The 70,815-nt window shown below is 35.9% G+C and overlaps 7 protein-coding genes, 1 non-coding gene and 4 pseudogenes across 12 annotated transcripts; 7 read left to right on the top strand and 5 right to left on the bottom strand.

Annotated features, from left to right (window-relative positions):
- Positions 1–28,301: 28,301 nt before the first annotated feature.
- Positions 28,302–32,937, top strand: LOC125606741 (CTP synthase-like). 2 transcript variants are annotated; one of them, XM_048775647.1, is made up of 20 exons: positions 28,302–28,438; positions 28,838–28,991; positions 29,372–29,451; positions 29,562–29,648; positions 29,736–29,786; positions 29,873–29,990; positions 30,089–30,145; positions 30,217–30,281; positions 30,353–30,436; positions 30,520–30,570; positions 30,654–30,716; positions 30,820–30,866; positions 30,953–31,022; positions 31,112–31,174; positions 31,267–31,356; positions 31,438–31,476; positions 31,559–31,786; positions 31,869–31,954; positions 32,046–32,269; positions 32,344–32,937. In XM_048775647.1, the coding sequence occupies exons 2-20, from the start codon at positions 28,874–28,876 to the stop codon at positions 32,502–32,504; spliced, it is 1,782 nt and encodes a 593-aa protein (XP_048631604.1). In that variant the 5' UTR covers positions 28,302–28,438; positions 28,838–28,873; the 3' UTR covers positions 32,505–32,937. The 2 variants fall into 2 exon arrangements, with proteins under 2 accessions (XP_048631604.1, XP_048631603.1); XM_048775646.1 differs by having other exon boundaries at positions 32,037–32,269.
- Positions 32,938–33,260: 323 nt separating this feature from the next.
- LOC125574937 (ribonuclease H2 subunit B-like) lies at positions 33,261–35,911 on the top strand. 2 transcript variants are annotated; one of them, XM_048775648.1, is made up of 11 exons: positions 33,261–33,414; positions 33,573–33,677; positions 33,886–33,945; positions 34,078–34,179; positions 34,296–34,372; positions 34,471–34,594; positions 34,686–34,750; positions 35,100–35,169; positions 35,310–35,385; positions 35,473–35,566; positions 35,661–35,911. In XM_048775648.1, the coding sequence occupies exons 2-11, from the start codon at positions 33,620–33,622 to the stop codon at positions 35,775–35,777; spliced, it is 843 nt and encodes a 280-aa protein (XP_048631605.1). In that variant the 5' UTR covers positions 33,261–33,414; positions 33,573–33,619; the 3' UTR covers positions 35,778–35,911. The 2 variants fall into 2 exon arrangements, with proteins under 2 accessions (XP_048631605.1, XP_048631606.1); XM_048775649.1 differs by having other exon boundaries at positions 33,290–33,438.
- A 792-nt stretch (positions 35,912–36,703) lies between these two features.
- Positions 36,704–38,381, top strand: LOC106421135 (elongation factor Tu, chloroplastic-like). The gene has a single exon (XM_013861978.3). It carries the CDS (start codon positions 36,801–36,803, stop codon positions 38,229–38,231), a length of 1,431 nt encoding a protein of 476 aa, XP_013717432.1. The 5' UTR covers positions 36,704–36,800; the 3' UTR covers positions 38,232–38,381.
- Positions 38,382–38,729: 348 nt separating this feature from the next.
- LOC125606742 lies at positions 38,730–40,185 on the top strand (annotated as a pseudogene).
- Positions 40,186–40,793: 608 nt separating this feature from the next.
- BNAC07G36380D lies at positions 40,794–41,506 on the top strand. The gene has a single exon (XM_013861983.3). The coding sequence runs from the start codon at positions 40,916–40,918 to the stop codon at positions 41,333–41,335; it is 420 nt and encodes a 139-aa protein (XP_013717437.2). The 5' UTR covers positions 40,794–40,915; the 3' UTR covers positions 41,336–41,506.
- Positions 41,507–41,556: 50 nt separating this feature from the next.
- LOC106421059 (small nuclear ribonucleoprotein-associated protein B'-like) lies at positions 41,557–42,723 on the bottom strand. Its single transcript, XM_013861911.3, has one exon. The coding sequence runs from the start codon at positions 42,402–42,404 to the stop codon at positions 41,679–41,681; it is 726 nt and encodes a 241-aa protein (XP_013717365.3). The 5' UTR covers positions 42,405–42,723; the 3' UTR covers positions 41,557–41,678.
- A 526-nt stretch (positions 42,724–43,249) lies between these two features.
- Positions 43,250–44,216, bottom strand: LOC125606743 (calcium-binding protein CML42-like). Of its 2 annotated transcripts, none has more exons than XM_048775651.1 (2): positions 44,139–44,216; positions 43,250–43,974 (listed from the first exon to the last, which is right to left on the bottom strand). In XM_048775651.1, exon 2 carries the CDS (start codon positions 43,958–43,960, stop codon positions 43,394–43,396), a length of 567 nt encoding a protein of 188 aa, XP_048631608.1. In that variant the 5' UTR covers positions 43,961–43,974; positions 44,139–44,216; the 3' UTR covers positions 43,250–43,393. The 2 variants fall into 2 exon arrangements, with proteins under 2 accessions (XP_048631608.1, XP_048631607.1); XM_048775650.1 differs by having other exon boundaries at positions 44,070–44,151.
- A 471-nt stretch (positions 44,217–44,687) lies between these two features.
- LOC125606740 lies at positions 44,688–46,834 on the bottom strand (annotated as a pseudogene).
- A 4,722-nt stretch (positions 46,835–51,556) lies between these two features.
- Positions 51,557–53,355, top strand: LOC106421160 (annotated as a pseudogene).
- Positions 53,356–57,221: 3,866 nt separating this feature from the next.
- LOC125606739 (berberine bridge enzyme-like 19) lies at positions 57,222–58,999 on the top strand. Its single transcript, XM_048775645.1, has one exon. It carries the CDS (start codon positions 57,630–57,632, stop codon positions 58,839–58,841), a length of 1,212 nt encoding a protein of 403 aa, XP_048631602.1. The 5' UTR covers positions 57,222–57,629; the 3' UTR covers positions 58,842–58,999.
- A 477-nt stretch (positions 59,000–59,476) lies between these two features.
- Positions 59,477–68,520, bottom strand: LOC125606738 (annotated as a pseudogene). Its single transcript, XR_007337993.1, has 34 exons — positions 68,073–68,520; positions 67,858–67,936; positions 67,706–67,783; positions 67,487–67,595; positions 67,270–67,350; positions 67,081–67,167; positions 66,847–66,989; positions 66,589–66,739; positions 66,405–66,525; positions 66,116–66,199; positions 65,833–66,020; positions 65,577–65,751; positions 65,353–65,474; positions 65,203–65,282; positions 64,867–64,925; positions 64,445–64,599; positions 64,174–64,352; positions 63,949–64,061; positions 63,711–63,881; positions 62,882–63,010; positions 62,686–62,786; positions 62,479–62,596; positions 62,193–62,272; positions 61,955–62,020; positions 61,689–61,772; positions 61,539–61,590; positions 61,322–61,452; positions 61,107–61,178; positions 60,858–60,950; positions 60,638–60,733; positions 60,408–60,506; positions 60,219–60,311; positions 59,934–60,086; positions 59,477–59,830 (listed from the first exon to the last, which is right to left on the bottom strand). The product of XR_007337993.1 is annotated as a tripeptidyl-peptidase 2-like (transcript).
- Positions 68,521–69,883: 1,363 nt separating this feature from the next.
- LOC106421169 lies at positions 69,884–70,592 on the bottom strand (the record flags this gene model as incomplete). The annotated part of the gene is made up of 1 exon (XR_007337994.1): positions 69,884–70,592. It is a non-coding gene; the product is annotated as an uncharacterized LOC106421169 (transcript).
- Positions 70,593–70,815: the final 223 nt, after the last annotated feature.

Genomic DNA, 70,815 nt, shown 5'->3' with positions numbered 1-70,815 from the left:
ATTCCTTGCAAGATGCACGACACTCTGGCTGTCACAAAAAAGAGAAATTTTCTCTTGTTTGTGCCCGAGTTCCTCCATTACCATCTTCAACCACATCGCTTTTTTACTAGCTTGTGTAGCTGCTACATACTCTGCTTCGGTTGTTGATGTAGCCAGAATTGACTGTAGATTTGAAACCCAACTTACAGCTCCGCTAGCGAGTGCAAACACATAACCGGTTGTGGATTTGCTTTTATCTAGATCGCCTGCATAATCTGAATCAACATAGCCTCTGACAACAAAGTTTGATCCTCCATAACATAATGCAACATCTGAGGTTCCTTTAATGTACCGTAAAATCCTCTTTACGGCATTCCAATGCTCTTTGCTAGGATTCATCATGTACCGACTTACTACTCCCACTGCTTGTGCAATGTCTGGTCGTGTACAAGTCATTGCGAACATTAAGCTCCCCACTGCTGATGCATACGGTACTCGAGACATTTCCATCCTTCCTTCTTCACTTCTAGGACTCATACCGGAGGATAACTTGAAATTAATAGGAAGTGGGGTAGAGATTGGCTTACAATCTTGCATGTTGAACCTCCGCAGGATTTTCTTCAAATAATTCTTCGGCGACAGCCAAATCTTCCTATTATTTCTGTCTCGGTGAATTTGCATCGCTAGAATCTTGTTTGCTGGTCCCAAGTCCTTCATCTCGAACTCCCTAGCCAACTGTGCCTTTAATTCTTTGATACGATCATTGTTGGGGCCTGCTATCAACATGTCGTCTACATATAACAGCAGAGTAATGAACTCTGTTTCACTAAACCTTTTGAAATATGCACAAGGGTCTGCATGAAGTTTGCTATATCCAAGGCTCATGATGAAGGAATCAAATATCTTGTACCAACATCTTGGCGCCTGCTTTAGACCATACAGAGATTTGTTTAACCTGCAAACTAAGTTCTCGTTTTCTTTTTCTTCAAAACCTTCTGGTTGGAGCATATAAATTTCTTCCTCAAGATCTTCATGAAGAAACGATGTTTTCACATCTAATTGCTCTAGATGTAAGTCAAATGTAGCACACATTGCCAACAGTATCCGAACTGTTGTAAGTCGAACCACAGGTGAAAAAATTTCATTGAAGTCAATGCCTTCTTTCTGAGCATATCCTTTCACCACCAATCTAGCACGATACCGCTCCACTTGGTCATCATCATTTCGCTTGATCTTATAGACCCATTTGTTTCCAATGGCTTTTCTTCCTTGCGGTAATTGTACGAGCTCCCAAGTTTTATTTTTATGTAGAGCTTCAATTTCTTCTTGCATTGCTTCCATCCACTGAGAAACATCTGGACTGCTCATTGCTTCTTGGAGATTTGATGGCTCTATGTCCTCAGTTAAAAGACAATATGCAACATTGCAGATCAGATCATAATCCTCGTGCCAAGCTGGTGTAGTTCTTACACGTTTTCCTTTACCAAGTTCTTCTTCCAACTCGGCAGGTTCGGCTTCCTCGTGTTCTGGAGTTGCTCCAGAAGAATTCTCCTTTTCCACTTGTACTGCTATAGTCTCTGACCTTTCTTTTGAACTGCTTCTTTCTTCTTCGATCTTCCTATCTTCTGTGAAGATAACATCTCTGCTGATTATAACCTTGTGGGCAGTGGGATCCCACAGGCGATACCCCTTTACTCCATCAGCATATCCCAAGAACACACACTTTCTAGACTTTGGATATAGCTTTGTAGTTTCTTGGTTATTGTACATTACATACACTGGACTCCCAAATATATGGAGGTCTGAATAGTAGACGGGCTTTCCTGTCCACATCTCCATCGGTGTTTTCAACTCAATTGCAGTTGATGGCGACCGATTTATCACATAACAGGCGGTGTTGACTGCTTCTGCCCATAATTTCTTCTCTAAGCTTGCAGCTCCCAACATTTCTCTTGTTCTTTCTGACAGAGTCTTGTTCATCCGCTCTGCCACTCTATTTTGTTGAGGAGTGTATGATGTAGTGAACTGCCTTTTGATGCCCTCTACGAATTGGTTAAATACATCACCAGTGTATTCACCTCCATTATATGTCCTCAAACACTTGATCTTCTTCTCAGATTCAAGTGCCACCCGTGCTTTGAAAACTGAAAACACATATGCCTTACTCTTGATAGGATACACCCAAAATCTCCTGGAGTAGTCATCGATGAAGGACACAAAGTACTTCGCTCCTTCTAGTGATATAACTAGTGCTTGCCACACATCAGAGTGAACCAATTCTAGAATAACTTTACTTCTAGAATTTGACGTGCTAAACTTCAACCGATGTTGCTTGCTTGTCACACAATGCTCACAAAAGGATAGTGATACCTTTGTGAGACCCGGAAGTAACTTCTTCTCTGCAAGAATTTTCATGCCTTGTTCAGACATATGCCCAAGTTTCTGATGTCACACCGTAGTAGCTTTCTCACTGGAACTGCTTGAAGCAACATATACTTCTGATTCTGACAGAGTTTCTCCTCTTAACATGTATAATTTCACAGCTATCTTCTCTCATTTCATAAGCACAAGTGCTCCTCTAATTACTTTTAGAGTACCATTTTCAACTTCAACTTTGCAACCAAGATCATCAAGTTACCCCACAGATAGTAAATTCTTTATCAGGCCTTCCACGTGTCGCACCTCATGAATAGTACAAACTGGACCATCATACATCTTCAGTTGAATGGATCCAGTGCCAACAATCTTAAGTTCATGATCATTGCAACTGTACACAGATCCTCCTGAGATGGGTTCATAATGATGGAACCATTCTCTTCTAGAGGTCATGTGATATGTAGCTCCTGAGTCGAACAACCATATATCAGCGAACCTTCTTCTATTTTCGCTTGAAATTGCTGCTTCACAACATAGCGCGATTCCATTATCTGAAGTGTTTGCGACACTTCCTTGAGGGTTGGAATTCTTTAATTCCCAACAATCCTTCTTCAAGTGACCCTTCTTGCCACAGTGGTAGCATTTAAAAGTCTTCTTACTTCTTGACTTTGATCTACCATGTTTGTGACTCCCACTTGAGCCATGTTCCATTGATCTCCCTCTTATCACCGTGAATGCCCCTATTTGAGAATTTTCTCGTCTGTCTTCTTTACTTTTGCGCCGACTTTCTTCTTCAAGAACCGCAGCTGCAACATCATCAAAGACTAGACTGTCGGTGGAGACATTATTTGTTAAGTTGATGATGAGTTGATCATATGAATCTGGTAGACTTTGAAGTAGAATCTCAGCACGTTCCTGCGATTCTACTTTATAACTCAACGAAGTGAGTTGAGAAAATAAAGTATTTAAGGTGTTGATGTGCTCCATCACTGAAATAGATTATGCCATCCGAAGAGTATAAAGCTTCCTTTTAAGAAAAAATTTGTGCAGCGATTTAGCCTCGTATAATTTTGCAAGGTGATCCCATATCTCCTTTGCAGTCTTCTTCTCCTCTATGCTTGACAACACTCCATCTGCAAGGGCAAGATGAAGATTTGCCATAGCATTCTCATCCATCTCGTTCCATTTATCACCATCTGTGTATGTAGCCTGTCTTGCACTAATTGCCGCTAAACAACCATCTTTTCTCAAGATAGCCTTCATCTTCAACTTCCACAGCGTAAAGTTACTGCCATTGAATTTTTCGATCTCGAATTTTGCCGCCATTGCTTCTTCCAGAACCTACGCTCTGATACCACTTGTTGTAAAACTGGACCGGATAGAGCAGGGTCGCAGCTAATAATTTGAGAAATAGTGTAATAAATGGAACACCAGATTTAACGTGGAAAACCCCAAAGGGTAAAAACCACGGACAAGGTAGAAAGATTTATTACGAGAAAAATAATAGGAGTTACAACCTCTCAATTATAACGGAGAAATCAATTAATAATTTTCTCGTTATAATATGAGAAAATACCCAAACTCTCTAAATAATTTTCTCTCAACCCAATCCCAAATACCCGTAAAAAATTATCTTAAAAAATAGAAAAAAGTTTCTTTCTTTCCTCTCTCTCTCACGTTCTTCTTCTTCTTCACTTCTCTTTGTGATTTTGTTTTTGGGATGAATATGAGGTGATGGCATGGCTTGGTATTTATCGAGATTATGAGGATTAGTAGGTGCCTACAAGAGTTGACAAAACTCATTTCCATTTACGGCCACCGTCCAAGCCGTCAAACGTGATCACCGTCCATGCAACACCGTCCTCACCTCCGACCATCATATTGAAAACGTGTTTTAACAGCAACTACACTCAGATTCACCAGTTACATAAGAACATAAATCTTGGAAAACTTTGGATCATGTTTCATGTTTGCTCTCACCATACTGTTGTTGTATATAATCTAAATATTAGAATAAAAAAGCGAAACTGTCTGATACTTGTATCTACATCAATTAATGTTCATTAGATTCTAATTTCTCTCTAGAAACATATTAAAAGAAAATTCCCGGGTACATTATAAGTGGCCCCTATTTTTGTTATTTGATGGCAACAACTTTTGTAATGGAACTCACTTTGGTCTTTCTAAATTTGTTTATGACCAATGAGTTAAGGTCCATTAAGATCTAGTAGCAATAATAAGATCAAACAGAGCCGTAAACTCAAAAGCCCAAACTAATATCTTGAACGAAAATACTAGGAGACGCTCACTTTTAATAAGTTGTAGTGAGGTTTTGGGATACACTTTACTTTTTTTTTGCTAAACTACACTTTACTTTGAAGTATGAGACATTAAAATCTTAACATATAATGAGAAAATAAGATATTTCGATGTAGTGTGCCAATATAATATTCTTCTTTGTTAAATGTTGACCTGCTTTTATCTAATGTTTGATTTTGATTACCATTAGATAATATTCTTTAGCAGATTTCTGATTTGATTTGTTAACGACCATTAGGGATTTAATGATGAGGCACTGAGGTAAAAACCCACGGGTGGTGATATTATAATGATTCTTTATAGGGAAAATTGTTTTTATTGCAAAAAAAAATGATAACTATGTTTTGTTATACTAATATTTATTTTGTGTCATTTTTGTCTATAATATCCTTTAATATTTTTGAAAATAAATTTAATAAATAGTTTTACAATAAAAAAAATTAGAAAAATAGTAACTATTGATAAAATATCTATATGAACTTAGTGGTATTTTTTTCAATTTTAAAAATGTTTAAATCATCATTTTCAGATTGTGTTCTAAATAAAGTAGAAATGACATTCTATGAAGTAGAAAACGAAATCCATTTTTTTCATTGAATCTACAATATTTAGAATATGTGTTTTCATTGAATCTACAATATTTAGAATATGTGATCTACGTAAGTAAGAGTATTCTAAAAATATTTAGAATACACATTTCGCGCTTAACCTACCGATCTAAAATCTTTAGAAATCAAAATCTACACATTGATATAAATCTAAAACACGTAGAAACCGACTTCTACAGATTTACTGTAAATCTAAAACATGTAGAAATCAAAATCTACACATTACTATAATTCTAACAACCTGTAGAAACCGATTTCTACAGATTAGTTGTATTCTACGGATAAGAAATCAGTTCCTTAAAATACGGAAAGAAAATATTTGGGAATATTCACTTTCATATTTTGAAAAAAATTGATTTTTAAAAAAAAACAAAAAAAAACGTGGTAACTTTTTTCTCACGCCGTCTTCTATATTCCATTGATTGTTCACAAAAATTTCATGTTGTGAACAGCCACGAATTAAGCAAGAAAACAATGAAGAACAAAACGTATTGAGGCAAATACTCGTTTAGGGTTTCTTATTATTGTGTGAATAATTATCTTACAAACCCTTAGACCCATATTTATAACAGTCTCAAAACCCGATTTCCTTTATCCTTTAGGAATACATACTTATCTAGAAAAAGTAAATTTTCCTAAACCTAAAAGACTTACCGTACCACGAGTGTTGGGCTTTTACTGGTGCACAGAGATTTAAGACACACAGATGCAACATTTCACAAAAATTTCACATTATTTCTACCAAATCAGTGCGAAATTGAGTGAGTTAGGGTTTATGAACTTGAGACTTTGATTTTCTCCCCTTTTGTTCGTGAAGGAGATGAGAAATTATGGGTTTCATCCCAAGGAAATCGAGTTTAAAGAGTTGAAATCGTGTTTGGTCGGTTCAAATTAAGTGGGAATCAAACCGGATATAACCGAAGAAAACCAGGAAATCGATTTGGAATACTTACTTGGGCAGGGGATCGATCGGTCTATAATTCGAGATCGGTCGATCTGTATGAAATCGACCTTTGCCGATCGAGTGAAATGAATCAGGTCGATCAGTATATACTCCGCGTTTTTTTGTTCTGCATAATGATCAGGATCGATCGATCCGTTCGACCTTGTAATTTCGGATCGATCCCGCTTGATCGAACCCATTATTTATTATATTTAAAAATTACAATTTTAATGGCATTATTGGCATTTTGAAAATAATTAGCCTAATGGGACATAAAATATATGAGATTAGTTTAAAGGGACATAGTTCTCATATTTTTGCTCTAGAAAAACAATTTTCCCTTCTTTATATTACCCTTTTTAACTTTCTGTTAACAATATGTTTTAATTGTAAACATGACTTTTCTTCTTTTTTTTTTTTTTGATCAAAATTGTAAACATGACTAAGATTAGAATATTCCAACTTATCAAACACCAACCGCAACCTTAAAAGTGGACCAAAGAGCAATATATAAGATTCGCAGTTCTAAGGTCTACCTTTTGCCATTATTATTCTTCGGGTCTTTTTTAATCCTAGGCTGTGGAAACCCCATGGAGTAATGGCCAGAGGTTTAAAGACTTTTACAATAAATATGAAGTTTTGTTTCTTAAAAATGTAAAACTTTGCACATTATAAATGTACATCTATGGAAAAGGATATCCAAAAAAATTGCGACGTATAATGTTTGTCTAAACTGTTCATTAATATTTCATACGTTACAAATAGTTTACATCATTTGCAATATAAATTAGATTATTTGATATCTAGTGTTAAAAATATATTAAACTGTTAGTATATTTTATTTTTCAAAAGTAAAATTAATATTATAGATGTCAAAGAAAGACTTACTATAAACAAAAAATGTAAAAAAGGAATCAAAAACAAAGTTGAGTTAGATATGAATCCAACATGTAATATCAAGAGTTTAATTTCTGTTAATATATTTTCAGTTTTAAGTCATGTATTGTATATAGTATCTGGTTTGGTGACAACGAAAAGATTGTAATATATGATGAAACACTAACTAAAATATTTTCAAATAAAGTTTTACCTGTTTGGTATGTTTATAGTTTTCGCATTAGATACACCAAATTAATTGACAAGAAAAATATTCAAATAAACGTCAAAAGTGATAGGGTTTGAATGATAATCAAGAGAATGGAGAGGAACACTACATTTCTTAAAAGAATTATTCCTTCTATTTTTAAAAGATGCATATTCTAGACTTTTCACATATATTAAGAAAACTCATTAAATATGCATTGTTTTTTGTGAATAACAATTTTTCATAATTTTTAGCCAATAGAAATTCAATAAACACCATTAATTTTTTTGAAACTTACAATTTTTCATAAAATCATACATTGAAAAGGTAAAAAATGTATCTTTTTGAAACAATTTTTTTTCCAGAACATACATCTTTTAGGAACGGAGGGAGTATCATTTATGAAGAATATTTTTTTCTTTTCATTCCTTCTCATTCCCTTTTTTGTAGAGAAAATTTCTTCTCATTTCCTTTTTTGTAGAGAAAATTCCAGAATTATAATGCAATTTTGTTTTTGTTAATTTTGATAAATAACTTTAGTTTTTGTCATTTTCGAAATTTCATTTCTATTTATTATTTTCCTTTCATTCTTAACGATGTTTGATGGTTACCGGTCACATCTTATAGTAAAAGTACGAAAATGCGCCTACGTGGACCAACGAGGAAACGAGGGTATGCTATTCAATTTTGGACTTGCTTCTTAGCCCAAGTCAAGTTGTAATTCATACCGTGTCATTCATCAATTCGCCTGTCGTAAATTGTGTATGGTATCGAACCTCCTTCGCACAATACTACCAAAACCTCCTTCGACCTCAAAAGAACATTTAAAATATATAATATATTGTATGAAATGAAATGAAAACAACGTTCAAATTTTTATTGTGTTCCAATTACTATTATATTTTGACGTCAGTGTTCCAATTATAAAGCACACTTGTACAAAATATATTAACAAACCTTTTTTTTTTTGTAAAAGAGCTTAACAAACCTTTTTTTTGTTGCTAAAATATATTAACAACCTTAAAAGTTAAGACTTAAGAGAAGACCACGTTTTAAAATGAAGAAGAGATTTTTATTTTGTTCGTTTCGTTACATGTGATAGTATGAACTGTAATTGGGCGAAATTTTTGAAATGATATGTACGATCATTTTTGCTATAATAAATATGTTTAGATATATAATTTGTAAAATGTAATAAATTGGGAAATAATTCTATTTTTTCATAGAATAAATTATTTTTCTAGATCAAAATTTTAGTTTAGTTTCTCACTTTCTTTTCTTGTAAAGAGACATCATCATCTTTAATAAATAGATGGTTAAGGCAGAATTGATGTAGGGCATGCATGTAAAAATAAAAGTCATTTTAGCGTTTTACCAGTCAACAGACAACAATCAAGGTTTTTCTCTTTGTGCATGTGCTCTCATGTTGTATTTTGCATTATAGTTTGGCCGTGGTATTGTTGTTCGTGGTTTTTGTTTCTCTGTGGTTCCTACTTTCAATCAAACTGAAACGGCTCTTCGGTAGATTTTAGTGAAGTCGTTTTGGGGGACTCCCTCTATTTTGGTTGCAGATTATTAGGATGTCGTTTCTTCTTGTAATCATATTTTTATCCCGTTTTCAGTATTCAGTTGCTTATCAAATTAGTCGTATGAGCGCTTAGAGTTGGTAGTTTAGATTTTAAAACTCAAGTTTTATCGATTTTTTTTTCTTGTGTCTTTAACTGTATTAGATTTTGTATTCTTCTGTTTTTTCTTTTGAGTTTTGGTTCTGGAAAAAAAAATATTTTCGCCGGTTTTATTCTTCCTGCAACTTTTTGGGTTATATTGTAAATATATCAGGTTATAACTTTCCATTGTTTGAATAATAAATACAACGCCACTGATCAAACAATCTTGAACGGTTTCACCGAAGTTCAAAACATATAAATTTGTTATTGTTTTTAGTAAAAGATAAAAGATTTTCAAAACACACGAAGCCTCGTAACATACATCAGAGGATATCCAACTGTGTCGATGTAAATTGGCTTAAAGCTAAGCGACAAGGAGCCAATAGATTCGGGAACATTAGTACATTACTCATTTCCATTATTGACAATTACACTGAGAATACTTCTTTGTGAGTCACAGAAAATTAATACTCAAAATTTTTTTTTTTACTTTACTTTTAGAGTTATTATTGGGTTCACCCCCTAGGGTGAACCTTTAGGTTCACCAACCAATAGAAAATTGTCATTTTAAATCTAGTATCTTTTAATTAAGGAAACCAAATAACTTGGCAAATTATATTATCTTTTCAAAATAAAATTTAAAAATAAATAAAAATAATATATAAAAAACGAATTAAAAGAAAATAATGTTGTCAACAAAACACTAAACCCTAAACTCTAATACTAAACCCTAAACTCAAATCCTAAACCCTAAATCTTTGGGTAAACCCTAAATCCTTGGGTAAACCCCTAAACCCTTGGAAAAATACTAAACATGTTGTCAACAAAACACTAAACCCTAAACTCTAATCCTAAACCCTAAACCCTGGGAAAACCTTAAACCCTTGGGTAAACCCTAAACCCTTAGGTAAACCCTAAACCCTTGGAAAAACACTAAACATTTGGATAAATTCTAAATTATAAATCTTAAACACTAAACTCTAAATCTTAAAAATAATTTTTTTTTTAAATAATCTTTTTTTAGAACTATTGTTATTTTTATTTATTTAATTTTTTATTTTTTTATTTTAAAAACATAATATAATTTGGCAAGTTATTTTGTTTCCTTAATTAAAAGATACTAGATCTAAAATGACAACTTTCTATTGGTTGGTGAACCTAAAAGGTTCACCTAGGGGGTGAACCCAAGAAAAAGTCTTACTTTTATCATTGTTTTGTGGTAGAAAACGAAGACTTTTTCTTGGGTTCACCCCCTAGGGTGAACCTTTAGGTTCACCAACCAATAGAAAGTTGTCATTTTAGATCTAGTATCTTTTAATTAAGGAAACAAAATAACTTACCAAATTATATTATGCTTTTAAAATAAAAAATAAAAAATTAAATAAAGAGAAATAACAATAGTTCTAAAAAAAGATTATTAAAAAAAATATTTATTTTTAAGATTTAGAGTTTAGTGTTTAAGATTTAGAATTTAGAATTTATCCAAATGTTTAGTGTTTTTCCAAGGGTTTAGGGTTTACCTAAGGGTTTAGGGTTTACCCAAGAGTTTAGGGTTTACCCAAGGGTTTAAGGTTTTCCCAAGGGTTTAGGGTTTAGGATTAGAGTTTAGGGTTTAGTGTTTTGTTGACAACATGTTTAGTGTTTTTCCAAGGGTTTAGGGGTTTACCCAAAGATTTAGGGTTTACCCAAGGATTTAGGGTTTAGGATTAGAGTTTAGGGTTTAGTATTAGGGTTTAGTGTTTTGTTGACAACATTTTTTTTTTTTGAATTCGTTTTTTATATATTATTTTTATTTATTTTTAAATTTTATTTTGAAAAAATAATATAATTTGACAAGTTATTTGGTTTCCTTAATTAAAAGATACTAGATTTAAAATGAAAATTTTCTATTGGTTGGTGAACCTAAAGGTTCATAGGGGGTGAACCCAAGAATAACTCGAAAACGAAACCTTCACGCTGATTATCCAAAAGAAAAAGGAAGACTTTGTTTCAAAAGATACCGGACTTTAGGTTGAAAATGAAACTTTGAAACTACTAACAATCAATGGCGAAAGATCTTTAAAAAGTTTAAAAAATCTTTTCTAACCATTCTATATATTATTGTTCAGGTGAAAGTTTGAACAAAAATTGCATCCAATAACCTCCAAAAAAACAAATTAACAAACTAACTAAAATCTCATTTTCTCTTGTCTTTTTTTCTTCTTTTCTCTTTCTACTCTTTCTCTAAAAAACTATTTTGATTTTTTTGTGTGGGTTATCTCACAAATAAACCCTTCAAAACTAGCTGGAAGCTAAGAATCTTGGATATAAAGCTCAAAAATGTATTACAAATTGTTAACTATCAATGTTGATGTCACCATTTAAAAACGATCGTCAGTTTCAGAAAAAAGTTTTACTAACGACAAAGTCTTTCCAGTTACAAGGTCTTTAGTTTTCAATACTTGGTAATATTCATGACCAGCGACTTATGAGTTTTTTTGGTCTTTAGTTTTCAAATACTTGATAGTATTATTTAATATTCTATATAAATAAAATTCAGTACTGATCTGTAACATTGTATAAAAATATATAATTACCATTTAAAATTGCCACCAAACACTGTAGTAATAGGAGCATAAAAGAAAGACAATTAAAGAATACTCTTTACTTTAAAAAGGACAACAGAAGAAAGTTTGATGTATTATTATTTTTCTTAATAATTTTATGTACTATTCATGTTGCGTGTACATTTGTGAAATATATATGATTTTATTTATGTTTCAAACGTGCAATATTTAAATCACTAGAAATTTCATTTTTTTCTTTATTATTTAGCAATTTTGTACAACCACCATATTTTCTTTCGACATATTCACCGTCATAATTTTTTTTTTCTCTTCGATCGCTAAACCCTCTTTACCGCACTACTATTTTTTGCATTAGTCAGACCAGATATAAATTTAAATATACAGGTGTATATATATATATATATATTATTTTATTTTTTGGGAAAGGAGTTTGTATATATATATTGCCATGATATATAAAACTCTAATAAATATTTGCATCATTGCATAGCTTATTATTAACTTGTAAAGATAGACCAATGCAGTGAGGAATAACAACGTAATAATTATTACTGGACGTACATATTCTTTTCTAAATCTATTATTACTTCTACCATAACATTCGGTGGTTAGGAATTCAGGTCTGCAAGTTTGTTTTGACGAGACTGATGACTTGTGTAGTGAATGGTTATTTTGTTGGTCAGTTGGTATGCACACAGTATAACAAACGGTAAAACGTACAATAAGTTCAATAACTAAGTCTGTAATTGCTGTTCAAACATGAGATTCAAAATTCTAACATTTTAACAGTGAAATATCAGTGTCGTAGTTACATGTGGAACATAGGTCAAGTAATGCAATATGAGGAAGATATATGTATCAGAGTAAAATGAGGAGTTGCATGTGAGAACCGGGAGAGAAGATAGAGAAAGCACATGCGAAAAGGTACTCAGCTGCCATTACCTAACATTTTCACGTCTCAAGATTGGTGAATGGTCTCTCCATTTTAAATCACCCATGTGATCTTAAGATTTATTCATGTTTTATAAAATAGTAACTTTTTATCTATTATATCATAGTAGAATGTTAAAACCTAAAATTAAGAGTATTCAATCGGAGTAAATGCCATTAGCCAAAGTCGCATATTTTGAGATATTATGTTTGTACAACAATTTTTATATATAGAATTGAGACGACGTACTAAATTGACCTAAAACGAATACTTTATTAAATATAAATCCAACCACTAGATCGATAACGTTTTCACCACCAACTGCATTGAGATGTTATCTTCAATACATTTTTAATGTATATCTTTTTTTGTAACACTGTATCTATATGTGTGTATTTCTCTACAACATCTTCATGAGTGCTTTTTCCAAAATTTCACTCAGACAGAAGTAAACATACCTATCCCATATCATAAAATGATTTATGGAGTTCAAATGTTGGATGTGGCCTATATATATGATGGATAAACCAATAATTCAACGAATATTGCAATATATTTTAATATTGTTTAACTGTTGTCAGAAAATGTCAGAAAGTATATTTCCCGTGACAATGGGGAGTGCAAGAAAAGGTAAGAGGTCAAACAAACAAAAGTGTATTGATATAAGCGAACACATGTGATCTGCCATTTACCATTGACCTTCTTCCCCAACACATGTGATTGTATATAACTTATCAGTTTTTTTTTCTTTCTTCTGAATGCTAGTTTTAATGTTGCAACAAAGCCCTATATTATAAAGAGCTAGCCATCTCAAACCAATGTATAGAAATGCTCCTGTGCTCTACATCTGTCTAGGTCTTTATGATAGTTTTGGGATATATCATCTAAGGGCCAGCTCGCTGTATACAAAAGATTGTGTAATAGAATTATTCAATTCTCACTTGTATATACATTGAGAATTGAGTAGATTATATGTTAACTAGATTTATACTTTTTTATGCATCGAGAATTTTTTAGCCAAAATCATCATTTCTGTCATTATATATACATTGCAGCATGTACTCAGAATGTTCGTCTCGAACTTCAATTATAATAAATGGATATATTGTATGTAAGCCAAGTTGAAAACGATATTCCATCTATTTCACAAATAATATCGTTATAATGCTTTCATGGGGATTTTTGTAATGCTTTCATGGCATCGAAAAAAGATGCCATAGTTGATATTGCTACGTACTAAGTACTAACTAATATTTCTTAGTGTGCTATCAGACTTATTAAAAACTATATAGCTTTTATCGCCATATCTGCTGCATTTATTTTAGTGAAAAAATAGTTCAAAAATACTAGTACTGTTTCTTTTTCAAAATAAATGTAGTTTAGTATTAACTTTCAAAATATTGTTATACTAGGATTTTAAGGGAGACTAGATCTCGATCCGCGAAACCGCGCGGGTTTTTATTTTCATTTATTTTTATATAAATATTTTGTTTTCAATTCTAAATTGATATATATTATAATATATACGTGTCTATCAATTTTTAAAACATAATAAGTTTACGGTATATTTTTTTTCATTGAATAGATTGTTTTAAACTTTCACATGTATTTGTATCTTCTTCTATATATATATTTTCGGATTATTATTTCATTATTAAACTCGTAACTATACATATAAAGATTAGTAAAATATTTTTTATTGGCATATTCAAAAATATTGTAACATTTCACAAATTCAAAAAGTTTTTAAAAAATTAAAATTTTCGCCTCATAGATTTATATTATCGAATAAATAATTAAACATTTAGATTTTGTTTAATTTTTAAAATAAAATATATAGTTTAAAATTTGTTTTCATTGGTTTAAGGTAGTAAAGATTAATCATTGTTAGATAATATGATTTTTGTTATTTTAAATTTTTTTTTTGATAATTTCAAAAGTTAACATCGACAAATATTTAAATTATTAACATATAGACGTATAATATTACAACATTAATATATAACTATTTAATTTATAATATCTATAAATTCAATGGATCATCTATTATTTAAATCCAATTATTGATAGCCCAATAAAAATTTCTGGTATGCCCAAAATTTAAATGATAAGATTAGAGATTAAATGTAACATGACGTTTTAAGAATATGTCCATTAAGTCCATTTTTTAAAAAATCACACATGAATTAAAGTTGTGACTTATGTTTTAATATATAAGATTCTTTATTACGAACTATAAAATTTCCTCTATTTAAAATTCATTAAAATGTAAAAATACAATATATTTTCAAGAATCAATTTTGTTAATAATACTATAAAACTGTTAGTTTATTTCCTACTTAGCATTAAATTATTAAAATTAGGAATAATTTGGTGTATATTCATAACTGGAAAACAATTAGATAATATACCCATGCTACAGTAATGACCCAAGGAAGGGACATGTTTGGGCCAAAAGTGACGGAATTGACCTTTCAAGCGTGTGTGCGTGTCCATGGAGAGGAAAGGAAAAGAGCATGTGCGTAAATGAGTTATACCAAATCTATAATAGAATAGTCTGTCATTTCTATATCCTAACCACACACTTAATTATTCAAAACATCACCAATTCCCGCCCATTAAGAACTTGTGGCTACTAATAAATCTCTATCCCATTAATATCTCCTCTTCCATACTGCATGTCGGTAAAAATAGGAAACATAAAGTAAAAAATGTCTGAAGAAGAAGACAAAAGAGGAATAAAAGCACAAGGAGACAACGAAGAGGTATGTAGTTTCGAAATTAAAGTTCTGATAGAGGGCAGATTCTAGTAGGTGGGATGGTGAATATGATATGTAGGGTACGTTATATAAGGAGTAAATTCTAAAAGCCACATATAAGATGAACCGCATTTCTCTTGTTTTATATAATAAAGGTTAAACCGAAAGATAACATACGTAACGACCAAAGTTAGATATCAGATAAAGCAGCAAGGGTTCTATACTAGAAAAGCTAATGGAAAGAATCGATCTACCACTAATTTTTGTTTTCTTTTCCGTGCGTACGAAGATGACGGAGCAGGACAACGTAATATTACTTACGGGGTCTTGGGTCCGCGAGGATGACGGGAAATGGATTTTCGATTCCCTAACAAAGGAAGGAACAAAGAGCATTACCCTGAAGTCGGGTCTGGAATATGAAGAATTACTGCACTTGATGAAGGAAGCCCTTAGCCTCGGCGGAACGAGCGCGACAATAAAACTTGCATACCAATATCCGCCTTGGATGCAAATCGACGATGCTGATGGGTCAACACCGCAGTTCATATCAGACGATCATGAGGTGGAGGTATTTGTTCAAATGAGGCGCACAATCGAAGAAGTAAACATCTTTGTTACCGTCTCGGAGCCGGTACATGGTATATCAACTGAGAAGCAGAGACTCCCATATGCCAATGTTACAGATCAAATCCTGGCCAGAAATGAAAACGATGACGAGTCAGACGACGAGGAAGGGTTTGAGGAGGAGTGGCTGGACTTTGCGATGTCGGAAACACCTTTGACATGCCCACACCAAAAAAACGACGTTGGTGGGAACTTTGGTGGACCGCCGGTGCTTTCTATTCCAAATAAACAAAATGGAATAGTCATTTGCGAGCCAATCATCCGCCTAGCAAGTCCAACACACCGCGAGAGTTATCGAGGGAAAGGGAAAGCCATCGACATAGGAGGGCACAGCCTTGGTTGTGGTGCGGATGTCATTGTCCCAGTCATGTCAACTACCAAATCTGCATATGGGGGAATGGAGAAAGTAGTTGTGCTGTGAGGAGGCGCTTGTTCGACGAACCGCTGCAGACAGGGGACCAAGATGTTGAAATGGAGGAATCTGGCAGAGCAGAACCGGAGCCAATAGAAGGAGGTACAATTACAGCGCCCACTCGTGTCGCACAACCAAGCAGTCTATACACGTGGACGCAATTCCAAGACTCTCTGCATGACCTGCTTAACGACAAAAGCACGGAACCTGTACTCTTTGCACGCGATGCACCACCTGTTCCACACATCTTAGCAGATGGTGTGATGTTTCGGCAGCAACTATGGGATTTTCAAGGTCTAAAATACTGTGGTATACCAAAAACCTTTGCAGTATACAAGAGTATTTTAGAGCATTCCAAATGTTGGTAGTATAAGCATCTGTAAATAAGTTGTCGATGCTTCTTGTACATATGTGCGCCCTCTTGTAACCTTCCACTTTTTGTGTAAGATAAATGAAATCCCCATATTCCCGTCAATGGTTTGCGTATAAACTACCAGTTCAGAGAAAAAGTTGGCACAACAACAATAATATTGTTGCTTAGTAGTTTAAACATAGAAATGAGAAAAAGGCGTCACGGTCACTGATGGTGTATTTGACGCTTACTATCACAAAAAATTTCAACTTGACTCATAACCCGTAAGAATAGTCCCGAATATGGCAACAAAAAGCACAAAACGCTGCGGAACTTGCAATCCGACAACTAACGATACTGCATTTTAAATACGCGACTAGTGCTCCCGATTTCGCAACAAACTGCTTAGGTTCTGCTTATACATATAACATGGTAAAGCCTGTTCCTTGGAAGATGGTGACGTATTTGAGAAATTATGCGGACACAAAATACGTTGTCTTACCGACCCAATTGTAGTTTACAATATGACTAGACCATACGATGTACAGAATAGTCTGGAACATTTTGGGAACATGCATACAAGGGAACACACATGTATTTCGCCGGCTGAGGTTTGTAGGTGATAACATCGAAGAAGGGTATATGGAAAAAAAGAACAAATGATAAGAAGTGAAGTCTAACTATCACAAAGGAATGGGTCAGTGTATTGTTGCAGGATATAGAGTATGTAAAACATTTAACGTTTTCGGATTACAAGTTTACCAGACTATACGCTATATAGTATAGTCAGGGAAATTGTGATAACATGTAGAAAATGGAGACACCTCCACTTCCATTCTGAGGTTTCTAGGTAATGAAATGGATCGACGATATATGTATAAGCAGAACCTAAGATAAGGATTGAAGTGTAACAAGCATTATGGGTCAGCGTATAGTAGGGGGACAAAGCGTATTTAAAACAGTTAACGGGTTCAGATTACAATCTCACGAGAGAACCCCTTTTCCTCCAAAAGCCACACAAATTTGGACACTCTCTAAAGATTTCGTCTTTGTCGGGGTGTTGTTTTTATAAAACTTCTAAACGTTTCAGTTTCCAGGGGTTAGGCAAAACGAAAGACCCGGTGGGGCCTACAGTTTTCCACGCGCATGGTGGAGTATTTTGGCCATTATACACAAATATATACACTGTATCGTAGCCTAAGTGTTGTTGTGGGTAGAAGCTTAATATCATGGCCCGTTATAGTTATGAGTCCAAATTTCCCTTAAAATTATCGCAACAATGAACATTACTGAAGTATAAGGAATTCCACGTGGATGTGAGTCATATGACACAGAACAAATTATATAACTGGAGAAACCATATTGAAATCTAGTTTAATTTTGAGGTAAGAAGAAACATGACAATTTTGCTATTTAACATGTCTATGATGCAAATTCGTAGATAAATTAACTCGATTTGCTCTAAAAACAACTATTTGAAATCCGTTACTTGACAACTACATCTTGATTACATTTTTTGCATCGAATGTTTTACTATTTCAATTTTATTTACTCAATTTATTCAGTTAAATAATACTATAAGTTAAATTTGAAGTTAAACATTATAAAACATATTTTACATTTGAAATCATTTTATTTTGTACTAATAATAATATTACAAAATATGAATTATTACATTATTTAAAATATAAATAAAATGATATAAAATAAAATATATAAAATCTTGTTTAACCATAGTTAGTAACAAGTAGCTAATAACTAAAGCTAATAAATAGCTAGAAAATAAATAGAGTACAGTTGTTGAAAAAAAAAACAAGGGAGTGCAGTTTTTATTGAAATTAAGATACTTATGATTAGTACAATTTCACTTTAAGATTTGCTTAGATTTACCATAGTTAGTAACACGTAGCTAATACAGTAAAAGTAATATAAAAAGAAGCGATAGTATAGTATCAAAAACCCATAAATTCTCTCTCGAACAAAACTTTGTTCTGACGGTGTGGTCTCCCCCCGACGTTCGGTGAACTCTCCCGGCGTCGGAGGCTTTCTCATCTCAAGTCTTGTTTTCCTTTTGCCCTCTCGGATAGTTTAACACTGCTTAACGATATGCTCGGCGTTCTTAAGATCAAGCTAGCTTCTGGTATCAAATTCGGCCATGACGGTGATGATGCGGCTGGTGGATGATGGATCTATGGAGCTCTGGCGAGTTGAGTGAAGAGAAACTTCTGAATAGGGTCGGCGTTTAGGGTCAGTGAGTTTCGTCGGTAGTTTTCCCCTTTAGATCTGACGGGAGTCAACTTGAAGGATGATGCAAGAGGCCCTATCTTGTTCCTTTCATCGTGGATCTGGTAGTTGGTAAATAAATCGACTTGTTTTTCAGATCTGCAAGGTGGAGGGGTGTTGGTATGGTGTCCGAGATGTTCGGTGTCTAACCAAATCTGGTGTGCATTCTTATGGCTCTGTGACCAATGGTTGGTCAGGAGTTGAAACCCATATTTACTAATCGGTTGTCTTTTGTTTTCGCTCAAATCTGGGTTTTGATGTCTCTACGCTTGGAGTTTGACATTTTATTTAGCAGACTTTCTTCCAATGGTGGTGAGTGCAGTGATCGCTTGTCATCCGTTTCTTTTCCGTGAATGCGTCCGGTAAGTTTCAGTTGGTAAGGCTCCGTTTTAGTGGTGTTGTGGCTGAGCTTCTATCTATGTGACGTTTATGATTGCGTCAGCTCTGTATCTGAAGGTAGTGTTGATTGAGTATCGATCCCTCTTGTCGGGTTATGAAATCTCAGGTTCTTGGGCGTTATCGTTTGGCAGGCGTAGGCAGCAGCGATAGGTCGGTTGTGGTGTGAGTGTAGAAGTGGAAGTTACCGTGTGGCATGGCTATGTGCAGCAGCGGTAAATCCCGATCATTGGCATGTGCTTATATTTTGTCTGATGAGTTGACATGTTTTAGACTTGAGTGTAGTAGTTAATCGTTTGTTCTGGGTTTAGTTGCGGTTTTAGTTTTATGTTGTGTTTCTAAGTTGCTCCAGTGTGGGTTCTAGTTGCCTCTTTCTATGGGCACTTGTTTCTGGGATTATCTTGTTAGACCGCCAGTTTATGTATGAACTCTTGTATTTCACTTTGGAATGAATATCCAAACCATTGACGGAAAAAAAAATAATAACACGTGGCTAATAACTAAAGCTAATAAATAGCTAGAAAATAAATAGAGTAGAGTGACATAAATGGAAGGAGACCGACCAGCAAAAGGACCATTAAGCTTGAGGGAAGGTAAGTTAGTTGGTCGTTGTTGACGTGTCCTTTCGGTTCATAACGAAGGTTCCTCTTTCTTAAATTTTGACTCATGACTTTTTTTTTATCTAATTCAGTTTAACTGTTAATACTTAATGCTTGTAAGAATTTTTAGAGTATATACGATTCTTAAGAATTTAATAAATGTTTATAATTTAATTTATTTTTAATTTTATTATACACTTTCCAATAACTTTTCACCAATGAAATTTAATCAATTTAAATATTCTCAATTAATGTTTCCCAAAAATATAAAAAATACCTTAACAATATAGAAAATCTATTTTTATGGAAAAATAAAAAAATCTAAAAAATATTAATTTCGGAAACGGAGAGAGTATAGTATACTATTTCACGTATCTTTAATTAAGAAAGACTCGAAGACAAATGATGTGTATATTATATTAGATGTTATTGAAAATAGTAGAATAAAAACAATTTTTTTTAACACAACGAATAAAATTATCTATTTTCTTTTTTTTTCTGTATGAATATATTTCCTTTTTTTACTACTTTCCTTGCTGACTCACTTTCGGTATGGTGTTCTTAAAAAATATCATTATCCAACTTTGTCTTTTATCTTATTGTTTTTCTCTGGTTAGAATTTTCAGGGAATTATTCTTTGCTTCATGTAAGAAAAAGTGTTTTCGTGTTCATATTTCATTAGATCTTATTCAAAAGTTTATATAATAATTTAAAAGTGTTTTGGAAAAATTGTGCCGACTGCTTTTTTTCTTCTTTAACTAAGGATATATGAGCTAAACCCGAAATTAACCCCCGGACATCTGTAGAAATCTGAACTTTTTTGCTATTAAAAACATATGCATAACCCTTGGCCAAAGTTGACTGAAATAGAATAATCTGAACAAACTTTAGAACACATACTTTTAATAGCCCTATCGATAAAAGTAACTACTGTTTGTTGGGACGTAGGGTCTTGGTCTTATTGATTTCGCTGTTGGGGCCAAAATCATGTTGTTGGGGCGAAAATAAAGAAAACCTAACTTTACATTATAAATCAAATATATTAATTATTTTTTGTATTTATGAACAATATTGGATATTTTGAATACAAAATTCTCAAACTAAATAGTATTCATGGGTTACTTTGGATAAAAATAACTGATTAGATACAATGAATATTTTTATTATTTTAGATAAATTTGAGTAATTTGGATCTAAATATCCAAACTGAATAGGGTAATTTAGCTATTTAAAATAAAATATCTGATCTCATATCAGATATAATGGTAATTATTCGGTTAATTTTTGGTTCATATACATTAAACCTAAATTCAATCAGATCAGAGGACCTGATTCAAATCCAACCATTTTATAATATCTGAAATGAGATATTTCTCATAATTCAATAATGCTGATATTTACAAGAGCGACTCCCCTGGTTGAGAGTCTTATGTTGGCGTTAGTGGCGCAGGTTCGCATCCCCTGAAACACAAGGTTTTACAAGAGCGACTCGGGCTCGAGGAGATACCTAAACACCTAAACCTAAGTTGGTGGGTGTTATGTTTTCTTCTTCTAATACTATGATGATATCAATATTATAAAAAGAAACAGTATATTTTACCTTAGTAAAAAGAAAACAGTATATATATTTTAATCGAGAAATAGCATGTTAGAAACTGTAAGGCAGAAAAGGAATGGTAAATTTCTAGTTGATGCGTGTTCGCTAAAAGTAGGGTTGTTCAATATGGCAAAACCGAACCGTATCGAACCGAACCAAACCGAAATAGATAATATGGTTTGGATTTGGTATATACCATACAAACCGAATGGATATGATTTTAAAAAAATCGTAGGATTTGGATATGGTTCGGTATATAACCGATAAACCCGAATAAACCGAATAAAACCGATCAAAAAATAGAAACATGTAAATATGTATATATTTTATAACAACGTACGAAAATCATAAGTTACTTTTTTTTGCTAATAACTATTACCATATTTTTTACAGTAATAAAATAGTCCTGATTTGTAAAACACTTGAACTATAATTAAATAACAATTCATCGCAAACATGCTTCTTATTTTCTTAATCTTCTTTTGATCTTTTTGCTTTAATTTAGCATTGACTAAATTGAAATAAAGATTATAAATTTGATGATAACAATTAGTGGAAATTCTTCACAATTTTTTTTATCTATAAACGAATAGAGTTTCGTGTTTAATAGAAGAAACATGACTTTGATGAACGCTAAATATGAAAGAATATAATAACTTATTTTTTGTGCTTCGTGCTTCTGTTTTATTTTTTGTTTTTTTTTATTTTTATTATCAAAATTTTGAGCTTTGATTTTAATTATAGATTTGATTATTTTATTAGATGATAGAAACATTTTTTACTTTTGTTCTTTTATTTAAACTTATAATATTTTTTAATAAATGAATGTGTTGACAACAAGACTCTAAAATTCATGATCCCAAAATAAAGAATTATGTTTTTTTGGTATAAAACTGAATAAACCGAAAACCGATGGTATATAAACCGAACCGAACCGAAGTAAATATGGATTTAGAATGGTAGTTATATTTTACTAACCGAAATACCGAAAAACCGAAAAAACCGAACCGAAACCGAACCGATATCCGGATTGAACACTCCTAGCTAAAAGGATGGTAACTAAATATGTTTTCGCTAAAAATGGTAAATTTTTAGGTAGAAAATCTTTAAAGTTCGTCTTTTGTGTGAACATAAAAAATTCTATTATCTAAACTATTAAAACAAAAGTACAAATTTGAATTAACCCTGAGTTTTCCTAAATAAGTACGCCTCAATGCCACTGCTTTTAATACTCAGTTACCAACGAAATTATAGTTCCATAATTAACCAAATTTAAACGTGATTCAAAACCAGTTATATCTCGGTTTAGTATTGCCTACACAATCCAATTACATCTATCCAGAATTCAATTAAATACTTTTATATACCAGTTGGTTTTGAAACACGTACACAATTGGTTTAGGTTATTTCTCGGCTAGTGCTGTCAACAGAATAAAATTCAACATTTCCAAAATTCAATTGACTACTTTTGTTTGTATACCAAATTTGTAAAACTTTCCACACAAAAAAAAAAATCGATCCATTAGTATCTAATCAATTCTACTCATTTGTTTTTAATTTTTTATTATATCCAAAATATATTAAAAATGCTAAAATTGGTTACTTAATATAAAAAATATTTTTTGTCCACCAAATCTAAACTAATAAATTCGTAGCGCAATTAAATCATGTAACATTTAAAAAACCTTTCCAATTTTTAAGCAGTCATTATACTAAAAAAATTGCAATCTTACTTACAATAACTTCATATTCTATTATCAAAAAATGCAAATCACGTCTAATTTAGAGAAAGGAAACAAGTATACTGTTACTTTTACCTCAAGATTCAAATCCGATTAAGGTATCCCACATTAGTCCTTTCAAATCACGTTTGACTTACCCAAATAACGAATATACTGTTTTTATACAATATACAAGTTATATTGTATGTTGTATAAAGAAAAATATTTATAATGAAAATATAAAATTACCCATTGAGATTAGTTGAATGATTAGGTGGGTTTATGACAATGGTACATGTAAAACCCAAGAAAATTATAAATTATTTTATAAACAATAAAGTCAATTAACATATTTTATCTCATATAAGTTAAAATATAACATATCATCTAATACTTATTTATTTATTATTAAGCGCCAAAAAATAAATTCGGCATAAATAATGAATAATTATAATAAATAATATCTAAACAAAACAAATAAATAATAACTCAACATTAAGAGATTAGATATCTTATTTTATTTCCAACACATTATATACATAATAAACAACTAAAACAAATAACAATTAAAAAAACTAATAAAATTGATGCATTTAAACTATAAAATCATATTAAACATTCGTAAATCGTAAAAATATATACAATGAAGAAAGTTTAAACTATAAAAGTTTAAACCCGCGCGGACGCGCGGATCATGATCTAGTTTATACTTCAAAACGGAAAACAAAATTGTGAAAGGTTTACGTTCTCACTAATCATTTATGATAAACCAGCGACAATCAGTTATTTGAATTAACTAAATTTTGGTATGCATTTACTTTTTTGTAATTAAATTTCCTTGATAAGCATAACAAAATCAGATGCATGTGGACCCACATGATCGTTTAGATCTATGAAAAAAGACCATAACTGCCACTGGTTGTTGTTTTAGGGTTTGATTGGTAATTTCTGTAATTTTAAAATTTTTGGTGTAAAAAAAAATATGTAAACTTTTTGTTGTGATTTTAGATTTTATTGCTGTAGAATTTTATGGAAAGCACTAAAAATTGCTTTGGATATTTGGCTCTGCAGAACACTTGTACAGGTGTAGGTTATTAAGCCGTGTGAAGGTTTAATGGGGCCTGAGGCGAATATAAAAATGGGGCCCCTTTATAAAATTTTTTTTATCATAGTACAATATATATTTGAAAAAAAAATATTAAGACAATAACTTTAAAAAACTAAGACAAAATTTTTCTTCCCTCTTTTTCAATAAACTCTTTAATCAAATTATCATAATCTAGATTCCTAACTAATTCTCTCTCGATCGATATAATTGCTAGACCATTTAATCTTTCTGTGACATGGTTGATCGAAGATAAGACTTTATTAGCTTTAACTTGGAAAAGCTTCTTTCAGCAGTGGCGACAGAAACTGGAATCGTCAAGATTGGTATATAAAGCTGCACTTTTTCCTTTTTATTTAGGAGTTTGACATATAAAACATATATTCATTTTTTCAATTTGGAAAATTGACAATAAAATAAAATACTCATTTTTTTAAAAAGCAATGTAGATAATTAAACTTGTATTGAATAATAAATGACAAACTTAAACCAATATACTACTAATAATTTTTGGAAATTTGGGGCCCTAAAAAAAACTATATATTTTGGGGGCCCTAGGCGAAAGCCTTTTTGGATACACTTGAAGCACGGCTCTGGGTTATTTCAAGAGATGTGGTTTCAAAAAAAAAAATTAAAACTTAATTGCTCTGAATTTGGTGTTTTAGAAATAAATAGGGCTGTGAACAGCACCTAAAGCAACTACCAATCACCCCCTTAATATGCTATCTAATGCAATCATTGTTAACGGTACGTAGATTGATTTTCTGGCTACCATATGTACCTACGGGTGTAAAAATCGGTGATGTTCTGACCATAGTTACGAAAAAATATTTCTTTATCATTTGATATATTTTTAAAATATTATTCCTTCCGCTTTATTTCAGGTATTGTCGTAGAAATTTTTTTGTTACAAAATAAATGTCATTTTAAAATTTTAAGGTAAATTTTATTAATTTATTTTTTCTTAGTTGAAATATGGTTAGGTGTACAGTTAATGATGTTATTATTTAGAAAATATATAAATTAAATATTTTTTTAATTTGTATGCATAAATTTAAAACGATAATTAAAAATAAAACGGAGGGAGTATTTCAAATTTCTCAGAATTAACAAAAAGAATTTGCTATTTCAACTAAATGTTGTTCTCATCCATTAGTATAGAAATTTTAGAAAATGTTTACCGACTTTACAAATTACTATATGCTTTATTTAACACAAATGATAAAAAAAACAAAGAACAATAAATTGGATCCAAAATTGATTTTTTACTATCAAAGTTTTATGAACTGCAGTCAATTTTTATGGATGAAATAAATTATAAATTAATCTATATACATAGAAATATAGGTTGTCGATCTAGAATATGATCTACAAATTATATGAATATGATTTATAGTGGTTTTCCGGGACTCTGAACATTTTTATAATATTCGTAGATGACTCCAATTTAAAGTATAACTGATTTTGAAGTTCTGCCAAAGTGAATAATAATAAAATAAACACAATCTTGTAACCGAGTTGTTGGTAGTGTGGTAAATGAGTTTTTAGTAGACACTTTGCTATTTGGGTTTAATTTTCGTTGGGAGTTGTTTGGGTTTCTGGTAAAGAGTTGAAACAATTTTTTTTACCAAAAAGGAAATATATATATATATCGAATTTTAACTTTTTCCAATGGACCACATTCAAAACATAAGCCTGTTCTTGGGGAAACATGAGCAAGACAAAAACTAAGTGGAAATCTAGTAGATTCGAGGAGAGAGATCTCAAGGAGACATAGTGACAGCACAAATTCGTTAATATCGTGTGTGTACTATGCTTTTCATTTCCTTAAATTTTCTGGTTTTTATTCTGTTTCTTGCGAACCAATATATCAAAATTTCGTCAATCTTGGGTGAGCGTAAGAACTAAGAAACAGACGTAAAACTGTCGTTAGGCTGCAGGTTTCTTCAATTATCTTAATATTACACGGATAAACCGTGGAAGTTTCAGATCTTAGACCCTCACATGCATGAAATCAGTTTTTAGAAATCTTATTTGAAAGAATAACCCTTCATACCAAAAATAGCTTGAATTCGGGATACAAGTAAACCAACCTTTTTATATTACCAACACTTTGGTAACATACACAAACTTTTGGCCACTAAAAATATAATTCATTTATTCTATTTGTTAACTGGTTATAACCGATGCATGGAATATTGTGGTTAGAACATTGAACGTGAATTCCATTAAAATGTTATTTCCTCGAAATGAATCCATTTTACTCATTCCGTTTCATAATAAATGATGTTTTAGAAGATTTTTGTATTTCAAAATAGATGATATTTTGATATTTTTATGTTATTTTTAACTTTATTGAAAACCGTGTAACCAATCAGATGTTGTACTTATTTCTGTAATTGGTTGAATGATTTTAAAATTATATTTTTAAAACTACTTTTTTAGAGAAAAGTAAATTTCTTAATCTTTGTGCACTAAAGAATAACATCATCTATTGTGAAACGGAGGGATGTCAGCAGTTCCATACGTGGTTGAAAATACTAATACATTTTTCTGGGTAAGTTTAAATACGTACACATCGTTGTCATCAGTTTGGTATAGATGTCAGCAGTTCCATACGTAGTTGAAAAAATCGTTACTTACTAGCCAATGATTGTGCAAGACTCAAACCTTTTTAAAAAGGAGCGAGCGCATGCATTAGTTAATACCGTTGCTGTTTGCGGTTCACAGGGCTCAAAGTTATCCGTAGATCCGACACAAATAAAGAAGATACAATCATTTCTGTTATTATGAATTTACACTCAGAGATGCTTTACTGAAAAATAATCTGATATGAGAAGTGAATATGCATATAGGAGATATGAGTTAACGTATTCATTATTAATGTATTCTTGTTTTGTTTATTTAAAACATTCTCAAATCTTTTTTTTTGGCAACAAACAAGCTATTCTATTATTTAAACCATTCACCAAATTATATTAAATTTCAATTAATCCGATAAGTTATTTTCATTTTATGATATTTTGTTTTGAGAAAATAATGATGAGACAAACATAATATTGATAAAATTTCGCGGGTATATTGATTTTTCAATACACTTATAGAAACATTTACTAGGTATATATATATATATATATATATATATGTGTGTGGTAGTAGGTAAAATATATACAATAGCACATGCAATTTGGTCAAACAAAATTATAAAAAGAAAATTGTGTGGGATGCTTAGGACCATATCAAATGGCACTCTGTTTTCTCTTCTATAATTTATGCTAAAATATTTTTTGCTTCAGCGGTGTTAACATTCTTCTATATTCTATAGAGTAACTCTATTAGAGTATCTCCAACTCAATCTCAAATCCTCAGATTTTGAGGTTTTGTGTCATTCCAACTCAACTTCAAATTTTTAAATTTTGAGGTTTCACTATTCACAATCTCAAAACTATCTTGTATTTTTTTTTGTTCTTATAGTTATTTCTTTCATAAATATTAGTAACTTTTGTTAATATCAAAGATTATAATGCAAATAAATAAACTTTTAAATTTTTTTTTGAAGATTCATGGTTGGAGTAACCAACCCTCAAATCTTCATTTTGAAGTTTTATTCCCCTTAAAATGAGGTCTTGGGTTGGAGATGGTCTTATAGAGTAACATCATTGGAGCAAAAGTTACCCTACTTTAGTGTAAATTATAGGAAAAAAATAGTGTGTCATTAAAGATACCCCAATGCTAGAGACACATATATTGGTCTTGGTCATTTGCATTTTTCCGAGATTTGTGATCTTGATATTTATTTAAATATCTTATTGAAGAAACGGTCTTTAGAGTTTTTTGTTAAAAGTTAAGAAACGTTTTCTTATATTCCTCTAAGAACCCCGCCCTAAGAACCCCATTAATCAATCATGCTCTAAGAGATTTTGTCCTTTCCGTTTGACTAGAGAGAGAGTGAGATGGATTAGTCTAAAAATTTAGTTGCTAATTAAAATATGAAACACACCATCTCTTAAGAGTGGAACGCTTATAAAAGGGCCTTCACCATCCGACTATATCTCTCATTCATTTCGCTTCACATTTGGATAAAAATCTCTGCTTACAGTTCTCGTTTTATATTAGGTAAGTCTAATATCTCCTCTACTTAAATTTTGATCGTTTCAACTCCTAACATACAAAAAAAAAATCAAGAACTCATCAGATTCTTGTGCTTGGGTACTCCGTTTCGCTCTTGCTCCTCTCTGTTATAAACAACCAAAACAAGCTTCTCTTATACAAAAAGACACTATCCTCTGTTTTTTATTAGTTACTTGGGACAGATTCTGTATAGCATAATTACTCATGACGTAGAAATTAAATTTGTCAGAACTCTTAACAACAATAATTACTTTGGAGTTCTTGAGTTCTAAGATTCATGGGGACAAAACCCTAAATCTGTTTCTATGCTCTGTTTTGTTATCTTTATAGCTCTGTCTCTCACTTAAAGTCTTACTTACAAAAGGTTTACTCTTTCTGTCTTAGAGCCAAGTGGTTAAGGAAGAAACAGCAGAGAAGAAGATGAAGTATGTGGTGGTTTCAGGTGGAGTAGTGAGTGGACTCGGAAAAGGAGTCACGGCAAGTAGCATCGGACTCATCCTCAAATCATGTGGATTCCGAGTCACCGCCATTAAAATCGGTCTCTCTCTTTTCTTTTCACAACAATTCTTTCACGTAAAACGAACATGTCACCTTCTTGTTCTCTCACGCAAAGTTCGTTTCTTTTCTTTTCTTCACTTTTTTTTTTTTTTTGCTTTTGATTATTTTCCTCACAACAAAGCTGAGAAAAGAAAAGAAAAAGTTTTAGATTTGATTTCTTGGCCCCAACGAACATGAAAAGGGAGCTTATTTTTCTCTACCTTCTCACGCGTGCATACAAAGTTAAAAAAAAATCTTGAATACTCCAAGATTTTAATCTTTTCTACTTTCACTGTTAACCAACCCATGCTGAAATCCTCATGACTTTTGTCAGAAAGTTAAATATTTTATTTTATTTTTGTTATGTTTATTTTTTCACAGATCCTTACTTAAACATAGATGCTGGGACCATGTCACCTATTGAGCATGGCGAAGTTTATGTCTTGGACGATGGTGGCGAGGTAATGCAACATTCAGTGACCAATTGTTCTGTTTCTTTGATTAGAAAGATCATTTAATTAGTTAGGTCAACAACCATTATAAAAATGAATATTTGTTTGTTAAATGAAAGGTTGATCTTGATCTTGGGAACTATGAGAGGTTTATGGACATTAAGCTTACCAGTGAAAACAACATAACTACCGGAAAGGTTTATAAGGTTTGTGTTGTTTATATGAGCAATTAAAAATAGTTTGGAGTGTTTGATTTTGATTTTTGTAACTTAGACGTTGACGTTTGTGAACAGCATGTGCTTGAGAAAGAGAGGAAAGGAGATTATCTTGGGAAAACTGTTCAGGTAAGTAGAAGAACATGCTGATAGTATATACTAATTAAACCATGTGTTTTTGAAAGATTTTTGAAATTCCTTTATGGGTATTGTAGGTTGTTCCTCATATCACTGATGCAATTCAAGAATGGATTGAGCGTGCGGCTAGGATTCCAGTTGATGGTCAGTCATCTCCAGCTGATGTTTGTGTCATAGAACTTGGAGGAACCATAGGTAACTTTTTTTAATTTAGAGAATTTTAACTCTCTGTGTCAGGTTTTGTTCAGATAGTTTTTTTTTTTAAACATGGAGCTACTCTTTGAATTCTGCAGGAGATATAGAGTCCATGCCTTTTATTAATGCTCTTGGACAGTTCTCCTATCGTGTAGGTAAGTAACGGTTTGTGTGTATGTTTTCATTGATGTATATAAGTCTTAGTGATGTTTTTTACATTTTTCAGGCTCTGAGAATTTTTGCTTGATCCATGTCAGTCTTGTGCCTGTATTGAATGTTGTTGGTGAACAGGCAAGTTTCTTGAGTCTTAAAATATCATTTAGTCAGGTGGCTTGTCCTAACAATGTTTAGTTGCTTATCAGAAGACTAAACCAACGCAACATAGCGTTCGAGACTTAAGAGGCCTTGGCTTGAGCCCCAACATCTTGGCTTGCAGAAGCGCAAAGGTTTCATCCTTGTAACTTTTTTTTATTTAATTTGGTCATCAATCTTAGCTCTGAGTTCGTTATAAAAAACCTTGATTTTGTAGCCACTTGAAGATAATGTGAAGGCCAAGCTCTCTCAGTTTTGCCAAGTTCCGGTATGGAATGTTTTATAAAATAAAATTTTGATCTCTCTTTTTATTCATACAAACATTGCAAGTAAGATTTAATTCATTTACAGATGGAAAACGTTGTCACTCTCTATGATTGCCCCAACATTTGGCACATTCCATTGCTTCTCAAAGTGAGTAGCTTTCTCATTCCACTATACTCTCAAAGTTTCAGTTATAGCAGGTTGTTCCCATCAGCCATCACCAATGTCTTAACATTTCAACTTGTTTGAGCAGGAACAAAAGGCACACGAGGCGATTTTGCGTGTCCTGAACCTTACCGGGTGTGTCTCGCTTACTCATATTCTTTATGTACATTGCTTCTTTCATTCAAATACTAATTCTTGTGGGAATCGTTGATCATATACAGAGTTGCCAAGGAGCCTGCACTAGAGGAGTGGTCTTTAATGGCTAAAATGAGCGACAAGTTGCATGTTCCTGTATGTGCTACCATTAAGACATTTCAGGCTTAGTTTATCTCACTTGTTTTCAGCAAGACATTGACTTACATTCTTTTTGAGTGTTTCAGGTTAAAATTGCTGTGGTGGGGAAGTACACTGAGCTCTTAGATTCCTACCTTTCTGTCCACAAGGTACACCTTCACATTATACATCAATTCCAGAAACTATAACCACAAAACTAAGCCTCTTCTGATAACCATAACTATTGTGTGTTGATGATCAGGCGCTCTTGCATGCTTCTGTGGCTAGGCGCAAGAAGCTTGTCATAGACTGGATCTCAGCTAGTGATCTTGAACAAGAGGCGAAAAAGGAGGTATGTCTACTACACTTTATACTAATCACTTCTAATCATGAAACCTTAGAAACTAAAAGCAAAATGATTCCCTCATTGCAGAATCCAGATGCATACAAGGCTGCCTGGAAGTTACTTAAGGTCTGAACATTCTTTCATTCCCTTTTTATGTCAAGATGAATTCTATCGTTGATTAGGTTCCATGTAAATATTTTGTCTTCAGGGTGCTGATGGTATTCTTGTTCCGGGAGGTTTTGGGAATAGAGGTGTACAAGGAAAGATGCTAGCAGCTAAATACGCCAGAGAGAACAAAGTTCCATACCTTGGCATCTGTCTAGGTATGCAACTCGCTGTGATCGAGTATGCAAGAACCGTACTCGGTTTGCAAGATGCAAACAGCACTGAACTCGATCCCAATACCAAGAACCCTTGTGTTGTTTTCATGCCAGAGGTTTTGTTTTCTTCCCTTCCACGTTCTTTTTTCTGTTCTGAGTAATAGTTAACTTAAAATGTAATGTTTATGTTTGAAGCAGGGCTCGAAAACGCATATGGGAGGTACTATGAGGTTAGGCTCAAGAAGAACTTACTTCCAAGCTAAAGACTCCAAATCAGCAAAACTGTAAGCATCAGAGATAAAAACAAGTTGAACTTGATGCATCCTATAGTTTAACTGATTATCTTGTTTTTTTTTTTGTTTGGAGTTGTTTCAGATATGGGAACAGGAGTTTTGTTGATGAAAGACACCGACACAGATATGAGGTGAATCCTGCAATGGTTCCACGTTTAGAGAGCGCTGGACTCACATTCCCTGGAAAAGACGAGTCTGGTCAGCGGATGGAGATCGTTGAGTTGCCAAACCATCCGTTTTACGTTGGAGCTCAGTTCCATCCCGAGTACAAGTCAAGACCTGGAAAGCCGTCTCCTCTGTTTCTAGGTGAGAAGCCATCACATACGGTTTCTTGCTTTACACGTATGCTTAAAAGTTAAAAACCTATTTTCTTGGTGCAGGACTAATTGGAGCGGCTTGTGGAGAGCTAGACAACGTACTGCAACAAAGCTGCCAAGAAACAACTGTCTCGCGTCCTCAGTCCAATGGGAAACTCGAGAGAGTTTACTTGAAAGGCGCAGCGAAGAAGCCAGTCAGTGTTGTATACAGTTTATGCTCATGAACGTGTCATGCATTAAGGATGACTTCTCTCTTAAAAAAAGTTGTTCTATCCTTGGATTTCTTTTTAACATGGATTTCTTCACCTGTGGAGGGAGAGAGACAAAGGGTGTACAGTTTGAAGATTTGGCTTTTTTTTATGAGATGGGGTTTGTTAAGACTAAGAAGAAGAACACTAAACACAAGCAAGTATTATTATACCTTTGTCTTTTGTAATGGGTATTTATTTAAAGAGTGTCATGGGTTTGACTCTCTCTCTGCTGCTGTGTTTCTTGGTTTCTTATGTCGTAGTAGTTAGTATCATCTTTCATTAGCTTTCTTTTTGTTTCTTTGTTTGTTTGTTATGGTTTAAACATTTCCAGAGAAGTTTCATTGTTCCCTGCTATGTTAATGTAGTTTCTATGTTATTTGAATGTTTATGTTATCTAAACTAGGTTTCTTCTGTTTCTTACCGGCTATTGTCGAGTTTTGGTTTGAACCATATGTTAATGTATTTACCCGAATTGGACACTTGAAACCATCTCCATGTGCAATCCCTTCTTTTGAAACAGTGTTTGATGTAAGTCTAAAGTCGAGAATTGTGCAAGACTTCCTACATGGAAGCTTCTTCATTACTTGGGCTGTGTTGTTACCAAAACTAATATAGGGACTAATCTGGCTAATATCTGTTAAAGTTAAGGGGACTATTTGCAAATACTTTACTTTTATTTGTTTATGGGCCTAAACTTTATTGTCAACAGCCCAGGCCCATGTTTGAATGCGCGCGCTACTTCCTGCCATGGCGCCAAATCCGGTCTCGACTTGTCGTTTCTCTATCTGGCTTTTCGTATTTTGTACACCAACTGTTCGATGATATGTCTTAAAGAGACCTCGTCCTGATTCATTCGCCTCGCTAGTTGCGAGCCTTCATCACGGTATGTCATCGAATTGGTAGTAAGGTTTTTCGCAATCTCTAGTCTTTTTTTCGCCCTAGCTCTTGTTTGAAAGGAGCTAACTTGGGTTTTAGGGAAGAGTATCGTCTTGGGTGAGTTTGATGGAGCGATTTGTAATTGAATTGTTCTTTTGGTGTCAGTTTCACTGGATTTTGGTTTGATAAAGCTTAAAGATAAGATTTTGACGATGAGTTCTACTGTTTGGTGGGAAGGAGCTGAGAAGACACGAGTTCTCATTGCCTCAGGTTCTCTCTTCTAACTTCATTCAGGTTTTGTTTTAATGTTAACCTACATGACTTTAGGTTATGCATTGATGTAGGAATATCTATGAAAAAAATGCTGTTTAGTGTTTATCAATGTTTGAAAATGTGTGGTTTGAATAATAACAATAGGTTATTGATGCTTTGATGCTTAAAATAACATGGCCGTTTGTTATCGTTTCATATGTTAAAGATTCAGGTTGTGGGGGAAACAAACCTGGAGAACTATTGACACTTCGCCATCCAAAATCAGGTAATGAGATGTAGATTATTGACAAGCTTGTTGTATAGTGTTCTAGAGAAAAACTTCAGTTAGTAACATCTTATGTAATTGCTTTGAAAAAAAACATCATATTTAGTTTGGTATGTTTGTTTTATATGGCAGAAAATGGAACATGCTACCTTTTCAGTAATGGGATGCTTCAAGAAATTCAATGGTTTAAGCAATCATATGGTTCTTGGTTCCTGGGAGATTACATTTCTCAAGGTAAATTCCACTGTTGATCTTGATTATTAAGTATATTAGCTTCCTAGGAATTTTGAGTCACGATATTATTCAATGCAAGGCGAGGAATGTTCATGGACTGTTTTTTTTGGTTACAGATGGAAGCTTGTACATGGCCACTCCGGTTGATCCTGTTTTCATCTTGTTGCCTATTTTCGACGAGGCAAGAATGAAGGTCGGTCGGTCACTCTATGCTCCCCTGCCTCTTCTCGAATTCAATATTGTTTCCCATCTGATTTGAGTTTCTTAGAAGTGTTAATTGTCGATCTGTAGAAAGGTGAAGATCCTGGAAAGTTCAGGCAACTGGATGAGATTTTGTTTGTGGAAGGATATCCTGAATATCAACATTTGCTGCCACTTGCGGAGAAGAGTATGGAGATCGTTTGTCAGACTCAAGGTACATTTCTGGTCTATGGTTTCACACACTTAACTGAACCACAATTTTCAGATTGCTTGTAAACTAAATGCAGTCTCATCAATTCTTGCAGAGGTTGGGTCTATGAAGTTCTATCGGCTTGATAACTCGAAAGTCTTAGCTTGGTTAACTTGTAAGGTATGCTCTTGTCTTAACATGATTCTTTTTTTAGCCTTTTTCTAGTTGAAATTTTTTCTTGATACCTTTGCCATTTGAAAGCGATACATGTGTCTGAATCACGATGTTTACGCATATTCTTCAGGAATGAGGCATGTTTAATGATTTATATGTCTTTCTTGGATACTGCTTGGTGAAATTCTGAAATTGCAGCGTCCATATAAAGCAATGCTGCACTGACTCTAACTTGTTGTGTTTCACATTCTATAACTCTTGTCTCTGATTGAATTTGAGGGAATGACAATAATGCAGATCAACTCGTGTCTATTTTATTCCTATACTTAAGGTGCCTGCACTTTAATGAACGCAGGCAAGCTGTTTAAAGAAGACTCTTCCGGAACTGGACAAGAACTATGCAGCTCAAGGCGAGAAGCAAACATGTAAGTTGTAGAACAGAAATCATTTACTTTTTTGTGTTTCGTTCCATCTATGGTGCATGTCCTTTCTTGAAATTGAGCCTTCAAGAGGTGATGCTATATGGCTTTTAAGTTTTAACTGATATAGCCTTTCTTATGTACAGTGGTGGATGCAGTTTCAATTGTCGGTGAGTACCTGAAGACAGAGTCTTGGTTGAAGCTCCTCTATGATCATCTTGGGTACTTTTTCTTTTGTCAAAAATCTGAAATTCTTAGAGAACCATACGTCCTTACAAAGGTGTTCGTTATGTCATGTTTATCTTGCAGACTCGAGTTTGTTGACCCAACGATGAAAGAAACCAATACAGAGAAGTTTCCAAATGCAAATGAGAATAAGATGGAATACTCAAATTCATCACAGGTGTGTATGCTTCATTGCAAAATCAAAATCTGTATCTTTTGTGTTCGTTCTTGTTGACTTGTACAAGTCTTTTCTTTTGGTCCATGTTTTATAGGAGAAAGCGAATAAGAAGACAGGAAAACCTGGAAAGCAGATAAAGCAAGCAAAGGTAGAGACTGGATCAAAGAACATAAGAGATATGTTTTCAAGGGCTTGTAAGAAAAAATGCTGAAATGTTTGAAACTATTTCAACTATTTATGATTGATTTTTCAGCTACCAAATGATATTTGCTTAGCTATCAACGTTTTGAACAAAGACTAACTCACGTTTTATTTGAATTCTAAATTCGTAACCAGTGTTGCTTATTAGCTGAAATATGTATGTCTTTCTGGTACAAGAATCTGCTAATTTTTGTAAGAATTCACGACAAAAATGGAAATAGAGATATAAGTATAAGACCATAACAAATAACAAGCGTGGAAACATGTTTAGTCTAGTGGTTTAATTAACGGTTTATCAGTGTTTTTACATCAGAAATTAGATAATTCTCAGTTGTAGATTCATTTGTATAATAATTCTCATAGTTCTCCAATTTGTATTTGAATAATAAACAAATGGTGTTAGAAAATTTTTTTTAACAAGAAGGCATTTTCATAACAAAACAACGAGCAGTTTAATCCCCTAACATTAGTTTGTCTCGCCGTTTATAACTGTAGAAAATGGCACGATGTGTGCTTATGGGAACAAGAAGACAAAGAAGTTGCAGCGGATAGGATTAAATAAGAGCCCTTCATATATCTTCTTACGAAGAGATAAATCTCACTCACTCACTCACTCACTCTATCCCCAAATCTTCTCCGTCTTCTCCACCAAATCCAAACCCTAGCTTCCTCAATTCCCCCATGGCGATATCCACTCCAGCCGCCTGCTCCTCCTCCTTCCTCCCTTCATTCACATAAACTTGATCTAGTTTTTGACATTTTTTAATACAATGGAAGGTTTCCACCGTATCAGACTATAACAAGAAGGCACTTTAATAACAAAACAACAAGCAGTTTAATCCCATGACATTTAGTTTGTCTTAGAAACGGCACGATGTGTGCTTATGGGAACATGAAGACAAAGAAGTTGCAGTGGATAGGATTAAAGAAGAGCCCTTCATATATCATTCTTACGAAGAGATAAATCTCACTCTATCCCCAAATCTTCTTCGTCTTCTCCACCAAATCCAAACCCTAACTTCTCAATTCCCCCATGGCGATATCCACTCCAGCCGCCTGCTCCTCCTCCTCCTCCAGACTCATCTCACCCCCTTCTCTCCGTCCCGCCATTTCCACCTCCACCTCCACCAACCTCAAAACCCTAAACCTCTCCTCCTCCTTCCTCCCTTCATTCACTTCCCTCTCCGTCGCCGCCTCTTCCCCTCACCCCCTCCGCCGCTCCTTCACCGTCCGCGCCGCTCGCGGCAAGTTCGAGCGCAAAAAGCCCCACGTCAACATCGGAACAATCGGCCACGTCGACCACGGCAAAACCACCCTAACCGCCGCCCTCACCATGGCCCTCGCCTCCATGGGAAACAGCGTCGCCAAAAAGTACGACGAGATCGACGCCGCGCCGGAGGAACGAGCCCGCGGCATCACCATCAACACCGCCACCGTCGAGTACGAGACGGAGAATCGCCACTACGCCCACGTGGACTGCCCCGGACACGCCGACTACGTCAAGAACATGATCACCGGAGCCGCGCAGATGGACGGAGCCATCCTCGTCGTCTCCGGCGCCGACGGGCCCATGCCGCAGACCAAAGAGCACATCCTTCTCGCTAAGCAGGTCGGCGTCCCCGACATGGTCGTCTTCCTCAACAAAGAGGATCAGGTCGACGACGCCGAGCTGCTTGAGCTCGTCGAGCTCGAGGTGCGTGAGCTTTTGTCTTCCTACGAGTTTAACGGTGACGATATCCCGATTATCTCCGGATCCGCGTTGTTAGCTGTGGAGACGCTTACTGAGAATCCTAATGTCAAGCGTGGTGATAACAAATGGGTGGATAAGATTTACGAGCTGATGGATGCTGTTGATAGTTATATACCAATCCCTCAGAGACAGACTGAGTTGCCTTTCTTGTTAGCTGTTGAAGATGTGTTCTCTATAACCGGACGTGGGACTGTGGCTACGGGGAGGGTCGAGAGAGGGACTGTGAAGGTTGGGGAGACCGTGGATTTAGTTGGGTTGAGGGAGACTAGGAACTATACCGTCACTGGGGTCGAAATGTTTCAGAAGATTCTCGATGAGGCTTTGGCTGGGGATAACGTTGGGTTGTTGCTTAGGGGGATTCAGAAGGCTGATATTCAGAGGGGGATGGTGTTGGCTAAGCCCGGGAGTATTACTCCGCATACGAAGTTTGAGGCGATTGTATATGTGTTGAAGAAGGAAGAAGGTGGGAGGCATTCGCCGTTTTTCGCGGGGTACAGGCCTCAGTTTTACATGAGGACGACGGATGTGACGGGGAAAGTGACGAAGATTATGAATGATAAAGATGAGGAGTCGAAGATGGTTATGCCTGGGGATAGGGTGAAGATTGTTGTGGAGCTTATTGTGCCTGTGGCTTGTGAGCAAGGGATGAGGTTTGCTATTAGAGAAGGTGGGAAGACCGTTGGTGCTGGAGTTATTCAGTCTATCATCGAATGAGGAATTAGAGTTTTATCTGTCTACTTTGCTTTCTTTGTGTTTCCCCTCGTCGATTCACAAAACTCTTTTACTTGTGTCATCTTCTATAAGAAGTTGAAATCAAAATGTCATATATTTCTTGACCCCTTATATATTTATTGCATTCTGATTTGTCCGTTGGGTCCGAAGAAGACCAGTCCAGATTCAGATTGTAGCAGCTTGGATGATTGAAAAGGTATTTAAAAGGTGAAGCAGAGAAGCCTTTCCCTGATGCTTTCACATATGCTTCTGTGATCGATTAATTACAAAACCAAATGACAGAAAAAAATATCTATTTGCCAATGTCGAAACATTGTTCAAATCCTTCATAATGCTTAGTTTTTGACAAGAAGAAAATGTTAAAAGACTGACTATTCTAATGTTTTCTGCGTAAGCCAATCGCTACGTTTGAACCGCCGTTTGGAACAGACAAATTTTAATGTTATAAAGAATATAAAGCGCGTTTTAAGACCGCTCTAGTTGTCCGAACGCGTCAAGTAAAAAAAAAAAAAATCATTATATAAAACAAAATCGTAAATTGCGAGATAAATCATCAGAGAAAGAAAGAAAGAAAAAGGGAAAAATCGAAATCTTATTGTCCATATCTCTCAGTTTGGATTGGCCTCTCTGCATATAGCTCTAGCGTTCGCGGGTTTTGCAATCGAGATCCCTCTTCCAACTCCAATCGGTATGATCAAGAACCAATCTTTTTATTTTCTTGAATTTTGTAATCTCGACACTGTTCAGTCTGATTCATATGATGATAATGGATGCAGAAGCTTTTTGGCTTTGAATTGGATTTCGGGTTTCGGTTTCAAAGCCAGCTCCTTTGTCTTCCTCAGAGAGAAATCAGGTGACCCTTTTCTCTTTTATGTTTAGTATTAAGACAGGTTAGCGTTTTTGTTCTGTCTTTGTGATTGATTCTTTGATATTAAAAAGCAGAGATGCAGGACCAGCTCATGTGTCATGGGTGTAGAAATACATTGCTCTATCCTAGAGGAGCTACCAACGTTCGCTGTGCCTTATGTAACACTATCAACATGGTCCCTCTTCATCCTCCTCCTCCTCCTCCTCATCATGGTATTCACCCTTTCATTTATAATTGAGTAGGGAGGTTAGAAGATTTTATGACTTGGTTTGGATTCTGAACACAGCTCATGCAGGGATGGACATGGCTCACATTGTATGTGGTGGTTGTCGCACAATGCTTATGTATACTCGTGGGGCAAGCAGCGTAAGATGCTCTTGCTGTCAGACTGTTAACCTTGTCCCTGGTATATATATGCATCTAGAATCTGTCTTTCACTTCATCAGCATTGTTCTGTCTGCTGAAACTGTGTTTGAATTTGACAGCAACCCCACCCACCAATCAGCCTGCGCATGTCAATTGTGGGAACTGTCGAACAACCCTCATGTATCCTTACGGTGCACCATCTGTTAGATGCGCTGTTTGCCAGTTCGTTACTAACGTTAATGTCAGTACTCCTGCATGGTTGAGTTAAGTACAAAAGATCTTTGTATTGGCATTTGATTTTGTGTGTGTTTCCATCTGCAGATGGGCAATGGAAGGGTGCCTTTCCCAACTAACCAGCCGAATGGAACAGCCTCCTCTCCCGGGTCAATGCCCTCTACATCCACTGTGAGTTATTAAATTTATGGTTTTGTAGAATTTTTCATGGAACTGTGTATTTACTCTGTTCATGGGTTTAACCGTTTTCCAGCAGTCAACACCACCGTCTCAAACCCAAACCGTCGTCGTAGAAAACCCCATGTCTGTTAATGAAAGTGGAAAGTTGGTGAGTTTCGCAAGGCTTCTCATGTAGCTTTGTTCTTATATTTTTACACATTAGTTTTGATAAAAGTGACTTTAAAAACTTTTGGCAGGTGAGCAATGTTGTGGTTGGAGTGACAACAGACAAGAAGAAATAACCCACGAGAAAAAAAAATGATTGCAGTCTCTATCCCTGCGTCGCGTCTGGGTTTGTGCATATTACATACGCGGACAAGTGACTGTTTATGTTGTAAGTTATAACTCCTTTTTTTAACCCCCCAAAAAAAAGGCTTCTCAGAATCTCTTGTTTTTTTTTTTTTTCCTTCTTTCAAAGTTGATGAACACAAAGGTTTTTGGTCCTGCAATCTGCCATTCCTATTTGTAAACTTCATTGGCCCTTTGTGGCATTGTTAATGTATGTATTACTATAAAATCTGATAAACCAACCAAACATTCTTGGCTACTTAAGCTGCAGCCATTGTAACGTTCTAGAACATCTAAATGCTGCTGCCTAGAACATTTAAATGCTGATTATCATTCCAGATTATCTGCTTTGTGAGGTTCTAATTCTCATAATTTGGATGAAATTAACAACTTTGTCAACAGAAGTATAAACTTAATACCAAAATCAGTTTGTATCTAACCTTCTCTGGTTCATCTTCATCAAGCTCATGACAATAAGCATGACTTTGATAATTGAGATTTAGGTAAGAAGTAGACATCCAACATTAGTCTACAACACATTATTCTCCTAACTCATCCCTAACTACAATCTCCACTCTATAAATTCCAACACCATTGACTCCAATCACCATCACAAGCAACTTCCACACAAAAACAATAACCCTCTCTCTGATAAAAAGTCCAAAGAACACAAAACAAGTCAGCTACCACAATGTCAATCTCAAGAGTCTCTCTCTGCCTGATCTTTCTCACCTTCCTCACTTCCCCACTTGTTCTCTGCTCTCGCAGCCCAAAAATGGCGGTAGCAGCATCAGCCGCAGTAGAGAAGAAGCTCGAGAAAACAAATGTTCATCCTCCGGTATTGCCTGTTCCTGAATCCACCGAGGTTGATTCATCACCCTCCATGGTCAAGATCGATGATGAACCTGCAACAAACTCTGCGATATCCGGTTTCTTCAGGTCTAAATTCCCATTCCAAGGCTGGCCTTTCCACAAGTATGGTTCTTTCCCAATGGCTAAGCCTGCGAATCCTTCTGTTCTTACAACACCGGTTACTGGAGCTGAGGAAGACGAATCTGAGAAGGTGCCTTCTTCACCAAGCAAAGGAAACAGAGACGGTGGCAACGCATGATGAAACGAAGACAAGAAATGTACTTACCACTAAAACCGTATCGTGTTTAATGACTGTTGAATCTTTATCCATTAGTTTTACATAAATGTATCAAATAAAAAACGCACCATGTACTATAAAATGCTACGTAACAGTTTACATGGATTATGAAATGAATACAGTTTTATCTTATCTGCTTAAATCGGTGTAATTGAATCTCTCTTACAAGAAACACACAAGAAGACAAAAACAAAGACACACTCACTTGTCAACAAATCTACAAACTTTAAGGATAGATCAGACTAAACCTTAACAATGCCTTCACAATCTCACAAAACAAAATGCATTTTTTTAGCTAACCTAATCACTGCTGCTGCTGGTTAGGCGGCGGTGGTGGAACGCCAGGACGCGGTGGAGGAGCAAACCCACCAGGAGGAGGATGCATCATTCCAGGGTGAGCCTGAGGCGGTCCCTGCATCCCATGAGGCGGCGGAGGACCCATCGGCCTCTGCCCATACGGAGGCGGCGGCGGTCCACCAAACTGCGGCCGCATACCGTAAGGCGGAGGAGGACCTTGAGGAAGACCTCTCCCCATCGGAGGCGGCGGAAGCATCTGTCCGGGAGGCCTGATAACCGGAGGCCGAGAGATCTGAGGCTGCATCATCCCCGGAGCCGGCCCACCAACTCCACGAACAGGCCCAGCAAGCCCAGGCTGGGCTTGAACAAGCGGGCCAGTAGGTACTCCACGTCCAGCAGCACGGCCCATTCCAGGACCAGCAACAGCACCTCCTGAGCCACCAGCATTGGCACGTGACTCTTCAGGAGGAGGTGGTCCTTCGACAGTTATGGAGATAACCTCTTCGCCTCTGAGCAGCACCGAGCCTAGCGTACGGAGATCTTCTCTCTCTTCGTTTATCTTCTTCCCTTTAGCTGGCGGAAGCTTGCGGAACTCCTCGCAGTCTCCGAGGACGAGGTTCATGTGGCGATCGAAGGCCATGAATTTTCCGATTAGCTGTCGTCCGTCTTGGATCGTCACTCGCATCCTGTAGTTTATGAACTGGAGCATCTTTGAGCTCTTAGACATCGACATTATCGCCGATTTGGGAGTGAATACCGCGACGCGCTTGAGTGGAGATTCGGCCGGTGAATCGAGTACGCCGGAGGATTCGAAACGTAACAGATCGAAAGTAGGGCTTTGTTGGAGAAGACACTACTTACTTGCTTATGGACTTATATTCTTAATGGGCCTAAATATAATGGACTAAGCTTCACATTAAAAATGTACATTTGTTTCTAATTTTGTATTATTTCACTACGCTTGGGCTGTATTATATAGTACCACGAAATAGCTTTAATATAAAATAAAATTAATAGATATTAAATAAACTTAAATAATGTATGAACAAATACTATAAATATAGATAAAGTTAAATATTAAAGCTATTTATTACATTTATATTTTTATTTTGGTATTAATTTATATTGATTTGATTTTCAAGGTTCAGAGATATGTATTTGGAGATATGTATTAGATTCCAACCCAATGTATGCTTCTATATTTTTTTTCTAAACTAGAGATTTCAATTACAGAGGTGGATTTGCTCAATATATGACTCTATAATAGAGTTCTTTTATTTTAGAGGAAAATATAGAAAAATGTTATTTTTTGTCTTAATATTTAAAGGCCAAAGTAGTACATATCTGTTATAGAGATTCAAAAAATATAGAGATAGAAAATAGAGATGGGTTAGAGTTGGTCTTAGGTTTAAAAATATTGATTTGATTTTCAAGGTTTTTCAGTGTTTGGAGATATGTATTTGGATTCGGACAAGGTATGAGTTATAATGTGCTAGCATCCAACTGAGTATTATACAATCCCTGTATCCACCAGTTCTGAAAGGCTACAAGCCCAGTATTCATGTTGTTCCACGACACTAACAAATAACGAGTGTTTTGTGTATAGATAAAATAAATCTATCTAAATTTTGAAATTACGTGAAATAAATTCAGTTGAGAAAATGAAAACCAAAAGAAATAAGAAAATAATCATGTCGGAAAAATAAACTTGTTTAATGAAAATCAAGAAGAAGGGATGACGACAATGCGCATCATGTTCTTGAACTCGAAAAAGTCAACGCGACCATCTTGGTTCCGGTCAACGGAGACGATCATCTTCTCCACTCTCTCCAGCTCTCCTCCTTCAGGCAACCCAAGCTTCTTCAAAACCGCCTGCAACTCCCTAGCGGAGATAAACCCGTCGCCATTCTCGTCGAACACCTTAAACGCCTCCGCGAGATCCGCCTCCTCTGCGGCGGCGGACTCCGGCGAAGACTCATCGCAATCTCCTGCTCCGCCGAAGAAGGACTCGTCGAGGGTCTTGTGGAGGGAGGAGAAGTCGTCGAAGTCGAGACCGGTGTTTCCAGGCTGAATGTAGGACTCCACCGTGGATTTGAGGTCGGAGAGATCGGCGTCGAGACCGAGACGGGAGAGAGCTTGGTTTAGCTCATCGAGGGTGATGAAACCGTCGCCGTTTTTGTCGAACAAGTCGAAAATGCGTTGGAGACGGAGAGCGTTTAGGCTTGGGCTTCGAAGCCTGAAGGATGATGATTGTCTCTCGACTTTATTGTTCTCTCCGTTGCTCTCCATTATCTTCTTCTCCGCTGTGAAAATGAAGTTAGTGATTAGAGTCTAATTATAGGAAAAGTTATCAAGGGAAGAAGTCCGTTTTTGCCGGCGTTGAATTTTTCTGCCCCACCATGTACGAACTCGACCATTCAAACCCGATTAGGGAAGAGACATTTAAAGAAGATTTTAGTTGCCTTACATGATGGACTGGTTTTAGGTGTCTGACTAATTAATTTGAAGAAATATTATATAACGGAAATTGCTTCAAGTAGATATATAGAGAATCATATTCTGTACATTACGTAACTGTCGTTGGCTTTTTCAATGGGAAACAGACAAGTCACATCGTAGTCGTTACCAAAATTAATTGAAAATGTTTCCATTTGCCAACTAGTCTCATGCGTGGTTTCAAGATATATCAGAAGCTTCCGAGTTTTTGACCCGTTCACATGAAGCCAGGCCGGGTCGAGAGAACCATGAAGCCTAGTCCAGATTTAGTTCGTTAAAGCCCATTTACAAATATCATTTCTTCCAGTTTATTTTTTTGCAAATTCTCTCATCAATCAAAGATTAAAACGATTTGGAAATCCAAATATGTTTAGAAAACCCTTTCATTTGGGTGTTTAAACGCCATCTATCTTTTGTTTCATTGTAATGGTCTTTGTTAATTTTTCCGGCATTAAGTTTCCTTCCAGTTGTACTCGTTTAAGCTCTCCAAGACTTTATATTAGATGGTTGCACAAAAAAAAAAAGAAATCCAAATATGTTTTAGAATCCTAACAAAACCATAAAAACTAAAATCAAAACAAGAGAGTGGTGAAGCTTAAATTCTTAAATAACACTAACCTAATTACACTATCTTCTTAATGATGCCTTGAGCTAGACTCATACAAAGAAACCACCATGTCATAAATCTGCGTAAAGCTTGGTTGCTTCAACGGTGATCCGTCAGTACACATAAGTCCAAGTGTAATCGCTTCCTTAAATTTCTCCAGCGTTCTCTCTTTCATCTTCATCTTCTCATCAATCACTCTCTCTACATTATCCGGACAATGAACTCTTATTTACTCAAGATACCTCATTTTCGAATCTTCTTATTCCTCATTAGGTTTTAGATTTGTAATCATCTCCAAAAGAAACAATCTAAAGTTGAATATATCTGTAAATGAAAACAACAACACACTTAGATTTTAATTTTTAACAAAATTCATGTTTTCAAGAAGAACAAGAAAAGATCCCTTACTTGTTGATGAACTGTTCCATCTCCAATCTTGAATTGAGAAATCAATGGTTCTTGATCATCATCAGATAACAAAACACTGCTTGTGTTTAGATCAAATGTAATCTCAGGCCATTGTTCCCATAGATAACAAACACCTTCTACAACTCCCATAACAACTCTTAACCTCCTTCTCCATGAAGAAGCCAACGAAGAACTTAGCCAAGTCTCAACGTTTTCTCCATTAGTCCACTCAGTAACCAAAGCTCTCAAGTTTCTGCTATTACACCAACCCAAAACCTTAACCAAATTCTTATGTCTTAGCTTCAAAACCGCCTCTTCTCTTTCGAAACCTTCTCTGTATACACCTCGATCTTTGCCTCTCTCCCGTTTCTCAACGTTCCTCTGTGGATATCCACTCCACTCCTCTTGCTCACGAGTCTCTGATCCGAAAACTCATCGATCGCTGCATCAATCATCGCGGATGTGAACTTGTGGCTTCTCCTCCTGCACGTTCTTGGTAAGTAATCAGGTCTTTTGAGACATAACCATCCCAAGCAACAACAGAGAAGAATCACCACTATGGGAAACACAACCAACAAGACCAAGACTCTCATCTTGTAACGCTTCACATCTGGAAGTAAACCTGAGTGTATGAAACTCGACGACGGTGAGAGGACAGTACTTCCAGAAGAAGTCGAAAGAGAGGTAGAGCGCTGCGGTTTTAGGACGGCTGTGGATTCTGATCTTGGGGAAGGAGTCGATGCAGTTAGGGTTTTTGGACTCGTTGCAGAGGTGGCTTGCGACGATCGTGGAGCGGAAGATCTCAGTGATGTTCATCGGAGAAGAAGTGTTGTTGCAGTAACGGAGCAGAGGATTATGGAGGCAGTTTGTGGTGATGGTGGTGGTGAAGTCGGGAGGTGGAGTGAGGGTGGCGAGATCTTCGAGTACTGTGGCTGAGAGAACAGAGAGAGGAAGAAAGTTTGAGAGGGAAGTGAGGAAGAAGATGAAGAGAGAAGACGCCATTGCGGAGTTTTGCGGTTACGTGAGAGAGAAGGCAAGAGAGGTTGTTTGTGTGTGTGTGTATATGAGGTGTTGTTGGCGGTTATTTTGAAAAAGAGTGGGAAGCCCATTTACTTCCTTGTGATCGTGTGCTTGGAAGCTGTAATGTTTGTTCGAATATTGTTTTAAACAAAAAGAAAGATTATTTAAATATCTATGTTGGTAAATTTGGGGAAAAGAAAAATATAATTTCAAGGTTCAGACAGGTGATCCCACGTGAGGAATAAAAGAACTGGACAATTTTTTTTATTTGAGAACTTGAATAAATAGAAATTGTTTTTTTTTTATCATTTTGTTTCTCATCAAAATTGGATAGAAAATATTTATTTATAAATTTCTCCATGAATAAAAATGTAATACAGTTGAATTTTAGTGCTAATAGTTTAACTAAAATTCTAACTTAATTGATTTGAAATTAACGAATTCATCAGTACTATTTTTAGAAGAAAAAAAATATAGTCACCAACTTAAGCTCAAGTGTTTCAGATTTTGGAGAACAATGTTGAAATTCAAAAAAAAAAATTGAAATTCAACAGTGTGGATGTACTGGAACCCTTACGGCGGAGTGATGGACGAGATTTCAGCGGCCGCCACAGCGTTTCCTCACCGGAAAGGAAACTTGTTCAAGGTTCAGTACTATGCAATATGGAACGAAGATAATCTCGGTTTCATGAGAGATTTACACAACGTGGCTGAAAGTGTTGGAGGCAATTCAAGTGGTGAGACGAATAGTGTTGCAAAAGATGAGATCTATGGATCAAAGTATCTTTTTGGGAAACTTTTAAGAGATTGATGGTTGTTAAAGCTAAGTAAGACCCTAAGAATTTCTTTAGGTACGAGCAGAGTAATCCTCCTCTTAGTGCAATATAACATTAATATTTAACCACATACATTTTTAAGAAGAAGATAAAGGTATGTGAGATGCAATATTTTAGGCATTGAAAACATAAAAACAGGAAGCGAATTCTCTCTCTACCTTATCTCTCGAAGACGACTTAGTGAGATCTGATTCCCCCGGAACTCGGGCGGCGCGTGGCGGCGCGTACCGGTTTCCGGAGGGCTCTCCTTCTTCTATTGCCCTTCTCGCTTTGCTGCCGCCGCTTCGCCAGTCTTCTTACCTTCGATATGCACGGAGTCGTGGGCTAGGGTTTAACGCCAGTGAGTGCTCTGCTGCAGAGGCACTTCTTCTCCGGTGGTCTCTCCGTCTCTCTGTGGCTTCGGCGAGTGGGTTGAGAGGTTGGTGGTGGCTGTAGTCGGTTTTTTGGGTTGGATCGAGATCGATTTTTCACGGTTCGATCTCGTCTAGCTTCCCTCGGTCTTCGAGTGGGAGGGTCGGCGTGGCTTCTCCGGTCAACGGCGGTTCGCCGCTACAGGTCCACGGGGTCGTTCGGCTCGGGATCGAGTTTCTCGGCTCTCGTTGTTTCGTCGAGCTTGGGTTCTCTTTCTATGGGTGTGGTGTGTGTTGGTGGATCCTTCTACCACGTCGGCGGGTTATGGGTTTGAACACGCAGTAGGGTTGGTGCTCAAGCTCAGTGGCTGGGTCGTGCAAGGTCTAGCTCGCGGTTTAAAAGATGGTCGTCTATGCCGTCTCAGTGGTCGTGTGCTCTTCCTCCTCACCTCGAACCTCCTCTTCGCGGTTCATGATCTATTTTCCCGGCTTGATTCTATCCGAAGTCGGCACCTCTTGTAGTGTTGTCGATTTCAGTGGGTTTCGGTTGGGAATTAGCCTTGTTCTTCATTCCATACTTGCTGGTGCAAGCGATGACTTTAGCAGCTCCAGTTTCAGTTCGTCGGTTCTCGACGGCTACGGACGTGTGATGGTTCTCGTGTCTTTGACTGTCACAGCTTGTGTCCGGTCTTCGTTCACATCCCAACACTACATGGGCTTACTTAAGTTTCTTGTGGTGGTGTGCGCGGCAATTGTGTGCAGGTTGGGCTCAGATTATGGAGTACAGAGGTTGCGGCATGTTTTCCTCGGATCGGCACCATGTACAGGTCGCATCCGAACAAAATAAAAGCTCGGTTTGGTTGTTGAAGCTGTGTTAGGTCGCTGTTGTTGTTGTTTGTTTTGTGGTCAGGTGATTTGACGCTATCGGCGAGCTCTTCTCTGGTGGACCATTATCTTTAAGAGCGGATTCATCGGAGAGGTCAAAATTATCGGATTCCGACTCTCAGTTGAACTTGGTTCATCTTTTTGCGGTAAGTTGTTGGTGCGGATTAGACGATCACCGGAACTGCAGTTGTGGTAATGTGTTTGTCCGGCTTTTGCTTCTAAATTGAATCGTTGTTTAGGTTCTCTTCTTTTTCTTCTTTCTTGCTTCGTGTTATTCTCTGTAATTCTGTCGAAAACGAAAATTGATAATAATATCTTTACATTTTACTAATATATATATATATATATATATATTAGGCATTTTAAAGAGGCAAACGGAAAACGAAAATAAAACAAGTTATCATGGAATGAATTCGTGAACGACCGCATCATTACTACCAACCCACGTATTTTAATGTAAGCCACACAAAAAGAACACTATCATTTTCATCTTTTCAACAACCATTCCATGATATATCTCTGTATCAACTCGGTTGACACTTCTTAATTTTACAGCGTTTAGGCCGTAAGGGCTAATTAGGTTTTGACGTGATTAATCCTGAACATGCGGATGCCCCAGTCCCCCCATATGAAGTACATATTTCAGTTTTATGTTACAAATTGCAATATAATGGATTGTATCATGTACGTCCTAAATATTATCATAGACTCGTCAACAAAGGATGCATTTTAATCTCATTTAACGAGATAAAGATTCCTTTAAAACAAAATAATTACGGTATAGTGTGCCTAAAAACTATATATCTGTACTTCCTTAATGGGATTCTATCGTGTACGACCTAAATATAATATTACTGTGTCCACTGGAGCTTTTAAAATCGTTAACGGAAGAAGACTTAAAAGTCAGAAACATAAAAGACGAAATTTAAGTAATGCAATTCATATTAGTATAGTCAAACAAATTCTTAATACGTCTCATTTCTGATTTTGATAGTTGATGAAAATTCTTGATTTATATTTCAAAATGTCATATTCAATATCTTGTAACCTTCACATGGTTTTAATATTTATTAGTGCTACAGAGAGAACAATACATAGGGACAAATAAAACAATAATACTAATTACATACAAAATGATCTTAGAGCCTTCAATTCTATTATTGTGTGGGAAATTAAAGCGAACTAGCAAAAACTTTTTGGCAAAAGATCATGAATGATTTCAGTTGATGAAAACTTTTCGTATTATATATTATAAACATATACTCCCTCTGTTTCATTATAAGTGTTATTTTAGGTTTCGGTACACAGATTAAGAAAACAATTAATTTTATACATTTTCTATAAAAAAAACACTATTAACTATACACCTAACCATATTTCAACCAATAGAAAAATAAATTTTGCATAGAATTAATAAATTTTGCATTGAAAATTGAAAACGACATTTATTTGTAACGAAATTTTTTTTTAAAACGAGACTTAATATGAAACGGATAGAGTATCGTATTTATAAATGACACGTTGTGTATAGTCTTCTCTTCGAACTTTTCTTTACTCCTCCACAGTCCCACAAATCCCGATAGGATTCCAATACGACGTTGACCAGACTTTAAAACCAGCGATGAAAAGGAAATAACTAAATGTTGACCAATAAAACAAGGAAAATTAACGAAATTAACGGCTCAATCGTTTCTTTCTATAATTTTTTTTTTGTATCGAACATCTTTAATATCATTTCTGTTACAAAATTACTCTCTATTTATCGGTATCTGTATTTTGTAACTGTTCAATTGGTTAAGTGTTTTAGTCTTTTTTTTCTTTTTGACAACGTTTTCAGTCTATTTTTTTTAATTTCATGTTGATTGATGTTTAATGACTTTCAAAAAGAAAATACAAACGACAATTCTTAGCCTATCCTAAAAAACTAAAAGTATTTATATACCAACAAGTGATAATTGGTTCGAGAATAATACTTTACTAGGTTAGGATCCGCACCTTGCGCGGAATCAACATTATATATATAATTTATTTTATGTATTAATATGTTTACATATTATGAAATAAGAAAAAAAATTAAAATAATAATTATAAATATATTAAAGTATTAAATGTTAATATATGGTATAACATTGGTGTATAACAAAAAATCATTTTTATTAATCCAAAATATGTTTTATATTATAGTTGATATTGTTATAAATTTAAATGATACTAACATAGATAATATATTTTAGTATATTAAATATAATAATTCTATTTAGATTTTAAGAAATCAGATTATAATTTTATATAGATTTTTGATCATATCTTTATAGAAAAATATTTAAATTACTGATACAAAATTTCATTGTGGGATTAATAGTTTTAGTAAATTAATAATTAAAAAAAAAAAGTTGTCAATGTATCGTTCAAAACTTTTCTCAAAAACTTTCAAAGTAAATTTTGAAACTAAAATATTGTATTTTATATGGTTTATATTTTAATTTAAAATGATATATATATATTAATCTTAATAATTAATTAAATTAGACTTTTACTTATATAATTTTTGTAATCATTTGTATTTTGTCATAACAAAAATTTTAAACCATGGATCATAAAATTGAATGTGAGACTTTTAACAGTTTTAGTAGTAATTTATAGCCGTTTGTAAAAAATTCAAAAATATAGCATATACATAAAAATCTAAATTTTTATTATATGGTTATTGTGGTTGTTTTTTTTATTAATAGTTTAAAATTAAACAAATATGATAGAAGATACACTATTTTTTATCAAATCTTTATTATTCAAAATCAATAACTGCCATATTTATACTTTAGCCACATCAGGCAATTTCGTAAATTTTATTTAAGGAAATAATAAAGTACATTAATGATAATTTATTGTTAGTTTAATAAAATGCTTATTATATAATTAGATTGACCAACACATATTTCTCTAATGATTCTAAGAATCATTCTAGTGATGACATGTGGCTACAAAAAAAAGTTGTAATGCTTCTCAATAAATATATAGGGATTTGATTACAAAGTATAGTAACCAAGAGGTCGTGACTTATAAGAGTTTTGAATAGTGATGAATACTCATAGTTTTAGACCAAAGAATGAAAGTCTCCTTAATCCTATTTTATTTGCCACTTTTTTAAACGCGTTAAACGCAAAAACATTTCATACATTTCATATATTGCTAATTTCAAATCTGTATGCTAATATAAAATAATTGCAATTTGTTTTTAAACGAAATTAAAATATTGTCCGAAACATCTTTTCTCATCGGTTATAAATACACCGGACAAGTACGCACAAGACAAACACAACACGAGACACAAGAAGAATCTCAATCTCATTAACACAATGCGACGAAGCTGTGTCTTCTCCGTCGTTTTCTTCCTCCTCTTCCTCTCTCTGCCTCTCCCCTCCCTCTCCCAACCATCGCACTCCGTCTACAACTCGTTCCTCAAATGCTTCTCCAAGAGAACGAAAACACCACAACCCCAAATCGCCAAAAACGTCTTCTCTCCGACCAACCCTGCTTACTCCTCCGTCCTCCGAGCTTACATCCGAAACGCGAGGTTCAACACCTCCTCCACTCCCAAACCGACCATCATCGTCACCCCTCGCTCGTATAGCCACGTCAGCGCCGCCGTCCTCTGCTCGAAGCCCTTAAACTTCGTCTTCAAGATCCGAAGCGGCGGGCACGACTACGACGGTCTCTCGTACATCTCCGACAAACCGTTTTTCGTCCTCGACATGTCGAACATCCGCGACGTCTCCGTCGACGTCGCCGATAACTCCGCCTGGATCTCCGCCGGAGCTACTCTCGGAGAAGTTTACTATAAAATCTGGGAGAAGAGTAAAGTCCATGGTTTCCCCGCCGGAGTTTGTCCGACGGTTGGTGTCGGCGGTCACTTAAGCGGCGGCGGGTACGGTAACATGTTGAGGAAGTTCGGTTTGTCGGTCGATCACTTGATCGACGCGAAGATCGTCGACGTGAAAGGTCGTGTTTTGGACAGGAAAGCGATGGGTGAGGATCTTTTCTGGGCGATCTCCGGCGGAGGAGGAGGGAGCTTCGGCGTCGTTTTGGGGTACAAGGTCAAGCTCGTTCCGGTGCCACCTGTCGTGACGGTTTTCCGAGTGGAGCAGTATATGGCCGCCGGAGCGGTGGATATGGTTCACAAGTGGCAGTTCGTTGGTCCGAAAACGGACAGGAACCTCTTCATGAGGATGCTGATTCAACCGGTTACGAGGAATAAGGTGAAGACGGTGAGAGCTACTGTGGTTGCTCTGTTCTTAGGTAAAGCAGACGACGTCGTTTCGCTCCTTAGTAAGGAGCTTCCTGAGTTGGCTTTGAAGAAGGAGAACTGTACGGAGATGACTTGGTTTCAGTCCGCGTTATGGTGGGACAATCGCGTTAACGCTACTCAGACCGATCCTAAAGTGTTTCTCGATCGGAATCTTGACTCCTCTAGCTTCGGCAGAGGAAGTCTGATTACGTAGCTACCGAGATTCCTAGAAATGGGATTGAGTCTCTGTAGTAAAAGTGAGAAGATGATTGAAAAGATAGGCTTTTTCAATCCTTACGGCGGGAGATGGCGGAGATTGCGGAGGACGCAACACCGTTCCCTCACCGGAATATGCTTTTCAAGATTCAGTACTCTGTGAACTGGAAAAGTCGTCTCCGGAGATAGAGAAGGGTTACTTGAACGAGGCTAAAGAGCTTCACAGTTTCATGACCAGGTTGTGAGCAAGAGCCCTAGAAGTGCTTACTTGAACTACTACCGTGATGTCGATATCGGGGTGAACGATCACGGGAAGAATAGCTACAAGGAAGGACAGGTTTATGGAAGAATGTATTTTGGAAAGAACTTTGATCGATTAGTCAAGATTAAAACCAAGGTTGATCCAGGGAACTTCTTTAGGAATGAACAGAGTATACCTACCTTGCCACGCAAGTCTTAAGAGATATTGTTTGTCATCTGTTATGAAAGATTGGTTTAACGTTAATAATGTAATGCTTTGGTGAAGCAATATAGAATGCATTGGTTTTGGATATTAATATATTGTATGGTTTCTCTGTGCCTATAGATTGAGAGAGAAGTAGTAATATGTCAAAATTGCTGGTGATGCAAACCAAATCTTAAACCGGTAGACTATTAGTGCATGTTTATTATAGGTCTCTTAGGTTGGGTCTCTTAGCGTAATATAAGATACGGATAAAAGTGCCAACAATTGGGGACGACGAAGTCACCATATTCATCTAATGGCAAGGCTAGAATTGGCAAAATGGATAAAAGTTTACGGTTCTATTCAATCCAATCAAAATCACTAATTTTAATAGAAATAAAAATGAATTATTCGGTATAATAGATTGGATTAAATGGACAATGAATTATCCATAATCAAACCAATGATAATTTATAACCATTCTAAACTCAAAACAAATATATGAACAAAAAATTACCCTACCAAATTTACAAACCAAGTTTTATTTAATTTTCTCATATATCTAAATCAATTTTAATAAACAAAATCTAACTTAATTGTTTCTTATATATAAACACTATATTTGGTTGTTTTCATAAATCAAGTCTAGCCATATTTTATTGTCAAAACCGTAAATTTAAGTCTTTTTACAAAATCGTAAAATCAAAAAATTTCACCACCAAAGTTATGAAATTATATTTTCTGATAAAACTGTAAAATCATGTTTTCTCGTCGACCTACAGCAAAATTGGTCAAAATCATGTACATGATTTATATTTTATATAGTGACCAAGAGGACGCAATGCTTTTTTTATCAAGTGAATACCGAATGAGTATATCATGTACAATGCTGTGTGGGTTTTTACTGAATGAGTATATCATGTACAATGCTGTGTGAAGAAACATATCAAAAATTATTAAACGGATGAGTTTCTGCTTTTTTGCGGAAAATGTATTTTTTCTTTGACAGAAAAGTGCGTTTTCGACGGAAATGGAAAATACGTTTTTGCGGTTTTTGCAGAAATTGATTTGTTACGGTTTTGATGAAAAAATGAGTTTTTGCGTTTTTTACTGAAAGTGCATTTTTCCGGCTATGACAGCGAGTATTCACTTGATAAAACAGAATGAGTGGGAGTACTAATTATAATGGCTATTTGAACCTTTTATTTTTACCACTTATAGTTTTTATAATGTCTACATGATTTTAAGATAATTTGCTTTAATATCTTTAGTAATTAAGAAAAACCAAACTGTTAAGAAAAATAAATTGATTATTTTCTAAATATTAAACACATGGTAAAATAATGATATTATGTATTTTTTTTTTGATAAAATATTATGTATTTTAAAAATAAATAAAAATAGCATTATGACATATAACACATATTCAATTTGCTTGAAGCCTCTAAATTATTTGAGATGGCGCTTGACTGGTGCCAAAGCGGGGGATGTCGGAGGAGCCACGGTAATGGCACGTGGTTCTCCTGACAAATAACCAGCCAGTAATGGCGTAATGGATAGAGAAGATATAGGAATGCTTTGATTGCCTCGCCATGTCATTGGTCGACCTTGACCCCGATAGCATACAACCTGGGGAATCGGCGACATGTATTGTAAAATATTAAGATTGTTTTTCGAATTATCTAACAATGACATCTTTTAATGAGATGAACAGAGAGCATCAGTCCATTGAGAAGTTATATGAAGTTTGAGAGTATTATGTATTGTGCTAGAAACGAAGCACACCATGACGTATTGTTACCAGACTTTGATTTGTTAAGATCAAAATTTATGTACTTATTATGATAGTGAATTCTCTTCAAATGTTCAATTATAATTTCAAAAACAAAAGTATTCAAAAATTTGAAGACATGATTAATGTGTGTGTGTGTACATGATTTGTTTCCTGAAAATTTTATAGATTTTACATTTCTGCATGGTTTAGGAAAAATTAGTTTCACAAAATATAATTTTTATGAATTTATAAATTTTATGTCTTAATTTCCATTTGCTTTTTTTTTGTTCATCATCTTTCATTTTCATCATATTTATTTTAATTTTTAGAATTTTCATATATTATTAGTTTTTAAGGTACGAAAACATCAAAATACCATGTTAAGAACTATCATGTTTTATAATAGTAAATTTTAAATTTCAAAAAAATAAGTGTACTAAATTATTATTTCTTAATTTATTGAAAATTGATGATAATAGAAAATGATGCGATACAATTTTTTTAATATATGTATGAACAATGAAAAAAAAATTATCTTTGGAGACGGAAAGAATATTTGGATTTATTACAAATTCGCAATGGCTCAGATTGGTAATTTTTCTGGGAATAAAAAGAATGGATAGAAAAAGAATGTATATGAATAAAATAGCAAGAATGAAAATGAACGATTGTTCCTGCTCAAATTTCTCAAAAAACTGATTTTGTTTTTTATTCTTCTGAAAAAAGGGAATGGGAATGAATGAGAGGCAAAAAAAACATTTCTTGTGAATGGTGAGATGATATTAGGGCTGGGCAAATAAACCAAACCCGAAAATCCGAACCGAATCTGATCCGATATAAATGAATCTGAACCGATCCGAACCCGACATAAATACCGAATGGATCTTGTTTTATGGTATTTCGGGCTTTGGGTATTATCCGAACCGAACCCAAAATTAAATGGATATCAGATAGAACCCAAAACATTCAAAATGCCAAAAAGAACTTGTACCTAATATGTAGCCAAAATAATCTAAGATATTATTAAACATCTACAATAACTATCTACTACATGAAGGTTGAAGGTTGATGGTTGAAAGTGACTGTTGAGGCTTGTAATTTTTAGATTTTGGTTTTATTTTCATTGAATATTTTTTTCATTTCATGAGAACTTAATTTTTTCGTTTTATGATTTCATTTATTGGTTTTCTTTCTATCAATAACAACGTTTACCTTTCGTTTGACTTTAAATGATCATGATGTTTTTTCTTATTTTTGAATCGATTTTACTTATGTTTTGGTTATAAAATATGTACAAATCAAGTACTTTAAACCCGAAGAACCGATTTTACTTATATTTTGGTTACAAAATAGAGTATAAATCAAGTACTTTAAAACCAAAGAATCAGTTGGAACCCAAAACCCGAAAGTACACCGGGTTGTACCGGTTCTTCGAAGATTTACTAACCCCAATCCGAACCCGATAAAACCCGAACCGGTCCCAAACCGAACTTTTATATAATCCGAATAGGGCTGATTTTGATAAACCTGAAAAACCGAAACCCGATTGGACAAAACCAAAATCCGATTGGGACCCCGAATGTCCATGCCTAAACGATATACATAAATAAGATCTAACTTTCCCTACAAAGAAATCAACACATATGAGATATTAACATAAGAAGACACAGAAAACAATCTAATTTGATAAGATTTCGCCAAATAAGTAATGCAAATCAATAACTAATGATTTAAATAAGTTTTACTTTAAAAAAAAAATCATTAAACAATGAGTCAAAAACAATCATCAAACAAGAATATCTTTGATTCATTTTTGACGCGAAATTACATATACAAATATGCAAAATTTTCTCTTTAAACCTGTTATTTTTGTCTCCAGTTTCCTGTGAAGTTCATAAAACCCAACAACCTTTGCTACAGAGTCACGGACACCAACTAATGCTACGACAAAAGACTAAACAGAAGTATAAAACTAATAACCCAAACAAAATAAAATTATAAAATGCGTAGTGGACTGTGGATAAACGATATATAAATAATAAAAGGTACATAATAATTCAAAAATCTCTTCCTTTAAAATTATATATTATACCAAATAAAAAATTATAGCTAATCTTAAAATAATTACTAAAAAACTGAAAAAGTTAGAGACATCCTACTCTTGTCGCGCTGTTATAAAAGTACATAACAACACCGAGAAGAAGAACAAGCAAACGAATCATTTCAACAATGATTAAAACACAACCTTTGTCTCTGTCCTTCTCTCCCTCTTCTTCTTATTCTCTCTCCCTTTCTCCTCACTCGCCGCACCTCCCTCTTCGTCCTCCGTCTACGAATCCTTCGTTCAATGCTTCTCCGACAAGACTAAATCCCCACAAGCCCAAATCGCCGAAAACGTCTTCTCTCCGACCAACCCTTCATACTCCTCCGTTCTCCGTGCTTACATCCGAAACGCGAGGTTCAACACTTCCTCCACTCCCAAACCGACGATCATCGTCACTCCTCGCTCGTATAGCCACGTCAGCGCCGCCGTCCTCTGCTCGAAGCCCTTAAACTTCGTCTTCAAGATCAGAAGCGGCGGGCACGACTACGACGGTCTCTCTTACGTCTCCGGCAAACCGTTTTTCATCCTCGACATGTCGAACCTCCGCGACGTAACGGTTAACATAACTGATCAGACGGCGTGGATCTCCGCCGGAGCGACTCTCGGCGAGGTTTACTACGGGATTTGGCGGGAAAGCAAAGTCCATGGGTTTCCCGCCGGAGTTTGTCCGACGGTTGGCGTCGGCGGTCACTTAAGCGGCGGCGGGTACGGTAACATGTTGAGGAAGTACGGTTTGTCGGTGGACTATGTCGAGGACGCGAATATCGTCGACGTGAAAGGTCGTGTTTTGGATAGAAAAGCGATGGGTGAGGATCTTTTCTGGGCGATCTCCGGCGGAGGAGGAGGGAGCTTCGGCGTCGTTTTGGGGTACAAGGTCAAGCTCGTTCCCGTGCCGTCGACCGTTACGGTGTTCAGAGTGGAGCAGTATATGGACGCCGGAGCGGTGGACATGGTTCACAAATGGCAGTTCGTTGGTCCGAAAACCGACAGGAACCTCTTCATGAGGATGCTGATTCAACCTACTACGAGGAATAAGGTGAAGACGGTGAGAGCTTCCGTGGTTGCTCTGTTCTTAGGCAGAGCAGACGACGTCGTTTCGCTTCTTGCTAAGGACTTCCCTGAGCTGGGGCTCAAGGAGGAGGCTTGCAAGGAGATGACTTGGATTCAGTCTGCGTTATGGTGGGACAATGATGAGAACGCTACTCAAACCGATCCCAAAGTGTTTCTTGATCGGGATCTTGATTCCGCTAGCTTCGGCAAGAGGAAGTCTGATTACGTTGCGACCGAGATTCCTAGAGATGGGATCGAGTTGCTGTTCAAGAAGATGATTGAGCTGGGGAAGATAGGGCTTGTTTTCAATCCTTACGGCGGGAAAATGGCGGAGGTGGCCGAGGACGCAACGCCGTTCCCGCACCGGAATAAGCTTTTCAAGATTCAGTACTCTGTGAACTGGAAAGAGTCGTCTGCAGAGATAGAGAAGGGTTACTTGAACCAGGCTAAGGTGCTTTACAGATTCATGACCGGGTTTGTGAGCAAGAATCCTAGGAATGCTTACTTGAACTACAGAGATGTTGACATCGGTGTGAATGATCACGGGGTGAATAGTTACAAGGAAGGAGAGGTGTATGGAAGGAAGTATTTTGGTAACAACTTTGATCGATTAGTCAAGATTAAGACCGCGGTTGATCCGGATAATTTCTTCAGAAATGAACAGAGTATACCTACCTTGCCAAGTAAGGCATAGTGGAAAAGTAAGGCATAGTGGAAAAAGACTTACTTTTTGTTTTTATTATAAAAATTGAAAAGGTTCGATTATTTACTACTAAACCAGTAATGTTTGGTGAAGGAGAATATAATAGTATGATTTGAAATATTGAATACATATGTGGAACTCTATAACAAGATTCTTTTCATTAAGTTAGAAAACTTAAAAAGGGGTTGGTATTGATGACAAAACAAAAGTTCAAAACCGTTGATTGTTGAGTATAGCTATACCTGATTTTGAAAATTATGGCGAAAATTGTGGAATTTTGTGTTTGTTTTGAGTTGTTAAACCGTTTATGATTCTCGTGACTAATTGATGAATGATAGTGTTGACTTGACTATAGACCAATTGGGTTGCAACTGTTATATTTTAAAAATTAATGCAGTAATCTTTGACAATTTGGAGATCAATGGTTTAGTATTGTTAATTGACATTCAAATTTAGTTTTCAAATGGTTTACGTTGTGGAGCTATACTGATCATTTTAGTTCATCAATTAAACATCAATCTTTTTCTTTTTGAAATTACATTAGTCATCTTCAAAGCTACTTACTCTAATGTTTGGTAACCAACTGAATTTTTCTTTTCAACTTCTAAAATAGAAAAACTTAAAAATATAATCAATACAAATAAAATCTGATAATATAGGAATTGAACGTTGCAGTTGACACAAATACTAAATTGATCAATCCACAACTGAAACATATAAATATTTAGACTAACATACATAAATGAAACAGTAGATTGGGTTTTGATAACACACGCCTTTTATTGAACGAAAAATAACTTTATTAGAAGCATTAATAACAACTAAAAGAGAGGTAAGCTTGTAGGAAAACGAACTTGCATCCACTGCTTCTCATACGTAACCAAATGGCTCCAACCTAATTCCTCCAGTAAGCCCAGTTTCAGTTCGTAAAGTTTCTTATTAGCAGTCTCGTTCTCGTTTTGGATCAACTCATCAAGTACCTGAAAACCATATAATCAATTAGTTTTGGAGTCAGTTGGATCAAATCATTTGCAGTTTTTCCTGGTACATTTGAAGATTTGATAGACGTGTGTGTGTGTTTACCTTCAATGCGGTCCCAAGTCGTGAGAGGCGTTTCTCTCTTAGAACGGTGAGAGTACCGAACTTAGATGATTTCACGTCAACCCATTTTGTCAGTTCTTTGAAATTCTCTTCGAACTTATCCTTCTGGCAACTTCCTTCATCTTCCTTCTCACCCTGCAAACAAATGAGTAGTGTGTAGTTGCCCAAAAATTGGCTGACAAAATGCTAATGATACCACTCGTACTTTCATTTAACATATTCACCAACTATCTATAGGCAGATAAATATAAAAAGATTTGGTCTTACCTTCAAATTCTCGATTCTCGCCATGGCTAACCCTTTCTGGTATAGTGCTTCTGCCAGCTGGTCACGGGTCATCTCCATCTTTTTCTTTAAATTCTGATTTGAACAACACATAGCACCGTAGATGGTCATCAGAGTCGTAAATAAAAGCAAGTAGCTAGTTAATAAAACGCAACAGATAAAATATCACACCTCTGCTTCCTCATCTTCTGGTTCACTTTTGTCTAGCAAGAATCTTGCTAACTCGTCTACGTCAACACTGCGTACTACTTCGTTTGCAGCATCAATAATCTACCAAAAAAAAACAAGAGAAGAGAATTTCAGAGTAGTTTCTCACACCATTTCTTGAGCGTGTGTAGTTTGAAGACTGTAGAGAAAGTAGTGCAACAATATTGAGATTAGTAACTCATTTGAAACTTTACCTCTTCGTGATGGCTGATTTTGTCCCCACCTTCGGACCGAGATAGCAAACCTTCCAAGATCTTAGCAAGCAACGGAGTGTAGCTTGGGTATTCAGACTGCCAAGGAACATATGCTCAAGTTAATCATTTCGGATTTGGATACTTTGATCAAAGGTTCCCCAGTTATGTGGCACAAATCATTCGTGAATACGAAAAACGGAAAAGCCTTTAGATGGCAAACCTTGAGACATGCACACAACTTTTTCCACTCTGAACGCTCTTCCTCTGTTTCTTGTTTCAGGTTCCCAAGAAATTTGATCTTTGTGTCACGAACCTGATTACAAAAAATGATATCGTATAATATTAGTGTAGAAAAGAAAACCCACCGCTCAATGTTCACAAAACAAGTACTTGATTCAATTACATAATAGAACATTCGACCATGAATTTCAGTAAGAGTCGATATGAAACATGCTTCTACAAATAATACCTCTTGTTCCAAGCGTTCTGATACAGATTTACAGCTATTTGTAGAAGAAACGGCCTTCTTATCTTCATCAGGCTATTGAATAGAAAACAAACAACAAAAAATCAGAAAAATAGATAAAGCTAAACACAAAATATGAGCTCGTGTAGCCAGACTGCACTGCATCAAGTATCAATAGCCTATAGGAACACCAGACAAGAAACGGTAGTTTTAGATACCTTCTTTGGTGGAACCACAAATGAAATCGGATAAGATACAGGATTATCCTTTGGATTCTTCCCTTCTTTATCATCAAATGACAATTTCCCATATGAGATTTCTCCCCCAACACAGATCCTTGGGGAGTATTCTGCAGGTGAAATCAAAAGTGTAGTACATTTGAGAGGAATATGATGCATCAGAACATTAATTATACTTGTCAACAACCTACTATACCTTGGGTAGCTTATCCTTTGTTGGTGGGCCCAGATAAAACGCTTCCTTCACCCTGCAGGTGATAAATGAAGTGAGAAACACAATCAGAGAACAAGCAAAGTAGCAGTTGGCAGAAAATTTGAAACTAGTAAATGAGCTAAAAGAGAGCACCCTGGCATTAGAACAGAGGATTTAAAAACACCATTTCCTGTGACTGGACCATCTGGTTCAGAGTGTAAGTTCAGCCGAATCTCCTACATCACCAGCAAAATATATTTAAAAATCAGCTCGTCAGGAATTATAATGTTGCTAAAAATAAAAACATTAACAACGGAATACACGCCAAGATATAGTCAAGCATTTTTCAGAACTTTTTTCTCCTGAAAATGATTACATCTTGCTTCTCAAAAAAAAGTAAACATTAATCAAAATCTTACCCCATATTTCTTTCAATAAACACAGTGAGCTGCTTCAACTTTTCCAGCAACTGCACATTTTCATGCCTGGTGAAAGCAATTAGCTTTTAGAATAGTAGACTAAATACGTAACTGTGAAACAAAGTTGTCAACCATGAAATATATTTTACAGAGGTTTGGTTCTGGCTGGATTTTGTGTGTACAAACTCAGCTTTTCGAATTTAAAACAAACTGCAACCATCAAAGATGTAGCACAAACCTTAGATACAGCTGAAGTTTATATTCTCCCTTAGGGAGTTTAGAAGACTCCGGATAAACATCACCCATTGCATATACACGCTGGAAAATATCAGGAGAACATGTCAAGGCAAGAAATACTATAAAAGTAAGACATAACCAAGAAAGCAGAAACGCGTTTTTACAGGACAAAACGAACAAGGGATTCATAAACTTCATCATATCAGGTTTATAGAATGCCAATGAGAATTTATCAGCTAGTCTATACTTGTACTACCAGCCTTTTAGGTGGCAAGTTCGTAGAGTACCTTGTTGGCATCAGAGATCATATAAAACTGGGACTCAAATTTATTGTCATATATGCGATTGTTCAATAAGGGTATATAAGGTTTCACTTCAGCTGCATCTTCTAATTTGAACTTGTAGCTGCAGAAACAAAAGATAAGAACTTATGGTAACAATTTGATAGATAAATAAGCAACGAACGACACCAAGAAAGTAGAAGCATAACCCACGTTAATGTCAATGCTAGTATCTGTTTGCCCGACAGTAGTCTATCGCGCCCAGTTGATAGAGTCTTGAGTTGTGCATCAACAGGTTGATATGGAACTCGTATCTTCATTTAAAACAAAACACCAGCCATAAGCAATCCTACAAATATATATTTTATATAGAAAAAGGAGAAGATACCATCTCCACACATAAAAGTACCTTGTTCAGAACAGCTACGGGAACAAGTTTTTCAGATGCCAATAGTGCTTCAGCTTCAACTTTTATTGGTGCTTCACTTCCATCAAGTATCAATTCTTCTTTATTGATACCAATTCCATGGAATTCGATCTAGAAAACACATAACTGCATCAACTCATGTTTAACAAGTCACAATGTACTCGATACAGTTAGTAGGCCTGAGCGACTTGAACATAAAACTTAGTTCGTAACATTAGTCTGACGGTATGAAGTCTGGTCAATAACACATTTATATACATATTCACCTGAAATTCGTTTATAAAAACACTACTATTGACACCAGTTCCATGGAATTCAATCTCGAATACACACATAACTTGCATCAACTCATGTCTAACAAGTCATAATGTACTCATATAGTTAGTAGGCCTGAGCTACTTGAACATAGAATTTTGTTCATAATATTAGTGTGACAACATGACGACTGGTCAATAGCACATTGTACCTATTCACCGGAAATTCGTTTCCAACCCCATTCCTAAACGAGAATGCATATGCAGGGGTGATTATTGCTAAACCAGATACCTAACACCCAACTAAATTGAGGCTAAAATTGGTAAGGGGCCAAATTGCAGAAAGAAATAAGCAGAGCATAAAAATGGGCCAAAAGATACACTAGCATGATGAATTCAAATCAAAGTAAGGACACCAGCACGAATGAAAAAATAAGGAGGGAAAAGATCTTATAACTTAAAGAGTTCATTACCTAACACATGTCAACACTAAGGACAATAAAACTCTCTCTCTCTATCTCACACACACACACACATATATAATTATCAGTTCCTACCTCAAAGTCAACGATAGTTGGTTCACGACTTCCAAGGCCACTGGACCAGAACTGAGCTACAGCTAGTTCCATCGTTTGACCACTAACCACAGGAAACGCAAAGCTTTTAGCAGAGGGAGATGCGAAAGTTGCTGCGTCCTCCCACTTGATAGGCCTTCGCAATGGGCAAAGCTGCAAATAAAGTAACGATTAGAACCAGCAGCAACAAAGACGTGAAGTCTGCTTAAACGTGTCCTACCTGAAGGGTATCAATATAAAATCTCCGTGTAGTATCAAACCCTGAAGTTCGTATTGTAGCCTCAGCCCATGTCGCTCCAAGTGGTACCTCCATATATCTTCGTTCAATGTGGCCTGCGGTTATAATTATAGAGAAACAAAAAAAAACAAAATAAAAAATTGGCAGCCATTTAAGAGGACTTGTTTGTTGTATAAATCACACATTATAAAAATCACAAACAATCACCTGAGACGAAAGACATTTGTTGAAATGAAATAACTGGAGGTCGATTAGCCACAGTCTTGGGAATTATTATTGTCACTGGGATTCTGAAAAGAGGACCACGCTGTGGAGCTTTGCAATCAATCCCATAAACTTCAAAGTAGTGCACACCATCCCCAAGATTTGTGGGGTCCACAACAACGCTGAAAAAGATGATAGAATCTTACTACAGAGATAACATGGCAAGAAAAAAACCAGAACACAAGCAGCTAGGTATAGGATTGAAAACACTAACTTGAAGCTACGTCCGTTATGAGTGAGAAGTAGATAATCAGGAACCCGTACAACTCCTTCATCTGTGGAGTGCAACTCAAGGCATTCTTCAAAAGGCACAAGTTCCTTTAAATTACTTGCACCTTCATGGAACTTCGGGTCAACTTGTACCGTCCACTGTAATGTCAAAACTATGCTTGTTTCACATAACAGACAGGATATATAACAAAGTTTGAAAGTGAAATATATTATCCCGTAGGAGATAAAGTTTTGAAGGAAAATTTCGGACTCCATGACATGGCATCCAAGAAATTATTCCACCAAAGGATGAATATGGCATGTCGTATGAAGATAATGACTATTTATATAGAATATAAGTTAGAATGCATTTGAGCAGATTACTAAGCATACTAAGATTTTTCCTGTAATATAGCAGTAGTTCACCTCTGTAGATTGTCTGCAAGTAGTAGCCTCCCGCAGGTAGATGCCCCGTGATGTCGGAGCTGTGTTCATAGAGTTCATAATTTTCTTAAAGAAAGGTTCATATTTCGTCGAAAAAAGAAAATTTTTGAGGTAACTTTCCCCCAGCCAAAAGCAGGAAGGCCTTTTAGGTAAGCAGCTACATATAGACACTACCACTAAGATGCATTTGCAAAACATATGATGGAAATCAACACATTCAGTTGTTCTGTTTATCTTCAATGAGAGTAGGATATGTTTCAGCACGCAAGTTTCCAATAACTTTCTACCTCGAAAACTTAAAAACAAATGTTTACATACTTGTTTTTCCCGAGAGATTGACCTTTATCTGATAAAATACGCATGGACAGTCCTTAAACTGTTTCAAGTATTCATATGCCCTGCCATAAAAAAATTAATCAGAACTAATAAAATATCGTGTCAAATTAATTATAGGTTATAGAACCTTACTTATCAACTTGCATTAGCCCTTGTCCAGTAGTCAGTTTATCCTCAGGTAGATCACCTACCGGAGTTGATGTGTTTTCAAGAGCCCTCCTTACACTGTACGGGCTAACTGGGATGCCCTCAGCCTGTAGAAGCATGAAAGAATTTCAGCAGCTGAAACATTCGCTGCATAAAAAGGAAAAAGAAACAAAAATTCCAAGAGGAAAATATAATGCTGGAGAAGAAACCTTCATAGCACTCAAAAGTAACGCAATTGCTCCACAGGCAGAAGGAGATGACATCGATGTTCCATTCATGAGCATGCGTCTTTGAAGCGTCCATGTAGGAACAGGAGCAACAGCCCCACCAGGTGCACTTATGCAGACACCAAGATCCCCATCAGAGGTTGGCCCCCGGCTTGACCTACAATATAACAATAACTATTTCATGCTAGCTACCACTGGCAATAGAATAAATCAAAAGAACGGGAAAATGTGAAATTACCAAGTGTACTCAAGCCCCTCACTGGGAGGTTCCACCACCGAATGGGCACCAGCTGCCATTGCAGGAGAAACATATGCACCAACACCAATGATACTGGAAGTTGTTCCACCAGGTGCACCAACTGTTGTCAATGCTGGACCATTGTTGCCAGCACTACTTACAAATACTAGGCGTCTCTTGTTCACAGCCTAAAACATACCAGAATGTCAACAAAAGTAAGATTAAAAGCATAAAACACAACCAACTAAGTGCTGACTAACAAATACAAGAGTTTGGATGGTACTTCAGTAACAAGATCAACAAAGCGTCCATAGTCTGGAAGTAATGTTGCCTCTCCATAGCTCATGTTGACAAGATCACAATTATGCTGTAACATTACAACAGAAGTCAGCATATACACACAAAAAAACGTATAACTCTGTCAATGCAAAGCAGTTACATGTACACAGACATGAATTCCATACAAGCAATAATTACCACTTGTTTGTTCAAGCTTCAAATAATAATATTAGGAAGTTACAAATGCATTTTTCAGCTAACGGTATACCATTGTCACTTAAGTGACTTATTACCTCCAGGGCAGCTATCAATGCCCGAGTCAAGCCAGTTCCGGTCTCCATTGACCCTAACCGCGAGTCTCCAATTTTACAAGATATCTTGTGCACCAGGTGCCACACCGTTTAACAAGTACTCCTAACACACATAGAACAACAGTTAATTGACTGCAACAAATTATCAATATAGATGAGTTAGCACCTCGGGGTGGTGTGCAGTAGCTATCCCAGCAACATGAGTGCCATGAGGAGAACTATCGGTTACAATGCTTAGGACCTTTCCCTCATCATACACGTTAGTAACGAAGGAGCAAGCATCTAGTCGGCTAAACACGCCGTACTTCCGCTCAATTCTGATTTAAATATTAGATTGGCATCGAAAGTTAACGTAAAACTGAAGAACTTCCAAGCGAAAACTTTCTATATTCAGTAAGAAATAGATATATAAAGGAAGACGTGCCGGTAATTTGTCAGAGGGGAGAAGTCTGCTAGTTTCCCGCAATCTGGATCTTCTTCAAGACTCTGCGTATCAAGTGCAACCCTCCATACTTCTCCATCATGCCACACAACAGCATCAATAACAGGCCCCTTGTCTTCATATTTCTACACGAAAACAATGCATTTACAGCACAGATTCAAGAAACAGCGAACAAGTATACCCAGCAAACTAGTAAAGGAAAGTCTCTAAACTTACATCAGCTTGTTTCTTTAGGAAATCAACTCTGCTTTGGAGGTCCTCACGTGTCTTCTTCAGTTTCGTATCATCCACCTTGCTATGCTTCTGGAGGCAGGAATTAAAATGAGGTCACGATAAAGATGAATGGCAGTGTCAGACTCACAACATTTACAATACAGTAAACCAAATTCAGCATCTCCGTATCACCTGATCGAAATCATACAGAATCTTTACAGCCTTTGCAATTTCTTCCTGATTTTTTTCATCCCATATTTTCCTTCTCTCTTTCTGTGTGATTAGAAAAACAGATAGAAGTCTTAGACAATAAGATTGCAAATCAGTTACAAAAAAAACTTTGCTGTAAGATATTCCGATATATAACTAATCCAGCAGACCAAGAAAGGATCACGTCTGTAATGGCTACCTTAACACGAGAAGTTAAGTCATCAGTAAATAGCTGGTAAACCAACTTGCAACCTACACGCCACTCTCCAGTGGGGTTTTTCCATGAAGAATTGACAACAAAGGTGCCCCTGTAACAATTGATATATACATCAGAAATGATCAACGTATGTCATAGCTAGAGAATGGACAACAAACAAACCAACAAGAGCAAGAAACCATCATGCAGAGATTAAATCACGAACCTGATGCTCCACGAATGAGACCATCTTCATTGGCTTTCACCACTGTGGAAGTATCTATATCCCCACTTCCAGTACTGAGTGATAAAAAAAAAAAGAACACCATCAAATCACCTTCATTCGAATGATTAAAGAACAGTATAGAACATACCAGTCAATGACGTCTAGAACCTTTGGCTTTCCATCAGATGTTACATGCAAGCCAGCAGCAGAAGGATCAAAACCAGAATCTACACTAAGATCAAATTTCGTTTGGTCAACTCCTCAATCAGAATTTTACTCGCAGCGTCTTCATAACCAAACAATCTCTCTAGTAATTAACAATTCAAAGCGACGAAAACAAACAATCAAACGAGAAGGTAGTACCAAAGATGGCGATGACGACGCCGCGACCATCGTAGTCAGGATGAGCTTCAAGGAAGCGATCCGCGCGTATTCTTTCTTAGGCATGAGAGAAGCAAGGAAGGTTGACTCGTTCAGCTTGAAATTAGCTACAGAAGCGTTATCAGCTCCAGCGCAAGCGACGCCGCCCCCACCTCCACCTCCGCCGCCACAGTCGACGCGAGAAGCCGTTAGAGTCTCAGAAGAAGAACTAGGCATCGCCGAGGAACCGCTCCGTCTTATCGAATTCCACGAGAGCGAAAGCGAGAGCAGCTTCTTCTATTGAGTCTTCGATGAAGAAACGGAGAAGAAGAAATAAAATCGCGTGGAAGAGAGAGTGACGTGGAGGAAGAAGGAGAAGCCCAATAAGACGAACACGAGGGGCCTTTTTGACGAACGTGCCGCCAATCTGTAGCTGCAGACTCAGATCCATCTTTGGTATGTGTTGGTTTAAGTGGTAAGGGTTTTTTTGTAAATTAACAGGTAAGAGTCATTACACCGAGTGCGTGACCACTCGTATTGAGTCCTTTTGTGGATTATGTCATGGAGGTGGCTTATTGTCACTGGTGGCTTTGCTTGCTTGCTCTAATGGATAACGATATTATTTTGGACTCACTCCATTTTCTTAATTATACTATTGTTTATTAATCTAATACCGAGATAAACGTGAAATTAAACAAAACATTTTTTTGCTGTGGTCAAGCTCAATAAAATTTGACTCGTAGTTCGAGGAGGCCCATAATCTTCAACCATATATGGCTTCTCATGTGAACGAAATGAATTTTCACATGGGTTATTTTGGCCGGGCCCATAATCTCTCTAATAATCCCTCTATTTTGATTTCTCAAGGAATAACCAGATTACGGATATATTGCTACGTGTTGTTGAGAGCATATCCAACTTAAAACTCCGTTGTTTCCTTAGAATTGAGTAAAAATGTTTTAATTCTACTCTTTTTTACTCCATAATAAAGTAATAAACAAAAATAATATGTTACTTCTTTTATGGATAAACTCCTTAATATAATGAAAAATAAAATACGTTTGGAGCATTTTTATTTTTTATTTAGTTTTAAAAAAGTTGGAATAGATTTGAAGATACCCTAAAGCGCATTGATATACGAAAAGATCATGTTGAAACCACAGATACACATGACCATTTACATTTGTTGGGAACATTATACAATAGAAAACTCATATACATCACCAATTGTATTAAAAATACACATAAACATGACCCGTTACATTTGTTGGAACACCACTCAACTAGCAAGTCATGTATACACATATCTTAATGCTAGACATGATTGAGCTAGCACTGAGGCTTTCCACTATTTAAGAAATAAAATTGTAGTATACTTTGAATTAGGATGAGATTTCAATAAACAGTGCAACTCATTATTATTTTCCAACAGATACGATTCCATCTATAGATTCAACAATATTGCCTTTCACTGTTAACAATGACAATCTAGCCGACACAAACGTTAATGCTCTGCCTCAAGTGCCTTTCACTATTAACAATAATTTTTATATTAGTAATAACTTGTTTTTCCTCATAGTAAACAACAACTTTTTGACTCTTTGACCATTATATAAAGCACTAACAATTTCCTCTGTTCATATGATTTTGTTTTAATTTACAGTTTCATAAGCAAACAATTGTAGCTTCGAACTGCCAACAACCCAACAACACTCCCTTTCAGCCGCACCGCAACCCGTTGATCCATAGGCCCCACCACTGCCACGGAAACAGAACAAAACAAAATTTTCAAAGGCCGAGTCTTTTTTTGGAGTTCAGACTAGTTGAGATTTACAGCAGACCAATCTCAGAATCAGACACGAAGAGAGTCAGACCAATAGCTACGACTTTGCCGCTTAACAATCCAGCAAGAGCAATCACTATCATCATCACAATCGCTTTCGTTAGATCCCCTTTAGATTCTTCTTCTTCGATCTCTTCACAGATCTCCAACAATGGCGGATTCGAACCAATCTCATCTCCCTCGGATACTTTGCTCTCCATTATATCCTCGGAATACAAACTTGAAACTTCAGTCAACAACTCTTCTTCTTCTTCTACTACCTCTACCGCTCGTTCTTTTTCTTCGAGCTTCATCTTCCTATTCTTCTTGTAACTCCTCAGCTTCTTCGGCAAAATCTTCTTCACTATCTTTGATCTCAGCTTCGCGCTTTTACTCTTCTCTTTCGTGAACACCACGTCTCTGATCGTCTGCACCTCTCTCTCCTCCGCCTCAACGCAATCTCTCGATTCTTCAACGCTTCGATGATTTCAAAAGAGACCTGTGTGGATGACGATTCTTCTAGCTTCTCTATACGCTTCCTACCTATGAGCTTCCCAATCAGCGTACCGAGCCGAACCTGCGCGTCGGGGCAGAGATTTAGGAGTGTGAACACACGCTCGAGGAAGAGGAGGGCGAAGGCGGAGAGAGTGATCCCCGCGGCTAGCTTCTTCGTGCTCAGGCGAGCACGGCCACATGAAAACCTTAATCACCACACCGTCATAACGCATCTCCTCCTCCGCCGCGATGGTCGCCGTCTCCATTGTTGTCAACCCGTCGTCTCTGTTCTCTTCTCCGCAACCGAGGGTACTTTTCCGACGATCTTTACTCGCCGCCCGTAAGATCCGCCGTAACCGACGTGAGATCAGCTTCTGAGGCAGAGAGGAGGAGACCAAACAGGGACCGCCCCTTCGGATGGGAATGGTA

Source organism: Brassica napus, unplaced genomic scaffold, assembly GCF_020379485.1.
Source record: "Brassica napus cultivar Da-Ae unplaced genomic scaffold, Da-Ae ScsIHWf_95;HRSCAF=166, whole genome shotgun sequence".
Classification (NCBI taxonomy): Eukaryota; Viridiplantae; Streptophyta; class Magnoliopsida; order Brassicales; family Brassicaceae; genus Brassica; species Brassica napus.
This window is presented reverse-complemented; position numbering and strand designations above follow the sequence as displayed.

Coding starts and splice junctions, on each gene's coding strand:
- LOC125606741 (XM_048775646.1), top strand. CDS start 28,874: ATGAAGTATGTGGTGGTTTCAGGTGGAGTAGTGAGTGGACTCGGAAAA. Junction 28,992..29,371: donor AGTCACCGCCATTAAAATCG/GTCTCTCTCTTT, acceptor ATTTTTTCACAG/ATCCTTACTTAAACATAGAT. Junction 30,146..30,216: donor ACAGTTCTCCTATCGTGTAG/GTAAGTAACGGT, acceptor TACATTTTTCAG/GCTCTGAGAATTTTTGCTTG.
- LOC125574937 (XM_048775648.1), top strand. CDS start 33,620: ATGAGTTCTACTGTTTGGTGGGAAGGAGCTGAGAAGACACGAGTTCTC. Junction 34,180..34,295: donor GGGAGATTACATTTCTCAAG/GTAAATTCCACT, acceptor TTTTGGTTACAG/ATGGAAGCTTGTACATGGCC. Junction 35,567..35,660: donor AATACTCAAATTCATCACAG/GTGTGTATGCTT, acceptor CATGTTTTATAG/GAGAAAGCGAATAAGAAGAC.
- LOC106421135 (XM_013861978.3), top strand. CDS start 36,801: ATGGCGATATCCACTCCAGCCGCCTGCTCCTCCTCCTCCTCCAGACTC.
- BNAC07G36380D (XM_013861983.3), top strand. CDS start 40,916: ATGTCAATCTCAAGAGTCTCTCTCTGCCTGATCTTTCTCACCTTCCTC.
- LOC106421059 (XM_013861911.3), bottom strand. CDS start 42,404: ATGTCGATGTCTAAGAGCTCAAAGATGCTCCAGTTCATAAACTACAGG.
- LOC125606739 (XM_048775645.1), top strand. CDS start 57,630: ATGTCGAACCTCCGCGACGTAACGGTTAACATAACTGATCAGACGGCG.